Source organism: Tursiops truncatus, chromosome 17, assembly GCF_011762595.2.
Source record: "Tursiops truncatus isolate mTurTru1 chromosome 17, mTurTru1.mat.Y, whole genome shotgun sequence".
Lineage (NCBI taxonomy): Eukaryota > Metazoa > Chordata > Mammalia > Artiodactyla > Delphinidae > Tursiops > Tursiops truncatus.
In genome coordinates, this window is record NC_047050.1 from 73,023,893 (window position 1) to 73,095,981 (window position 72,089).

The following is a 72,089-nucleotide window of genomic DNA, read 5'->3' on the forward strand; positions in this document are numbered from 1 at the left end:
TAATAGGAGTTTCCAACCGTGGGATGAATTCTAAGTAATAACAGCAGTAATGAGGCATTTGGTATGCATCTGGGATGTGTCATTTCTGCCTGATAAATCGGGGACTTATTATAGCATTTTCTCCAGGTGTGTGAACCTGGGGGTAAAGTCAACAGTGTAAGCTGAGTAGGTTGTAAGAGGCCCTTCTTGGTTTATTCCCCCATGCTGCAACTCCATCTCATCTAAGTTTACACCTCTAGTTCAAAAGTTCAGTCTTTCTCAGGATGCTTCTTCATTTTAGGCCATTTTTATTGATGGTTTAACCCGGGAAATATTCTCCATTATAGAGCGACTCTCAGGCTTGTATCTGTACTGTTATGACCACCAGGCACAGTTCCCAACCCAGAATCATCTGTCCACCCACTCTTCTCATCACCAGTGTTTCTTTGATCCAAGGCCAGTTTCCTCTTTCATACCCATGGCTAAGTGTTATCAGAAAGCTCAGTCTATCATACAGAGTGAAGTATGCTAATGATTATATGTGGAATCAAAAAAAAAAAAAATGGTACCGATGAACCTAGTTGCAGGGCAGGAATAAAGAGGTAGACATAGAGAATGGACTTGAGGACACAGTGTGGGAGGGGGAAGCTGGGACGAAGTGAGAGTAGCATCGACATATACACGCTACCGAATGTAAAGTAGCTGGCTGGTGGGAAGCAGCAGCACAGCACAGGGAGATTGGTTCCCTGCTTTGCGATGACCTAGAGCAGTGGGATAGGGAGGGTGGGAGGGAGGCTCAAGAGGGAGGGGATATGGGGATACATGTATACATATGGCTGATTTGCTTTGTTGTGCAACAGAAACAAACACAGTATTGTGAAGCAATTATACTCCAATAATGATCTATTAAAAAAAAAGACAAAAAAAAATTCAGCTTCTGAGACGTGATCACATGGAAACATTGTTCTAAAATGAAGAAACAGAGCAGTTTCACACAAAGAACGTGAGACTGTAAAGCATATGACAAGTAAGGCTTAAGTAAAGCTTTAAATAACCCTTTGTGCCACTTATCTAATCCCTTCTCCGCTTTCAGGGTCCTTGCAATGAATGCCTCCTGACCCATCAGGGCCCCTTGTCAGAATCAATCTCATCTTTTCCTAAAGTCACAGAGTTGCTGAGATGCATATCTAATGATCACACACTGTAGTCTGCATTTTATTTATACTTTTTCTAAGAGAAAAACTAGGCCTGATATAAAAACTTGCATAATCATGTTTTCCAAGTATAGTGAAGCAAAAACAGCTTTTGGTTGAGTGAGTGGTGCAAGGAGAAAACTTAATTGGAAATGTTTGTTCACTCATTTCTCTGCTTATTATTTATTAGTCAGTATCTGGTGGGTTAAATATTCAGTTAAGTAGTATATTAACTCACAATTAAGTACTAAAGTCACTGACTCAAAAGAGAAATTGTGTGTTGTCAAAATTACCTTTGAAAAATCTTTAATATATAACCAACAAGGACCTACTGTATAGCACAGGGAACTATACTCAATATTTTGTAATAACCTATAAGGGAAAAGAATATAAAAAAGAATATATATATATATAACGGAATCACTTTGCTGTACACCTGAAACTAACACAACATTGTAAATCAACTATACTTCAATTTTTAAAAAAATTTAAAAACATAAAAAAGAAAATAAAATAGAAAAATCTTTAATTCCCTAGGAAATTTTGACTTTCAGTAAGTCAAACCCAAGCAGATTTCTTCCAGGGTTGGAACAGATGCTTCTTTGGCTGAATACTCTATACTCCATAACGGCGGTCCCCAACCTTTTTGGTACCAGCGCCCGGTTTTGTGGAAGACAATTTTTCCATGGACTGGGGTGGCAGGAGGAGGGGAATGGTTCAGGCAGTAATGAGAGTGACGGGGAGCAACGGGGAGCTGCAGATGAAGCTTTGCTCGCTCGCCCGCCACTCACTTCCTGCTGTGCAGCCCAGTTCCTAACAGGCCTCTGACGGTACCAGTCCGCCACCTGGGGTTTGGGGACCCCTGCTCTATAATATAACTAAATTTTATTGAGTGTGTACTATATTCTAGGTCTCTTATATTTTATCACCTCATTTACTTCTCTCAAGCACCCTATGAACAAGGTGCTGCAAAACATGTCATACTTTACACATGAAAAAGCTAACGTAAGTAGACATTAAATAGATTTCTCAAGGCCATAATTCTAATGAGTGCTAGGAATGGAATTTGAACCTACAGTTTTGTTGAAACTAAAACATAACCTCTTTCCTCTACTTGTTGACAAAGACTGAAACAAATTGAATATTGGCAATGGAAAACCAATCGCTACCACTGTATTACTGGTCATGGATTCAAAAATACAGGGAACTCTTGAGAGTGTGACATGCTCCCTTCACAGCATACTGAAATCTTTTTTTTTTAAAACATCTTTATTGGAGTATAATTGCTTTACAATGGTGTGTTAGTTTCTGCTGTATAACAAAGTGAATCAGCTAAACATATACATATATCCCCATATCTCCTCCCTTTTACATCTCCCTCCCACTCTCCCTATCCCACCCCTCTAGGTGGTCACAAAGCAGATCTCCCTATGCTAGGCATCTGCTTCCCACTAGCTATTTTACATTTGCTAGTGTATATATGTCCATGCCACCCTCTCACTTCGTCCCAGCTTACCCTTCTCCCTCCCCGTGTCCTCAAGTCCATTCTCTACATCTGCGTCTTTATTCCTGTCCTGCCCCTAGGTTCTTCAGAACCATTTTTTCCCCCTTAGATTCCATATATATGTGTTAGCATATGGTATTTGTTTTTCTCCTTCTGACTTACTTCACTCTTTATGACAGACTCTAGGTCCATCCACCTCACTACAAATAACTCAATTTCGTTTCTTTTTATGGCTGAGTAATATTCCATTGTATATATGTGCCGCATCTTCTTTCATCTAAATGCTCCTGTAATTTTAGCTCTATGCCACTGCTCTCCTTCTCACATGGGTTCTTCCATTGGAAGTTTTCACCTAAAACTCTCCAATATTAAAAGAGTAGCAACAAACTTTTTTGACTTCACATTCTGCTGCAGTGACCTGACTCCTTGGAAGAGCAGTCTTCATACCTGAGTCATTCACTTACTTTTATGTGTTCTTTAACTGCCTCTAATCTGACTTCCAATTCACTCATTTTATTTAACAACTCCCAATACGGTAGGCAGTAAGGTGGCAAGGGTTCGTGTTACCATATTTACTGAGCATAATTTAGACTTCATTTTTGTTCACTACTTGCCCTTTAAAGTGTTTTATCCTTTATCCCTTTTGCCACAGCACCAGTTACACTGAACACCCACTTTTAGGACTTACTTATCCATATGGCTAATTGCACATCTAGTTGTGGTTTTAACTGCTGTGCATAATCCAATAGGTGTTTGCAATCTTTTACTTATATGTTCCCATAGTCATGAACAGGTAGGTTGTCAGAAGGTCCTTGCTATCAAAAACCACATTGCATCTAATGGACCAGTGGGAATTTCTCGAGAGTATATGAGCAGGGTGGAATTGCTGGTTTATGGAGCATATGCATGCTTGACTTCCCTAAATGGTGTTCGAGTGATAATTAGAAAGTATGTATATGCTAATTGCCATGGATATTTCTGTCTCCCTTTTATCTTTGCCAACACTTGGTTTTATCCTGCTTTTTAATTGTTTGGCAGTATTAAGGGTATAAAGAGGTATTTCACTAGTGTTCTCATTTTTATTTTTCAACCACAGTGGAGTTGACTATATCATTTTATTCTTCTCAGCCATTGATCTCATCCTTTGGTAAATGTCTCCACCATATCCCTTGTCCATTATTCTATAAGCTTCTCTTTTTACTTTTTCTCTCTTAGGCCATCTCACCAATGGTAACATTTTCAAAACATATCTTTTTTCAGATGCTTCCTAAATTTATATTGCTATCCCAAACTGCTTTCTGAGTTCCAGATCCAATTCCATACTTGACCATTTCACATAAATGTGACTCAGCATATCCAAGACTAACTGATGCTCCTATGACCCTTCTCTGCACTACTCTAGGCCTTATCTGGTGTTTCCCATCCCTGAGTACCGTCACTTGTGTGACTCAGGGGTCCTCTTCAACATTTTCCTTTTCCTTTCTCCTCATATTTGTTGTACACCAAGACCTGCTTATCTTATTTGTGATCTCTCCAGTTCATCTAATTATATGTTCCTCAACTTCATTTGCCCTAGATAAGGAAAACTCTGCTATTTCTCTTCAGCAATTACAATTTGGTTACCCTTATCCATTCTTGATTGCCTTAGATATATTTCCCACATTGAAACCATATAACACTGAGTGTTTCTCCCCCGATGGAAAACAAAACAAAACAAACAAACAAAAAAACAGTTGCTCCCGTTGTTTTGGGGACACAAGCCAAGTGTTTTAAACTTTCTGCAAGAGCCTGCATGGTCTGATTCTGCTTACAGCTCTGACTGCATCTTCTAACCCTGCTGTAACTGCCTTTGCTCCCCCATTCTTATCATAGATTCATCTTTCTCATGCAAATACTGGTTCAAAATATTACTTTTTCAGAGAAGATTTCTCTACATCCTCAGTCCTTATTACACACTCTCAGAATAATGTATAGATTCCTTGCAGATTGATTACCTCTTTGTAATTATGCCTCTATTTGGGTAATTATTTGATTAATATTTCTTTCTGTTATTTTTCAAGAGATCATATACCACAGATTTTTGTCTTCCAAAACATGGTGTCAGATACACAGTGGGCACTGAATATACATACACTGTATGGATTAATACATTTTGTTTTTATAAGTGTGTGTGTAGGGGTGTGTGTGTGTGTATTAATTTTAGAGCAGAATGCGTGGAATTATTAATTATGGTTATAAGTAGTAAGAGTATGAGTATTTTTTAGTTAGCTGTATGTATTTTTCCCCTACACTGTGTAATAAAAATGTTAAAGCAAAGCAAATTATTTCTAAAGAACCAATATTTAAAATATATTTTTCTGAACCTCTCTTTTCTGCATTTTCATTTTCTTTCAAAATATAAATTCCTTGGCTTTCTTCTACTTCTACTTCTGTAATCGAAGACTGTAAATCTGCTTTCTAATAACTCTCAAGGGAGCAGCATTGAGAAGTATTGGATAGTAAGCTAATTAACTAGTTTCATGTTACTTGCACTGACTAATTGCTTAAAATCAATTAGCCAATTGGAAAAAAAAATCAATGATTTCTTTGAAAGAGTCATAGGGGGATAGTAGCATGCTTTTTTTCCCTGCATGAATTATTAGCTTTTTTTAAAGAGAGAGTTATTTGTTTAAAAATAAAATGATTTGGGGGCAAAATAAATAGAAAATTTAACCCTTTTAATCCAAAATAATATTGATGATATTTATGTAAGCATACTTCAAAAGAGATAAATTTTTTCTTTCAGTGTATTTTATCCTCTTAAAAATTGTTCAAGAACGCAAATTAGACTTTATTTTCTTTATATTTCTCAGTTATCTGATTAACTTTGGATCATGTGATAAAGACCGGGTACAACAGGGAATCACCCAGGCCTTTTGTTTGATAGGCCGACCCCTTTTTCTATATTTGGTATTTTATTACCTAGAGAGCATTTGTCCCTGGAAATCTGAACTACTCGCTGTAAGCTGTTCTGGAGACACCAGCCAGGGACACATTCCACTGCCCTAATAAAACAACTGGCATTTATTAAACATGTCATAACTTGGAAGGACTTTATTATGTTTCCATATGACCATTTCATGTGAGTGGTATTATTTTTACTGTACAGTTGAGGAAACTAGATCCAAGACAGCTTAACTATTCCAACCAAGCTTACACAGATAATAAATGGAAAAATCAGTATTCAACAATTACGTTCTACACTTTCGGCAAAATTACTGAGGATCAATTAGCTCACCTAGTGTGGAGAGACAGGAAATGAGCAGATACCAAGTCTGGGACCTTTAGCTGTCAAAATATGTGTCTCAATTCTGCAACTGCATTTCAGCAACAGTTGCTCAGCACACACTGTGTGAAGCAGCATTAGATGAGTAGAAGATGGACCTGTCCTCAGAAGAATCTCAGAATCCATTTGTAAAGACACTGGGTCATGAATGTCTCTCATATAATGAGATTAATGCATACTAGACATAAATAAAAAGTTCTTTGAAACCAGAAATGAGGTGGTAACTAATGCAGCCTGGGAGGATGAGAAAGATTTAATAAAGACAACGGTTGGCCTAGAGTCATAAAGGAAAGGAAACTTTTTGTTGTAAGATGAGAAGAGTAATTCCTAATTAATAAGAAAAGGCATGCAACACGAAAAGGTATTAGGACTGTGGTTTGTTATTAAATGGGAGAAAAAGTAGTTTGTGGGTATTGTAAAAAAATTAATAAACAGAAACCTCAATAAATAGAGTTGAGAGACCAGAAGGGGGAGTTCTCATGCCCTGTGAAGATAGCAGATCCCAATAGATGGAAGAAAGACTCCTCTTCTTTCCTGGCAAGTCTCAGCCAGTGAAAAGCCATGGACTCTGTTCACTGTAGCCATCCAAAACTCCTTTTCCTCTCTATAAAAGTGTTCTTCCCTTGCTTTGTGGGGACTTGCATGTGGCTTGCCATGGTTGCAGAGCCCGAATTGCAGTTCTCTGCTGATCTCAAATAAACCCATCTTTGCTGGAGAAATATCTGGGATTGCTCATGACAGGGTATTTAAGGAGATGCTATAATTGTGAATATTGGCTCTATCTTTTAAAAGTAAGCTTGCTGTTCAACAGGCAAAATTACGTGAAAAACCCTGCAAAGGGCCACTGAAAACCTCATGGAATTGGATTACCATTTTCTCTGAGAGTAGAATCTTAGTCCTGTGATTAGGTGAGAAATCATTGAAATTGATGGCTGGCAAATCTAAGAAACCTGAGTGACCCTGAGTCTCCCAAGCTGTGTGACCTTGGGAAAGTCACTTGAAATCTTTAAGCCTTTGTTGCCTTAACCAATAAAATGTGTCATGATAATCAGATGGTGTTGAAAAACTCCCTGGAGGGTTTAGGATACAAAAGGATGACTCAACAATTGAGTTTCCAGCCTTCTTGATTTTAACATGTGATCTTGATTCTCTTAGATGTGATGCTTCTCACGAAGAAATGTTATATTTCTGTATACTTTTTTTACTTCAGATTGTTTATAAGCACCCAGAGGTTTGAGGTGATGCTTTGGTCATCATTGTGCCTCTAATAAGAAAGTAGCTGACCCAGAGTAAAAACTCATCATGAGTCCGTTCGTTCCGTGATGAATTAGAGACGGCTTACTTAAAATGAGCAATACAAAGTTTTGTCTTGTCATTTGGGAATTTTTTCTAGGTTAGAGACTGCCTGAACTGCTTAATAATCTCATTATGTGTAGAGAGAAACATTACAAGAGGATTTAGCCATTTAAGTTTCCCCAGGGCAACCAAAGATACAGCAGCTTCTTACAAAATGTACTTCTGCTTGAATGTAAAAGAAAATCCATTTGGGGTGTACTGCTGATTATGTATTAGAAAAATGAGCAGCCATCTCTTCCTCAGATGTTGCCTTAATAGAGACAACAACAATAATAATACCAACATTTCAGAAGTATATTAGGAGAAAACATTGTGAGCAGAGAAACCTGTATGTTATTTATTCTACTATGTTATGTTCCCCTGAAGTCTGTATAACCATTACAAGTTTAATTCTTATCCCAGCAAAAGAAAAATGGATACCACATAGACAAAAATATCAATGAACAAGTTTACATCCCAAAGTGACTTTCTTTAAACATTACTAAGAAAAATAAGACTCGAAATTCAAGCTTTATAGAAAGAAAAACAGTTGCTTTCTGATATTCTAACCATTCCTTTTATGTATCAAGTATCCGGGATATTAGATTCCTATACTATGTAACAAATTATAACAAACTTAGTGGCTTAAATAATGCCCATTTATTATTTCATAGTTTTTCTGTGTCAGGAATCTTGGCAAATCTTAACTGGGGCCTATGTTCAGGGTCTGTTGGGCTACTATCAAGGTGTTGTAAACATCAGATTTTCACTGGAGACTTGATAGGGAAGGACTGGAAGAATCTTTTTCCAAGTTCACTCAGGCTGAAGGCAGGATTCATTTTCTTTCAGCTGTAAGATGGATTGCTCAGGCTTCTTACTGGCTGTTGGCTGGAGGCTGTCTTAATATCCTGGTGGCAGCAGCTTCCTGCCATGTGTTCCTCTCCATAGGAAGTTCACAACATGGTAATTTGATTCATCAAGCCCATTTTTCTTTAGCCCATTTTTAAGATCTTTTTACACTGGTTGTTAGCAATTCGATTAGGATTAACTTGGTTTTGTTTGCTTTGTTTTTATCCCTCTTAAGATTCTTTGAGCTTCTTGGATCTGTAGGTGTATAGTTTTCATCAATCTTTTTGCCTTATTTCTTCAAAAAGTTTTGCTCCCAACTCTCTTCTCTCTTTATGGTATCCCTGTTGTACATATGATGAAATATTTCATATTCTATTTCATTCTTTAATTTGGATAGTTTGTATTGTTATAACCTCATGTTCATTTATATTTTCTTCTGCAGTGTCTAATCTGTTTGTAATCCCACCTAACTAGTTTTTCAGTTCAGATACTGTATTTTTCAAAAGTAGAAATTCTACTTTGTTCTCTTTATATCTTTTGATTTGTCTTCTTTATATGCTTATTTACTTCTACATAATTAAATCTAATCACAATAGCTATTCTAAAATCCTTGTCTATTAAATCTATCATTTCTGTCACCTTTGAGTCTATTTCTATTAGCTATGGATCACTTTTTCCACTTCTTGTCATGTCAAATAATTTATTTTGATCACAGCCATTTGGAATTCTACATTTTTTTTTTCATGCTGTATTTTGTTGTATTTCTTTGTACTGTGTTGGACTTTGTTCTGACAGGAAAGTAAGTTACTTGTGGATCAGCTCAATCACTTCAAGACTATTTTAAGCCTTGTTAGATTGTTAGAGTGAGTTTAATGGGGTTTTACTCTGGTCTTCTTTATCTCTGTTACTAAAGAATGATCCCTCCAGCATCCGTATTGGGTGTGCTGATATTCAACAAAGACTCTTCTGGCTGGTTGGAATTCATATGTCTCCCAGCCCTTCAATATTTGGAATCATACCTGGTTCAGAAGTATAACACTCTTCTTTTTTTTTTTTTGGCCTCACTGTGAGGCATGTGGGATCTTAGTTCCTTGACCAGGGATCGAACCTGCACTCCCTGCAGTGGAAGTGCAGTCTTAACCAGTGGACCACCGGGGAAGTCCACACTATTCTGTTATTAGCAGCTCTTTCTCGGTGTAACTCCCTCCTCTCTGGTATTTTGCCACCACCTCTTACTCCTTATTTCAATCTCTGGCTTTTCAATTCAGCAAGACCACTGTGCTCTCCTTGGTATTCTGCTTGCACTGTGATCTAGGGATATCTCCAGGCAGAAAACCACCTTCTTTGTTTCCTTTCCTTTAGAGGTTTGTTTGTTTGTTTGTTTGTTTACCTCCCTCATTCTTCATGTTCAAAACTCCTTGATTTCTGTTCATCCAGTTCCAGAATTGAATATTAATTTGTTTATGGGAAATTGTATTCTCTTCAGCTTCTTTCCCCTCCATTTTATCTTTTAGGCTCCTTTGATCTACTGTGTAAGTTAATGACTTTCCCCTGCATTTTATAAAAGAAAATAATACAAAAGTATATTTGAGTTGGAGACCTGGATTTGAACGTTTTAAGTCTGCAAAACATGTTTTCTTACTCCAAGTCTAGTATTTCCCTGTTACATCAAGTCTTCTTTAAATATCTGTTTAGTTTGTAAAAGATAAAAACTGAAGGGCCAAGCTCCCCTGTCTCAAACCGTCCTGTTCTTACTGATGAGTATCCTAGACAGTTTTGAGGAGAGCAATTTAATTGTTTAGACTCCCCACTTGACACCCCCTCCAACTCCCCCAGGGACCAGTAAGTTCATTAACTCTTCAGAGTTGGTCTAGCACACATTGGCTGACTTAGTTTCTCTCTCCTGTGGCTTTTTGGTAAATGTCAAGGACCACTCCACAGATGATCAAGGAGTTCTGCTGCAGAGACCCTAGCAGAGATGGATCAAAACTGTAACTTGAACTTTGTCTTCTGCAATAACTCAGTCTACCAGGGAAATAAACCCGTGTCAAATGTCTCCCCAGTGGAGTGTAGAGATTAATACCTGCTCTTTTCAATGGGACCAAACTTAATAAGCAAAATAGCTTAAAATTAATTTTTATTTTCCCTTTAAGTAAATATTAATTGAATGTTTTGTATGTGTATGTTTCTTTAAATATTGAGTGATTTAATATTTGAACCACACAAAGCAGCCATGCTTTATCTTCATATTTTCCATGAGAAAATCTGATATTCCGAGACAGAAAAAGTATTTCCCAGTTACACAGCTAATAAGTGTTGGAGGAGACATTTACAACTCAACTGAAAAGCAGTCTTCCTTGTTCTTTGTTTTCCTAGGTTTCCCCAAATATCCCTGTATATATGTCCAGGATGTTAAAGTTACTGTGGTTGTTAGGGATTTTGAGTTATATATAATGAAAACCAAATCTGGCTATATTAAGCAAACAAAAAATTAAAAATCATTTAAAAATAATTTAAAGGCAACAAAGAACCACGCTTAGAAAGATCAGCTGGAAATATATATCTGGGATCTGGGGAACAGGAACAGAAATCAACAAAACAGTGCTATCAGGTCACTGCCACGGGGACTTATTGGTCCCAGTCAAGTTTCATTTTGTTGTTGTTGTCTTATTACAAAGTAAGTATTCCAAACTCATAAAAAAGTATACAAAATAATAAAATAGGTATTCACATACTTACCAGGTTTAATAAACTTTAATAGTGGGACAGTTTTTTCTTCAAATATATTTTATTAAAAAATATTACAGACGTCAGACTTGGTGGGGGAGGACCCTGGGCAGGACAGAAGTCAGGGAAGCCTTGTCACCAGTGTGAAGGCGCAGGACCCCCTTCTTCCGCCTGCTCTCTTATCACGGTGTTTTAGGATTATTTAAAGGGTCTGGGACCTTTTTCCACTTGCACTTGTGGGGGTGTAGGTTGCCAGAGTACCAATTAAAAACAGTTTGGAGATATTCTACCCACTTTCCCTGGGCAACAACAAGGAGTCTGGCATTGTCTAATACTTGGGCAGTGAGAAAAAGTAGCTCCAAACCTACATCAAGCAAACACGGATCAAAGGAAAGCTAGTGATTAAAAAAATAATTCCATTCATAATTGTATCAAAAAGAAAAAAATAGTAATAAATTGAACAAAAGGAGTTTGAGGATTATACACGGAACATTACAAAGCATTCTGAAAAAAAAAATAAATAAAGATCAGAATAAATAGAAAGACACCATGTTCATGGACCTGTTTTTCTTTCTCTAGTTCCTTTAGGTGTAAGTTTAGGTTGTTTATTTGAGATAATTGTTGTTTCTTGAGGTAGGATTGTATTGCTATAAACTTCCCTCTTAGAACTGCTTTTACTGCATCCCATAGGTTTTGGATCGTCGAGTTTTCATTGTCGTTTCTCTCTAGGTATTTTTTGATTTCCTCTTTAATTTCTTCAGTGATCTCTTGGTTATTTAGTAACGTATTGTTTAGGCTCCATGTGTTTGTGTTTTTTACATTTTTTTCCCTGTAATTGATTTCTGATCTCATAGTGTTGTGGTCAGAAAAGATGCTTGATATGATTTCAATTTTCTTAAATTTACTGAGGCTTGATTTGTGACCCAAGATGTGATCTATTCTGGAGAATGTTCCATGTGCACTTGAGAAGAAAGTGTAATCTGCTGTTCTTGGATGGAATGTGCTATAAATATCAATTAAATCTATCTGGTCTATTGTGTCACTTAAGGCTTGTGTTTCCCTATTAATTTTCTGTCTGGATGATCTGTCCATTGGTGTAAGTGAGGTGTTAACGTCCTCCACTAATATTGTGTTACTGTCGATTTCCTCTTTTATAGCTGTTAGCAGTCTCCTTATGTATTGAGGTGCTCCTATGTTGGGTGCATATATATTTATAATTGTTATATCTTCTTCTTGGATTGATCACTTGATCATTATATAGTGTCCTTCCTTGTCTCTTGTAACATTCTTTATTTTAAAGTCTACTTTATCTGATATGAGTATTGCTACTCCAGCTTTCTTTTGATTTCCATTTGAATGGAATATCTTTTTCCATCCCCTCGCTTTCAGTCTGTATGTGTCCCTAGGTCTGAAGTGGGTCTCTTGTAGACAGCATATATATGGGTCTTGTTTTTGTATCCATTCAGCGAGCCTGCATCTTTTTGTTGGAGCATTTAATCCATTCACATTTAAGGTATTATCGATAAGTATATTCTTATTACCATTTTCTTAATTGTTTTGGGTGTGTTTTTGCAGGTCCTTTTCTTCTCTTGTGTCTCCCACTTAGAGAAGTTCCTTTAGCATTTGTTGTAGAGCTGGTTTGGTGGTGCTGAATTCTCTTAGCTTTTGCTTGTCTGTAAAGCTTTTGATTTCTCCATTGAATCTGAATGAGATCCTTGCCGGGTAGAGTAATCTTGGTTGTAGGTTCTTCCGTTTCATCACTTTAAATATGTCATACCACTCCCTTCCGGCTTGTAGAGTTTCTGTTGAGGAATCAACTGTTAGCCTTATGGGAGTTCCCTTGTATATTATTTGTTGTTTTTCCCTTGCTGCTTTCAGTAAGTTTTCTTTGTCTTTAATTTTTGCCAATTTGATTACTCTGTGTCTTGGCATGTTTTTCCTTGGGTTTATCCTGTATGGGACCCTCTGACTTCCTGGACTTGGGTGGGTATTCCTTTCCCATGTTAGGGAAGTTTTCGACTATAATCTCCTCAGATATTTTCTCGGGACCTCTCTCACTCTCTTCTTCTTCTGGGACCCCTATAATGTGAATGTTGTTGCGTTTAATGTTGTCCCAGAGATCTCTTAGGCTGTCTTCATTTCTTTTCATTCTGTTTTCTTTATTCTGTTCCACAGCAGTGAATTCCACCATTCTGTCTTCCGGGTCACTTATCCATTCTTCTGCCTCAGTTATTCTGCTATTGATTCTTTCTAGTGTATTTTTCATTTCAGTTATTGTATTGTTCATCTCTGTTTGTTTGTTCTTTAATTCTTCTAGATCTTTGTTAAACATTTCTTGCATCTTCTCGATCTGTGCCTCCATTCTTTTTCCGAGGTCCTGGATCATCTTCACTATCATTATTCTGAATTCTTTTTCTGGAAGGTTGCCTATCTCCACTTCATTTAGTTGTTTTTCTGGGGTTTTATCTTGTTCCTTCATCTGGTACATAGCCCTCTGCCTTTTCATCTTGTCTATCTTTCTGTGAATGTGGTTTTTGTTCCACAGGCTGCAGGATTGTAGTTCTTGCTTCTGCTGTCTGCCCTCTGCTGGATGAGGCTATCTAAGAGGTTTGTGCAAGTTTCCTGATGGGAGGGACTGGTGGTGGGTACAGCTCTGATTACTCAGTTTTGAAGATAAGGGAACTTAGGCCCAGGTAGGTTAAACAATCTGCCAAATTGCATATAGGTAATTAATAGTGGAGGAATTGTTCTCCAGAATCTATATTTGAAAAACTATGCCATACTGAATTGCTAGATATTATTTTTTATGATGCAAATGGCTCAAACTACTAGGTACTAAAGTGATTTTCATATTTAAAAACTCCTCCTATACCTAATATTCCCCCAGACTACTCCATACCCTCAAAAACAAAGCAGCCCTATTTTTATTACAAATTAAATCTCTTGGAATGTTATCTGGGACACTTCATTTAACAGCAATTACATTTTTCATAGGTTTGCATTAAATAATGTATTAATGAACAGTGTTATAAATGTTCTGTCATTATGATCTGCAATTAAAATGTCCCCTAGAGGCTTGTGCTAGTGATAATAACTAAATGACTGACACCTTTAGAATCACTGTGGCTTTCAAATACTGGGCGTGTTATGGAAATTCAGTATGGTCAATATTAACTTCAGCTGTCACAAGATCAAAATTCCTCATGAATAAGCACTGTTCAACTCATTTCAAAATATATTCCAAACATCTGTTTCCAAATTAAAATAGAAATCTATTTTCAAAGGCAGCAGTAAACTGTGCAAGCATATTACTACATGGTAAACTTTATTTTCATCAGTTGATCTGCACCTGTAGCATTTATTACATTGGATTAGAACTGTAAAAACACAGTGGCCACTTTGGAATCTCTAATAAATTTGTTAATTACTGCCCTAAAATATCCCCTTGATATTGCTAACATGTCATTAAGATACATATATCTTTAACAATAATAGTAATATCTAAAATTGGTATAGTACTTTTCACCTTTGAAATCGCTTTCATATAAACTCTCAAATACATTTTGGTATAGATTAACTTAATATCATTTTAAAAATTGAGAAATAGAGGCTGAGAAGTAATAAACTCAGAAGGCATGGTAGAGGTGACACACAGAAAATTCTTTTGACTCTAAGTGCCGCATTCTTGTCATTGCATGATAGAGGAAGGTACCTGCCAAAGACTTTCAAGGGAGGAATTACTCAGAGTCAAAGTTACACGGAGAAGGGAAGCATCGCAAAGAATGCCAGATGAGATCTGTGTGGCCTTTTAAGACCTTTACCACTATCAATACAGAGAAACCTCCACTGACCCAAATGCACATAAACCTGCAAGTGGAAATATTTAAGCTAATTTTGGGATGGACTCTTTATTGGAGATGGAACCTGGATCCTGAAAGAGGAGATCTGGATTATTGATCAAGGGAGGGGAGTGGCATATAAAATGGTGTCAGGGATGCTCTAGTTACCTGCTATGCAACAAACCACCACATAACACAGTGGTTAAAGTCACAGCAGTCTTTTATTTAGATCATCCATCAGCAGTTAGGACAGATGGCTCCTTTCTGCTCCATGAGGTGTCATATGAGTGTCTGGAAGGTTGGGCTCAGAATCCTCTGAAGAACTCTGGCTGCCTGCTTGGTCCTTATCTAGGACCCTCAACAAGAACACATCTCCTCACAGCATGATAGCTGGGTTTTGAGAAGCAGCCATCCCAAGGAATAGCGGTGAAAGCTGTGTGACCTTCTAAGACCTTGTAAGACTGTTAAGATCCAGCCTCAGAAGTGATGCAGTGTCACTTCCGCCATCTTCTATTTTTAGCCTCTGTGTGTTGAGTCTCTAAGCCTTGCCCATATTTCTGTGGAGAGTAATTAGACTCACTTTTGATCACAGGAGTAAATACATTGACAGATGTACTTTAAAACCATCACAAGCTTTTATATTTTTTAATTTTTAAAAAGTTTTTATTGGAGTATAGTTGATTTACAATGTTGTGTTCGTTTCAGGTGTACAGCAAAGTGAATCAGTTATACATATACATATATCTACTCTTTTGTAGATTCTTTTCCCATATAGGCCATTACAGGGTATTGAGTGGAGTTCCCTGTGCTCTACAGTAGGTCCTTATTAGTTATCTATTTTATGTATAGTAGTGTGTCTGTGTCAATCTCAATATCCCAATTTATCCTTCCCCTCTTCTCCCCCTGGTAACTATAAGTTTGTTTTCTACATCTGTGACTCTATTTCTATTTTGTAAATAAGTCCATTTGTACCATTTTTTTAGATTCCACATATAAGTGATATCATATTGTATTTGTTTTTCTCTGTCTGACTTACTTCATTCAGTATGATAATCTCCAGGTCCATCCATGTTGCTGCAAATGGCATTATTTTGTTCTTTTTATGGCTTAGTAATATTTCGTTGAATATATGTATCTTCTTTATCCATTCCTCTGTCGTAAAACCATTACAAGCTTTTAAAGGACTAATTTGAAAATATCACAACATGAAATAGTGTAATAAAATCATGTACAGAAACTGTGTGCTTAATTTTCTCCCATTTATATGAAAGTGAGAGAAAATAATATATCTGTATATTTACTTATTTCCCCAAACACATTACTTGGAGCTTAGTAAATATTTGTTTAATGAATGAATACTGAATGTGTCCAAATTAGACTCATCTCTGTCATTTATCCTTGTTGCTCTATCAAGGAGGAATAGGGAGTTAACAGCAAACAGTCTTTTATTCATGGAATCTCAGTGAGATGGACGTTGAGAGACAGGCCTTTTGAGGAGGGGAAGGACATTTTTGAAGAGGTGTTTGGGGGAGGGTGTAGAATATTTACATGTGTGGATGTCTTTATTCCCTCAGGTTTTGTAGTGGCATCAGGTTCTAAGGGAAGGAAAAAGAAAAGTTGAGACGTGAGTGAGTAATAAGGAGAGAGAAAAGTTGTAAAGGGTGTTGGGTGGGAGGGATTGATCACTGCCTGCTCTGTGATATAGAAGAGAGGAAAGCCATGTGGCTGTTTTCTAAGAAGTAAAAGTAGTCAGATAAGTCAATTCAAGAGAAGTTCTATCAGGCCCCACTGTGGCATGGTTTACATTTATTTTAGCATAAGATCAAGCCTGGCAACAAGCAGGGCCAGACTTGGTAAGATCAATGCCTGAAGTGCTTTGAACATCAACTCTTCCCAGTGACTTGGGCAATAGTGCCCCAACTTAAGGTCATGCTGTTATCATGGGCTTGTGGAGCTTAAGGCTTCTTTTTATTTAACAACCACTTATATACAATCATGTGTCAGACACAGTTCTGATGTCATTTAACAAACATCCATTCATTTAAACCGCATGACATTATGAGGAAGGTACCATTATTTTCACCCCCATTTTACAGATAAGGAAACTGAGGCACAGGGATCCTACAGGCAGCACGAGGCAGAGCAGGGATTCAGTGCCAGAGTCCTCCCTCCCTTCGCAGACGACCTTGTTCATATAGGTGAGGTCAGAGTGCTCTGAAGCCACCATTTGACCCCTATGCAATGCTCACTCTCATGCACTGAACTCACTCAAGGATTCATTGAAATTATTATGAACCCTAAATTTTAGGAAGAGTAATGAAAGGGGACCCCAGTAGTAATAACATCAGCACCTTCTGATACATCTCTTCAAGAGAGAAGTCAAGAGGCTCTACATGACCATCTCGTTGATTAAACGCAGATACCAGGCTAGAAGCCAATTTATTTAATAAATATTTTAAACTATTTTATTAAAGTTCCAACCATATTGACTTTATTTTCCCTTTCAACTGCCTATCTTTGTGAGAAAAGAATATAACAAGGAATCTGACTGTTCCCAATTTTGAACATTCCTCCTAACACTGGGGGAATTGAAATCTGGAATCAAGTCTGTCTCATTCCAGCTAGTAAGTTTATCACACCCTAGCATGGGAAGTGATTGTTAATTTGTCTCTCTTTTTGCCTTTATTGTAAGGAAGATATTTTTTTTCTTTCAGAGCGATTCACAGGGCTTGTAATTAGGAATGCTGATTAGAATATCTCTAACAGCATACAGAAGATTGCCTTCTGAACAAGAGATGAATGAAGGTGGCATCCCGCAGTTTCTTCTAGGAAGATGCAGAGGCAGAAACCCCCCACGGGGCTTTTTTAGGAAACGCCTCTCCTTGGAAATGGACCCCTACTCTCCTTTGAATTGGGTCCTTCCTGAAGCCAGAACAGACCCACCTAGTCACACAGCGTGACAGTTACTAGATATAAGGAAGAAAACAGCAGGAGTTGCAAGAATCCATTCCAAGATAAATAATTCTAACATGCTGGTGACTTACAATAAAGATTAACTGTTCTACCACTCACCTAAGGAAATATCTACCTGTTGGGAAGCCGTTCCTTTCCAATATATTAAGGATTAATTGCTTGCTTTGCGGTTGTTATTAGCCAGGATAAATATTCCACTTACAATACAGAGGTCCCCAGACACACTGAAAATACGGAATGGAATGCGGCAGAATGGACTGATAACAAATAAGGTATTTTTTCACTTGCTACTTTTTAAGATTCTAGGTGAAACACTCTCCTTGTAATTTTCCATGGTTCTTGCCCCTCTCCTTTGTGTCTTCCTATGCGTTGAGTCCTTCTGGCTCTTCGCTTCTACTCCACCCTTGTATGCTGTGTGATACGTGTATAATGCTAATACTTAGATACAGAGATATATAAAATAAGTCTCTTTTTGTTTTAATCTCTGGATCTTTGGCTCTCCCACTCCCATGATTCTAGCTCCATCTTATACAATCATTACTTCTAAATCTCCCATATAAATCCTTCATCAGACATCATACCTGCATGTGATATCACGTCCATCTACCAGCATCCCAGATAACAATAATAACAATATAAGCCACATTCTCATAGTGTCATCATGCCATTGCTTTTAAATGAGGCTTTTAGAGATCAAGTAACTTGGTAGCAAATAAATGACTAAGCGTGAACTTGAATCCAGGTTCATCCGACACAAAGTCTTTGCATTGATCCACTCAACAAAACTACTTGTAACCCTGGATTATTGACTATCAGGACGAGTCTCTTTATCCACTTTGAGACCCTTGAGTATTTTCTATTCAATTATACTGTTATCATCTTGTAAGTCTCTCAGGCTATTGAGAGACTAAGTTTATATCTTAATAGACAAGCTATCTCCCACTCCAGACTAAGCAGTATCCCTTTTGTGGGCTCATGCACAGCAAAAACACTAATCCTAGCCATCTGCTTCTTAAACCGAAGAGTTTGTTATTTTTGAAAACAAAGTGCTAATCACTATGACAGGACATCCACACACTCATGGAAATGGAGCCCCAGTTTGCCATCGTGGCACAAGTGTTAGTTGTCCCACATGTGTCGTCTAAAGTACAGCCAAGACAGTGAATTCAAAGGCTAATGTCCCAGTGGTAAGATTACGTACGTATTTATGGCACCTGACCCCAGAAGATTTGATAGTATTTTGAGGTTTGTTTTGTGGTTTCTGCAGGACTTATGAGCTGTCATGCAAATGACACCTGCTCACTTACGTGTCAGAATGGCCGAATAGGGTGTACGGATTCTCCATCCATACTAGCAAGGGTCGATTATTAGAGTCAGCTGTTGATAAGACTTCAGGCAATAAGGGATATCCAAACTCGTCCATTTCAACTACACTCGAACCTATGAGGTGAGATCTTAAATCTTAACTGTATCTTCCAAACAATTTATAAATATAGGAGGAATCCCTTTTCTTTCTCTTTTGTTGAGACATCTCAGCAATGGCTGGTTCCTTGTTAGAAAGGGTCATATTTACCAGCACTTAGTACAGAGTCTTCAAGACATACTGTCTAAAGCATCGAGTAAGGCATATGCCAAGATTTTGGAGGTGCTTGCAGGTAAGCAGTGAGCGTCTGAAGTAGGCCTTAATCGCTAAGAAAGTTATCTTTCTGTTACACCTGCATTTAACCTTGGACATGTTCTCCTTTGTACTAATCTCATTTTGCTGTTGGGTGTTTATGTGTCTAATTTATGAGACTGTCTTCTTGGGAAGGAAGAATTAGTATTATTCAACTTTGCAATCCCATAATAGGATAGAATGTTTCTGTAACTGCTAATATATTTACTCAAAAATTAAAGGCTTAAAACAATGCCAATATGTATTTTACTCAGAGGTCTGCAAGTCAGGTAAGGCTTGGGGAGAACAGAGCATCTCTGCATATTTCAGCACCATCTAAGGTGACTCACATTCTGGAGTCCTGTGAAGGCTCGCTCACTCACTCACATGTCTGCCAGGTGATGCTGTTAGTTGAGACCTGAGATGGGACTGCATCTACTCTTGGCCTCTCCATGTGGTTTGGGCTTCCTCACAATATGGTGTCTGAGTTTTAAGGGCTGTTGCCCTGAGAGAGAATGGGTCAGGCACAAGCTATATTAACTTTTATGACCTAATCTCAGAAGTGACACAGAGTCACTCCCATCACATAATACTCATGAGAACCTAGATGGAATGTTGTTCCATGCCCAGATTCGAGGGGAGGCGATACAGACCTCATCATTTAATGGAGGAGTGTCAGCATCACTTTGTTGGAAGAACATTTGGGATGAAATCTATTGTCTAGATCATCTTTGGATATTGCAGTCTGCCACACACAGTATCTGGTATATAGGAATGTTTTCTAAATGTCTGTTAGAAAGAATGAAAGAAGGAAGAAAAGGAGGGATGTAGAAAGAATAATCTACAGTTTATATCTGGCATTCACCTCCCACTCTCTTAATTTCCATACCAAATAACTAAGTCCTGTACATCCTTATAACTCCTAAATATTTACCACAGCTATGCCCCAAACATGGACATCATCTTGATTATTAAATCTTTTCTGGACTATCCCAGCAGTACTCTCTTGTATTCCTTGCCTCCAACTTTCACCCCTGCTTTCCTCCTAAGCATAATCTATAATACCACTAGAAGATTTTTCCAAAATATAAAGTTGCTTATGGCAAATATTTAAATTTTCTTCAGTCTTGCACTGCTGTTCATGTAATAAACCCAAACATATATGGACTGTGATAAACTGATTTATGCTAAGTTTACTGCACCCTTTCCTTCCCTTGTAGGATGTTTTTGACATTGCAGTTATGCCACATTTACTTCAGTTAAATTCAGGGATCTGGTGAAAGGGGGTTAGCACTGCTTACGTCCATCCTTTCCTGTAGTTGAAAGACCATCCTTAGAACATGACCTTGTACCCAAGCACCTCCATATGCTTTGCTTTCCCTTTCTTCTTTTTCTTTCAATCTCACCAGTTCCTTCAGATGAAGGCACTAATTACCTGAAAAAGCCTATTGCCATGGCTCTGTCTCTAGGAAACAGGACATCAGTACAGAAGGCAGGTGCATCCCAAGAATGGAGCGAAGGGTTCTGCTGTGAAGAGTCACTTACTGGCCTCTCCACATGGCAAATCTAGTCATTGAAACAGGGTTCAGATGTGCTTCTTTGACTTTTTCTTCACATAAGATCACACCTTCCAGCATTTAGACAACGCTTGGCCCGCTGGCCCAGCCTTGGCTGGGGGAAGGCAGTGCCTGCTGACGAAACATGCATCGGCTCTGCGGGGGGCGGCTGCCTGCACACTCGGCGCAGTTTCTGTGGAGCTGCGTCTTCTCCGCATCCTGTGTGCTTCTTCATTCTGCTGTTGCCAGAAGTAACAAAAGCATTTATGAGATTGAAAATATCCAAGAAATTGTTTTTTGAGGAAAAGCTCTCTTCTCTCTCTCTCTTTTCGTATCAAAGTGCCCTGAGAGAAGAACAAAACCAACGCTCAATATGAGTTTGCAGAATCACTTTCCTGGAAATATTTGTTTTCAACATAATGTTTCCTATGAGTATTTGGCCTAAAGCCAAATCCTGTTGATAAATAAAAGTGCTTAGACACTGTGTGTTTTTTAGAAACACTCAGTATGAATTCAAACAGAGGGCCTTCACACTCATCTCAGAGTCCTTGAAGATCAGAGGTGGAAGATACCTGAGTTTATTTATGTGATGCCACAGCCCATTCTAAAAACTGAAGTAGGGACGCCCCATATAGGACAGTGTGGGCGTGCAATGATCTCAGACCTGAAATCCAGACTTTTTTCAGTCCTCTGGTACTGCGTTTGTCATGCGTTCATTTGTTCATTCATTTATCCATTCAGCGTTCACTGACTGCCTGCTCTTTGCTGAGCGTTTTGAGATGACGTGATAGCTGTCTCCTACTGATTCGCTTGCCACAAGCCACGCTTATTTCTAAGTGTGTAAAGTTCACTCAGTCTCTACAACAGCCTTATAAGCTCAGTGCAAATATCTGCCTCCCTTTTGCAGATCAAGGAAATGGAGTTCAGATAGCTTCAGTAACTTGCCGAAGACCACATGGTGGGTGAATTGTGTATCTAGAAGCAGCCCCAGCTGTGTGACTCCATGGCTAAAACACAGGACATGACTGCCCTGTCAAAACTGCTCACGTTTTGGTAGAGAAAACATACAAACAAGACAACAAGAAGTCATATGAGGGCAGGAATATCATGGAGAATGACAAATACAATTTATTTTTCCTCATTTTAAGAGTGAGCGATTTAAAAGTTAAAAGAGTGAGCCAACATAGCTGCTTTCAACCTACCAATTTAATGTTGGCAAGTGTGCACAGAACTTCTTCTCATTTATTCTGAGGCATGGTCTAGTTATGTTTTCCCTGTGTATATACATTTCTGCAATCATTTTAGTACCTTTTTATATAACTAAAATATATGTTATAAATGTTCAAAAAACTTTATCCAAACCAATTTTCTCTCAGGAAACATAAGTATGTACTAAGTTAGACATAGAGAGCGTTACAGTGGTAAGACGTTGCTTGTCGTAGATTGTGCACAGAGACCTAGTATAAGCTTAGCAGCTCTGCACTGAGCAGTGACTGCATTAGGCTCTTCATCTATGTTCTCTGCTTTGGCATGACATCGTAAGACAGGTGATTTGACCTCCTTTTAACTAAAAGAGATCAGAGATTCAGAAATATTGTTCAACGAGCCTAATGGACGTAGACACTCCAGAATTTTAATCCAGTTTCCTGGCCCCTAATCCAGCTTTTTTTCCAACTATTCCATGCTGCCTCATTTAAAAAAAAAAAAAAAAAGTCTGAGACATTTGTTATCTGTTCAAATTGTGTTGCCTCCCATGCCTTTATCCACCTACTTCAGAGTAGCCTCATACAGAGTAAATAATGAAATCCGCTTTAGGATCCCAACACATTTAAAAGAGATAAGTCCTCATATAATCAGATCAAGGCATATGTATGCAAAGTTCACATTTTTAAATCATATTTGGTTTTTAAAAGTCATAGTGAAAAGATAATTTAATTGGCTTATGTTCTCTGAGCTGTCAGGATGCTTTAAGTATCTTCATCTTCCTGAATAGCACAGATCTGTGGTAGAGAACTGACTTTATTGCAGTCCTAAAACTCATCGAGCACTCCGCTTGACACTAACTTGAAGTGTGTCATCACATGTTTAAAATGCATGGATTTTTATCCTAATTTTAGAGATGGGAGAGCTGAGACACACAAGAAAACAAGGTCACATCCCAGGGCCACAGGATCATGAAGTACAGATCCATCTGACCCCAAGATTTTTTTGTTTTGAAGTATAGTTGCTTTACAATATTGTGTTAGTTTCGGGTATACAGCAAAGTGATTCTGTTCTGCATGTATATTTTTTTCTGATTCTTTTCCAGTATAGGTTACATATTGAATATAGTTCCCTGTGCTATACAGTAAATCCTTCTTGCTTATCTATTTTATACACAGTGGTGTGTATCTGTTAATCCCGTACTCCTGATTTATCCCTCCACCCATCAGACCCCACAGTTGTGGATGCTACTAATAGTTGTGTGATTCTCTTCTAAAAAAAATCCTAAATTCCCATGTGTTTGCATTTGTGTGCACACGTATGTGTGTATGATGGGGGGGTGGCTGGGTGTTTAAGCTATTGAACGGTTTTAGGGGACACACAAGGATAAAGGGTGAACAACAGTCCCTCTATGAAGTGTTTGCTATTTTTTAAACTTTTATTTATTTGCTTAAAACTTTTACCGTGGCAAGGGTAGAGAGCATGTAAATAGCTGTGGCTACAATGTGAACTATATTCTACAGTCACAGCCGTAAGCTTCAGAAAACTTGATAAGGGCAGCTGAGAAGGTGTGAGCATTCCACTAATGTTAGCTGATATTTCTACTTTGGCTTTTGACAGACACCCCCTAGATTCAGTGTACAAATTCGTTATTTAGTGAACATTCACTCATTTTTAGCATCCCGTAAAGTGAGGGCACCCTTCTTTCCATCACACCAAGTCTTCAGTAGAGTTCTAATGCTGCTCTTCTACTTGTTTTCCAGGCCCAGGAAAGAAAAACAAAAGTTTAAGGAGCTGGAGAGGAACCCCAGCACTTGCTTAGCATCAAAGCCATGGCCAGCACAGCCGCGAAGAAAAGTCCGTGCTTGTACCCATCTATTCACCCTGGCTGATGACAGCGTTGGAGCTGGGAAGGAGGTAAGAGGAAACATGTGGGTAGCTGGAAGGGGAGCCTGAGACTCGAGAGAAGAGTGATGTCTCATCAGGGTACACAGTCAGGGCCTGACAGGTCTGTGCAGTGAAAAAGTGTTTACCGAGCATTTGCGCCAGGTAGCCAGCTCGTGGTGCGTTTGCTGCATGTGCATTTTGACTATTTGAGGGATGTCCGTTTTTCCACCACACTGCAGGCTCCTTGAGGGTAGAGATCAATTTCCTGTTTTTGCTCATATTATATCATCAGTGACTATCACATAGCCTGGTGCATAATAAGTGCCCAGTATGTTTGCAATAACTAAATGCATGAATGGATGAATAGATGGATGGATGGACAGATAAATGGATGCGTGGACTACAGGTTGCTTTCCCTGATGAAGGAGTCTGGGTAGTCACTTGCTACAGTTTTTGTGGACAGGATTTTCTACTTATGGTGACTTTGACTTTGAGGTAGGGATGGTCTCTGTGCCTCAGTTTACTTATCTGTCAGTGTTGAGTAATAAAATATCTTATGTCCTTTTTATAATTCATTTTGTCAAATGCTAAAATACCTCTGCATTTAATATTATATCGGGAGGCATATGGTAGAGATGATGTTCCTCAAGTGACCTCTATGATATAGATGACAATACAAATATAAATGAAGGTATTGCCACTGAGCGCAAGGCACTTACAGTCTAGTTGGTGGGTAGAGAAACAGGAGTTCAAGTAAATAATGATGTAAAACAAACAAATTAAGATGTATTCAGGGCTGTATGGTTTGGAGGTGAGATTTGGACATGCTGACATGTAGTTTTAATTGATGCTGTATCTCTGCTCCCTTTCTCTGGGGTGAAGCCACTGTGACTGGCTTTCTTGGTTATATAAACATATGAGGTATTTCATATAAACTGTGGTTCTTAGATAGCAAAATTGGAGGTCAGACCTCTCCCCCCATCTTGAAAGAGAAATTCGTACTCCCACTAATTTTCATTTTCTTTGGATACCAAGTCTTCTCACTCTGATCCAGTGGGATTGGCCGCATCCCTTTGTTTCCATGGCTTCTAGGAGAAGCACGGGAAAGAAAATGAATCTTGGCCATGGATGTTCAGAGTTATAAAGCTCTGATTGAAAAACATAGGCTGAGAAAGACCAATGAAAAGCAGAGTGTCAGGAGAGGCAGCATGCCCAGGAGAGAGAAGAGCACTGGAAGTGCGTTAGTCTAGGCACAGAGGGCCGCGGTTGGAGGGCCTGAAGGGAGAGGAAATCATGAGCAGGGAGTGTGGCCGGACATTAACCTACCTAAGCCTAACCCCAGTCCATCTCGTTTAATCCTCTGCATGCCGTGGGCTCTATCCCAAAGGACCCTGGGGTGACTTATTTAACATGTTTGGTAAATTGGTAAAATTCTTAATATACGCAGCCCTGCTCTACTACAGCACCTACACCTTGGCCCTTCTCCCACACATCTGCATGAGAGAATGGGAGGAAAACAGAGACACCTGCCTACCGAAGAGGAGATAGGTGTAGGTGGACCCAGGAGGACAGAGCAGACCGTGGTTATGTCACTGAAAGGATTAATTGACTTGCAGGGGCATTGGCAGGGGAGCAGGCAGAGGGGAAGTTGGTGGGTTGGACATAGTACGACTATACATGTAGTGTTCCAGTAGAAGTGGCAGCGAGCTGGGTCAGCGGGAGGAGGTTGAACGAGCAGGAAATTGGGAGCAACCGCAGTAGAGCTGCAGCCAGCTGTAATGCTCAAGTTGTATACGAAACAATTTCTCCCATGAACTCAGGGTCTCTGGGTAGGGAACGATTTTAAATTATTCTCATCAGCATCCACAAATTGGTGTTACTGAGGAGGCGTGCGGATTGCGTGTCTAGTACTGTGCTGTGACAGGTGGTAAAGTGCAGGAAGTGGGCACCAAGTGTCCTGCCAGCCCTTCGTGCTGCTCCCGGTAGGGGAGGAGATGACCTTTGAGTTGGCCTTGAAGGACACTCGCAGGATGTATCCTCTGATTCTATAGCCTCTGCTCATCCCAGAGACCTCTGAACTCATCAGCCTCGTACAAAACGTTAATGATGGTTGGCTAGTTTGAGCAATAGCAGTTCTCTGCGCAAATCAAATTGACTCAAGTCTTCCTCATTTTGCTGGGGAGTGTTCAGGCACTGTGGAATAGTTCGACTATCCATCTGCATCAAATGTTGCGTTACCAAAGAAAATCATTTCTTCAGCTGGACACAGGAAGTTCAAGGCTGATTGCAGACAGGATCTATCTGTGAATACAGCTTCCCTTTGCTTGCCCTGGTGATTGAATAGTACATGAAACTCCACGATATGTGGAATCCAGGTTGCATCTTTCATGCTGAAACCTCAAAAAAAGAAAAATAATGATAATACTGCCTTTGTGTCATATCCCTTTCCATGAGTTTCCCCAGTAATTTGTTTTGGGAAATGGTCTTTTGTTGTGAAATTACCCATACCACCCCACACAGAAATCAGAAATTCATCCAATAGCAATGTCATTCAAATCACTTTCACTACTGTCCTTTGTAGTGTAACCTAGGCAGGGTCACCTAGTCATTAAACATGCTCATTTTGGAGCCAGAGACTCTCAGGGTTCAAATTCCAGCTTCTCTGCTTATCAACTGAATGCTCCCTGGTAAATTACTTAACCCCTCTACACCTCAGTTTCCTCCCCAATAAAAAGGGGATCATGGTAGCATCCATCTCATATGATTGTTTTGAGGATTAATTGCAAAATATTTCTAAAGCTCAACAAATGTTAGCTGTAGCAGATTCATTTCTGAGCTACTAGATGCTCTGTAGAATTCCTGGTTGACACAACCTCAAATCTTTTATCTTCTCTGAAATATTCCCTTACCCTGACCTATTCCTAAATCAGTCATATTAGAAAATGGATCACACTAATACTTCACTATGCCAAAGAATATGTGTATTAAAGCTCTTAAAACCACAATAATTAAGATGATTCTAATAACGACATTACAACAAAAACGGGCTGGAAATTCTGTATAAAACAGTCACATCTAACTTTCTTGGGTGATTATATGCTCTGTGCTAATCGCTTTACCTACATCATATGTAGTCCTTCCCCAAATTCTATACAATGGGAGTTAATGATTATTCACATTTTATGAAAATAAAAAGTAAGGATCATAGATAGCAGTTAGGTAACTGACTGCACATCTCACCCCCGGTAAGTGCCAGGACCTGAATGTGAATTAGCTTGGTGGACTCTGGTACCTCTGATCTTAATCTAATTACTCCAGACCCTCATCTGTCACCCTGTCCTGCACTCATTAATTTGAAATGCTGTGTCTCCCTGTAGATTGTGCATAGAAGCTGCATCGTTTCTCATTTCTCCGGTACCCTTGTGCAAAACCCAGCTCTTTTTAACATTGTTACAATGTTGACAGTGTCCTTTACAACTACTTATGGCTAACATTCCTCAACTTGCTCCCAGTTGCCTAGTTGTTGAATGACTAAATGTCATTTGGCGTTTCATTCTACTCTTTGTCTTCATCCTAACCCTTCCCTTTAACTCAAATCTGGTCATATCAAGGCTCTGCTGAAAACTCAATGGTTCCTCATTTTTCTTGAGGTACAGGCCAAATTCTTACCTTAGCTTGCAAGCGGTGCAAGATCCAGCCCTGCTGAGCCTTCATAGCATGTGACGTGATGTTCTCTATTCTTCACACTTCACCCACCTTGATATTTTTTTTCTTTCTAAAACGAGCCTTGATGTGTCAAATTATAAAGACACTAACGTAAGACTCGTCTGCCTGAGTTTTCCTCCCTTCCCTATTTACACAGGTTATCCAGTTATTCCTAAAGATCTAAAGGCAGTCGACATTTCCTAGCAGGAGGCTTTCTGGAACTCCATGATTAGATCAACCACTGCTTTGTATATCTTCATGATGCCCTACACCTCACCTTCATAACACCCGTCACAATTTGTCTGTCCCATCAGGCTTAAAGCACTCTGAGAGCAAGGACCAGATCTTTTAATATCTAATCACCATAATAGAACATGAAAATGATTCATTTTGACTAAAAATATTAATGTGCATAAAAGGCCTTCAGTTCACTATCATTAAAAATCAACTATATCTTCACTATAACAGAGAAGATGGGATTTCATGATTTCACACACACACACACACACACACACACACACACACAAACACACACACACACACCTACTAGGGTATTTCCAAAATAATAGAGATTTTTCTAACTAATTTCTCTTTCTAAGCAGATTTCAGTCAACCAAATACAAAATTGAAGTCAGGAGGATACTGGGACCACTTGGGGCATCAGTGTCCTGAGGTATCCTCGGGGGGTGTGTCTTTTGTTCTTTACCATCTCCTACTGTATGAGCCCACTGTGTCTACTGAACCTCATCACAGTTGTGCTTTCAACCGTTAGAAAGCAGCCCACCCCGCTCTGCTCTGACATGCTTGGCTTGTGTACTGCGTACCCGCACGCCCAGATCCCGTGCTTACCTGGGCTTTGCTCGTTCCATTCCCCGCCTCATTGTCCGCCCTTCCATCCTAGTTATCCCTTTAAGAGTGCCATTTAAAGAGCACAGATTTAGAGTCAGACAGTGCTCAGATGGGAATGTCACTGCTGGTTCTGGAAGGATGCTGAGGGATTGGAGATGAGAACTGGTTATAACAGGCACTGAGTAAATATTACTCCTCCACCGTACTCCACTATTCAGGAACTAGATAAGACCAGCTTCTCCAGGAGACATCTTTGATTGCACCCATCCAGATGGACTCTCCACTTCCGTATTCCACCACTACTGGCTGTCTACCCTGTGCAATCTTAGTCTCATTCCCTAGGATGGTTCTACAACTATTTCACATGTATATGTCTGGTCCTTCACATAGATTGCTCATACCCAAGGGCAGAAAACTCGTCTCATGCTAACTTCTTTATTCTCATCCACAGAGCCTATTAATATGTTAAGTGAATATTATAGCAGCTTAACTTGTACAGAATGAAACCTATATCATCCGGCATATACCAGCTGCCCAGTATTGTGTGAGGGTATTAAGTATACCATTTCATTAATCTCTGTGATGAAGATATTAGCTTCTGTGGAAAACTGACTTCAGCTTACTTACTAAGCACACAGTGGTTTTGGTAATAAACAACTTTGGCTTAAAGGAAGTATCCATATGGGGGAAAATATTCTGTTAATGTATTCATTTTAATCCTATCATGGCATGATTACATTAACACACCTAAATCATTTTATTACTGACTTACGCATGCAGGCGTAAACATATTTGACAAACTTTTTAATGATGGGAAAATATCAAGATATAATATTAATTGAAAATAGGAGGATAAAATATGTACTGTGATGTCAGTTCTGTATAACGTGAAATTATAAATTATATGCTACAAGGGAAGTCATTAAATATTAACAGAGACTGACTCTAAATGTGATTTTCAATTTTATTTTTAAATATTTTTACATTTATTAGCATTATTTTCAATCTATATAATAAATGCCTATTACTTTTATAATCAGAAGATTTCAGAATTTTTTATTATATAGAAGTGAGACCAAGATGTTATAAACTTATAAGTTCTTACTAAAATACAATAGTCTCTATGTAAATTAGAAATATATTCATTTATTACTTAACATTTTTTAATTAAAAGTTTTTACTGAGTGTCTATTATGTATTAGTGGTGCATAGTACAGTTTAATAGGTATGGAGAAAATGATAGTAAAAATTCACCATGTATCTGCCTTTAGACGAGTGGCTAAAAAAGACACGTGTAAGTCTGGAAATATATGAAAATTGAATCAATACAGGCTATTAGTCAGAGGTCTCCAGAGAAAGGGAACCAATAGCATATATCTATAAAGAGATCTATTATAGGGTACTGGCTCACATGATCATGGAGGCTGAGAAGATATACCATCTGCTCTTTGCAAGTTGGAGACCCAAGAAAGTCGGTGGAGTTTGTAGTCTTGAGAGCCAGAGAGATGATGGTATAGATTCCAGGTGTAGATTCTGAAAGTCTGAGAACCAGGACTGCTTTGGACAAATGAGGATGGATGTCAAGTCAAGTAGAGAAAGAGAGAGTCCTTCCCTCCACCTTTTTGTTCCATTCATACCCTCAGCAGATTGGGTGATGCCCCCCACTCTGGGGAGGGCCATCTGTTCTACTCAGTGTCACACATTCATATGCTTATCTCATCAAAACACCCTCGTTTACACACCCAGACTTAATGTTTAACCAAATATCTGGGCATCCATAGCCCACTCAAGTTGACTCATAAAATTAACTGTTGCATATAGTAAACACAAGCTGATAATGGGAAACATAATCTTTCCAAGAATATGATGAGTGAAATGAGATGTAAAGGATCATACATGTTATGTGAGTAAAGAAGAAGAGAAAGAGTGTGAGTATGTGTGTGTGCTGGTGTGGCGGGTGGTATACGTGTTGGGGGTCTGTGTATGTAATGTGTGTTGGTGTGTGCTTGTATTGGCACGTGTGTGGAGGAGGTTGGCAGGGATTCAGCTGTAACTGTAGTCATAGACAGGACAGTTCAGGGAGGTAGATCCTGAGGGGAACTGAACTCAGAACTTTGGAAATCAGCTTGCCCCTAAGAGTTAAACCACACGTTTTTTCTCTCTGATCACAGCAGAGATAGTTAAGGTCACCGACATACACACATGCACACGTGTATGCATATGCATACACATACATGCAATGATTCTGAGATGAGCAAGATTTGACTACTTCCCTTTTTTATTAATTTCTTAAAAATAAAGTAGAGGAGTCATGCAAATACTATCCATGGAGAAGGCTTCTCAGACTCAAGGATGTGTCATTTGCTCTGTCAGATTTAACATTGTAACAAAATAACAGTGAAAACTATCATTGTTTTAGTATTATAAATGCACACTTATTGTACTTATTTCTTTATACATTATCTCATTTATTTTCACACAAACCTCTGGGGTATATGCTATGCTTATCCTGCTTCTAAGTAATGGAATGGAAGCTTGTCACCTTAGCCCTAGACACACGTTAGCCTCCCTTAATTCAGCTTGTCTTGCTCGCACTTCATTGAATATCTTGTTTCATTCTTTGTGCTTTATCATCCCAGCAAGGCTCTAGGAAATATGGTCATTGATCCCCCATACACATAATGTTCTACTGTTGCATGTCTGTTACCAGTCAAGATTCTACTGAGGGAAAAATTATACAATAGAAAGTAAAGGGCTTGACTTAAGAAGTCTTTGTTTCAAGGCCCTATTCTATCACCTACTGACTGTGAGCTCTTAAGCAAGTGGCAAAGTTCTCTAAGCTTTGCTCCCATCAGACTCAAATGGGTTTGGAAAATAACTTGCATATCAGTGGTAAAACATATTTGAGAATTATTATTAAACAAATATTCCCTCCTTCCACTCCCGTCTCCAGGACCCTCTTCATTAGCCTTCCAAGGCTGCCATAGGAAATACCACAAACTGGGTGACTTAAACAACATAAATTTATCTTCTCATGCATCTGGAGTCTAGAGAGCCAAGATCAAGGTTCTGGCAGCTTCTCTTCTTGTGAGATCACCCTCCTTGGCTAGCAGACACCTGCCTTCTCCCTATGTCCTCACATGACTCTTTCCTCTGTAAGAGCACACTCCTGGGTTCTCTTCTGCTTTTTATAAGGACATCGATCTTATTGGATTAGGGCTCACCCTTAGGACTTTATTTAGCCTTAGTTACCTCCTTAACAGTCCTGTTTCCAAACACAGTCACACTAGGGAGAAGGGCTTCAACATACAGATTTGAAGGGAACACAGTTCAGCCCCTTCAAACCTACCTCCCAACTCAGGTCAGACATGGCACTCACAGTGGCCTCATGGCAGGCAGAACATACTTCCTTATCTCTCGATTTGGGGCTCAGCTATGTGAGCTGCTTTAAATGGCATATTAACAATGTGATGTAAGCAGAGACTTAAGAGTTACTCATACGTTAGACTTGTTCTTCTGAGGTTCTGCCATAGCACGAGAAGGACCTTCCCTGGGTATCTTTCTTGATCCAGCAGAATGAATAACCATAGGACAGAGAAACCTCACCTGGCCCACGGTCCTCAGCCAGGTGTAGGGTACCCTAATTGACCTGCAGAACTGTGAGTGTGGTGATACATGCTTTGTGCTGACGTTGACCATGCAGTTGACCATGCAGCACCGTTGTGGTGTCCTAACCGGTACGGCATCCACTCCCTTACTCCCTCATTCATTAATTCAGCAACAACCTAAAATGCTGCCATATTCCACTTAGGCCAACAGTGTCAGGTTCAGAAAACTGGCCAAGTTCAGCCAGCTAGTAGATTATGGAAAAATATTTGAGAGACTAACCCTTGCTAGAGAAATCGCCTCACTGGAGCAGCTGCTCTCAACTCACTGAAAAAGAAAGAGATGTACTGCTGCAGGATCTGTTAAAAATGACTATTTATTCATTGAAAAAACACTTATTAAGTACAAATAATTATTTGGGTAATGTGAAGAGCCTCTGATGGCAACCAGACATTCTAACCTTTAGATGCAATGACGTTACTATTCCTGAGGGTCTGTAAAGATCCTGAATTTACTCACTCATGGTAAAAATGGGAAGGACAAACAGGGACCACTTTATATTGAGAATTCTGTGCCCCATGATTTTAAGTCAGTCTCAATATAAAAAAAATGGGGTCAGACACTACATAATGATCAAGGGATCAATCCAAGTAGAAGATAAAACAATTGTCAATATTTATGCACCCAACATAGGAGCACCTCAATACATAAGGCAAATGCTAACAGCCATAAAATGGGAAATCGACAGTAACACAATCATAGTAGGGGACTTTAACACCCCACTTTCACCAATGGACAGACCAACCAAAATGAAAATAAATAAGGAAACACAAGCTTTAAATGATACATTAAACAAGATGGACTTAATTGATATTTATAGGACATTCCATCCAAAAACAACAGAATACACTTTTTTCTCAAGTGCTCATGGAACATTCTTCAGGATAGATCATATCTTGGGTCACAAATCAAGCCTTGATAAATTTAAGAAAATTGAAATCATATCAAGTATCTTTTCTGACCACAATGCTGTGAGACTAGATATCAATTAAAGGAAAAAAATCTGTAAAAAATACAAACACATGGAGGCTAAACAATACACTACTAAATAAACAAGAGATCACTAAGGAACTCAAAGAAGAAATCAAAAAATACCTAGAAAAAAATGACAATGAAAACACAACGACACAAAACCTATGGGATGCTGCAAAAGCAGTTCTAAGAGGGAAGTTTATAGCAATACAATCCTACCTCAAGAAACAAGAAACATCTCAAATAAACAACCTAACCTTACACCTAAAGCAATTAGGGAAAGAAAGAACAAAAATACCCCAAAGTTAGCAGAAAGAAAGAAATCATAAAGATCAGATCAGAAATAAAAGAAAAAGAAATGAAGGAAACAATAGCAAAGATCAATAAAAGTAAAAGATGGTCCTTTGAGAACATAAACAGAATTGATAAACCATTAGCCAGACTCATCAGAAAAAAAGGGAGAAGACTCAAATCAACAGAATTAGAAATGAAAAGAGAAATAACAACTGACACTGCAGAAATACAAAGAATCATGAGAGATTACTACAAGCAACTATATGGCAATAAAGTGGACAACCTGGAAGAAATGGGCAAATTCTTAGAAAAGCACAACCTTCTGAGACTGAACCAGGAAGAAATAGAAAATATAAATAGACCAATCACAAGCACTCAAATTAAGACTGTGAATAAAAACCTTCCAACAAACAAAAGCCCAGGACCAGATGGCTTCACAGGCGAATTCTATCAAACATTTAGAGAAGAGCTAACACCTATCCTTCTCAAACTCTTCCAAAATATAGCAGTGGGAAGAACACTCCCAAACTCATTCTACGAGGCCACCATCACCCTGATACCAAAACCAGACAAAGATGTCACAAAGAAAGAAAACTACAGGCCAATATCACTGATGAACATAGATGCAAATATCCTCAACAAAATACTAGCAAACAGAATCCAACAGCCATTTAAAGGATCATACACCATGATCAAGTGGGGTTTATCCAAAGAATGCAAGGATTCTTCAATATACACAAATCAACCAATGTGATACTAGTTAATACTAGTATTGAAGGAAAAAAACCATATGATCATCTCAATAGATGCAGAAAAAGCTTTTAACAAAATTCAACACCCATTTATGATAAAAACCCTCCAGAAAGTAGGCATAGAGGGAACTTACCTCAACATAATAAGGGCCATATATGACAAACCCACAGCCAACATCGTTCTCAATGGTGAAAAACTGAAATCATTTCCTCTAAGATCAGGAGCAAGACAAGCTTTCCCACTCTCACCACTATTATTCAACATAGTTTTGGAAGTTTTAGCCACAGCAATCAGAAAAGAAAAAGAAATAAAAGGAATGCAAATTGAAAAGAAGAAGTAAAGCATCACTGTTTGCAGATGACATGATACTATACATAGAGAATCCTAAAGATGCTACCAGAAAACTACTAGAGCTAATCAATGAATTTGGTAAAGTAGCAGGATACAAAATTAACGCACAGAAATCTCTGGCATTCCTATACACTAATGATGAAAAATCTGAAAGAGAAATTAAGGAAATACTCCCATTTACCATTGCAACAAAAGGGATAAAATACCTAGGAATAAAACTACCTAAAGAGACAAAAGACCTGTATGCAGAAGACTATATGACACTGATGAAAGAAATTAAAGATGATGCAAACAGATGGAGAAATATACTATGTTCTTGGATTGGAAGAATCAACATTGTGAAAATGACTATACTACCCAAAGCAATCTACAGATTCAATGCAATCCCCATCAAACTACCAATGGCATTTACACAGAACTAGAACAAAAAATTTCACAATTTGTATGGAAACACAAAAGACCCTAATAGCCAAAGCAATCTTGAGAAAGAAAAATGGAACTCGAGGAATCAGGCTCCCAGACTTCAGCCTATACTACAAAGCTACAGTAATCAAGACAGTATGGTACTGGCACAGAAAAAGAAATATAGATCAATGGAACAGCATAGAAAGCCCAGAGATAAACCCACACACATATGGTCACCTTATTTTTGATAAAGGAGGTAAGAATACACAATGGAGAAAAGAGCCTCTTCAATAAGTGGTGCTGGGAAAACTGGACAGCTACATGTAAAAGAATGAAATTAGAACACTCCCTAACACCACACACAAAAATAAACTCAAATGGATTAAAGACCTAAATGGAAGGCCAGACACTATAAAACTCTTAGAGGAAAACATAGGCAGAACACTATGACATAAATCACAGCAAGATCCTTTTTGACCCACCTCGTAGAGAAATGGAAATAAAAATAAACAAATAGGACCTAATGAAACGTAAAAGCTTTTGCATAGCAAAGGAAACCATAAACAAGGCGAAGAGACAACCCTCAGAATGGGAGAAAATACTTGCAAACTAAGCAACTGACAAAGGATTAATCTCCAAAATATACAAGCAGCTCATGTAGCTCAATATCAAAAAAACAAACAACCCAATCCAAAAATGGGCAGAAGACCTAAATAGACATTTCTTCAAAGAAGATATACAGGTTGCCAACAAACACATGAAAGGATGCTCAACATCACTAATCATTAGAGAAATGCAAATGAAAACTACAATGAGGTATCACCTCACACCAGTCAGAATGGCCATCATCAAAAATCTACAAACAATAAATGCTGGAGAGAGTGTGGAGAAAAGTGAACCCACTTGCACTATTGGTGGGAATGTAGATTGATACGGCCACTATGGGAAACATTATGGAGATTCCTTTAAAAACTCAAAACAGAGCTACCATATGACCCAGCAATCCCACTACTGGGCATATACCCTGAGAAAACCATAATTCAAAAAGAGTCATGTACCACAATGCTCATTGCAGCTCTATTTACAATGGCCAGGACATGGAAGCCACCTAAGTGTCCACTGACAGATGAATGGATAAAGAAGATGTGGCACATATATACAATGGAATATTACTCAGCCATAAAAAGAAACAAAATTGAGTTATTTGTAGTGAGGTGGATGGACCTAGAATCTGTCATACAGAGTGAAGTAAGTCAGAAAGAGAAAGACAAATACCATATGCTAACACATATATGTGGAATCTAAAAAAAAAAAAAAGGTTCTGAAGAATCTAGGGGCAGGACAGGAATGAAGATGCAGACATAGAGAATGGACTTGAGGACACGGGGAGGGGGAAGTGTAAGCTGGGATGAAGTGAGAGAGTGGCATGGACATATATACACTACCAAATGTAAAATAGATAGCTAGTGGGAAGCAGATGCCTAGCACAGGGAGATCAGCTCGGTGCTTTGTGACCACCTAGAGGGGTGGGATAGAGAGTGTGGGAGGGAGACAGAAGAGGGAGGAGATACGGGGATATATGTATATGTGCAGCTGATTCACTTTGTTATAAAGCAGAAACTAACACACCATTTTAAAGCAATTATACTCCAATAATGATGTTAAATTAAAAAAAGGGGGTAAGACTAAATGATCCCTAAAGGCTCTTTAGCTCTAAAATTCTAAACTTTGGTGGCTATGGCAGGTCTCTGTTGCTGAGTTAATCACCCTAGACGGTATCCTTTAGGTATCTGTTATTCATCAACATCTTGATAATCACAGGGAACGAAAGGGGGAAGAAAGGAGTTAATTGAGTGTTTCCATTTATAAAAAACTTTGTAATATGCTATGGTGAGGGGGTTAGGTGCATTCTGAAAGTAGGTGACCTCTGTTCTGAAAGCTCGTTAGTAATTGTGATTTTTAAAATGTCTGCCCTTGAGTCCAGACAATAGCTTTCTAGCTTCAAGGTGGGTGGATGTCTGTGGTTGCCTCCCAGGGTCCCATTCTTCATTCTTCTGCTGCAGATCAGACATTCCTTAGGCGAGTCTCTCCCAGTTAGTTGCAGCTGCACAGCTGGATGGAGCTCACCTGCATCACCAGCTCTAGTGGCAAGACCACTGTTGTCAGCTATCTGGTGACCACAGTGACGACTCAACCTTAGGGTAAGGCAGACTCCATGGGAGACAGCAGGAAGAGAAGGAAAGAAATCATAATGCGTTTTTAAATGCGTTTTTTGGGCTGCTAAATTAGTCTCAAACCAAGATCAACTCTAATTCTGGACTTTACAGTAAATAGGTCAATGAATTTAGGAACTAACGTCTGCTGTTTAAGCCAGTTGGAGGTGGGCTATGTCTTACACCTGGATTCACTCTACCTAAAATAGAGTGTAACTTGGATACATAAAATTGGGAAACTGGGCTTCGTGGAGTCAAACGCAGACTCCCATCCGGAGGTCACGTCCCACCGCTCCTGCCACCATCATCTTCCCCAATCCATATCTCCACGTCAGGACCTATGTGGGCAATTCGTTTTACCTCACCTGTCCTTCCTCTTCAATTTTTGGTTTGTCTCTGGAACAGATGAGGACCTGCAGCTCTAATTCCTGGGTGTTTGTGACTTCCCCTTCATTTATCCCCATTCCCATCCTCCAGGTTACATTCCAAAAAACTGACATCTATTTTGCCATCCATTTTCTCTTCTTTCTACCCTTTACTAGCGCACCAGGTTCATATTCAATTAACATAATAATATGTTAATAGTTAATTAGAACCTGAATTTCCTTAAAAGGAGAAATGCAAAGTTAACGAGTCTTGAATAAGTGTTTCAACGACTGTTATGACTAGTAAGAGAGTCAGATTCTGAAAAGGGCTTCTGACCATCCAATTTCCAACAATGTTTTCTTCTTTGCTCTCAGTCTTCTGAGAATGTTAAAGAGATTTCCAGGTTTAAGCCTTGCTTTGATTTATTTGTTTCCTGCCCATTAAAATATGTAAATAAATAATAATAAAGAAGCATAACAACTTGCTTGTCTTATAAAGACATCCAATCCTTTCTAACTTAAGCAGGAACACTTCTATGCTTTTTGCATTAGTTGTCCTCTTTAAAATTGTTCTCATATTTATTATTCTTTGAATTAAAATGTCTATTTTTAAAAATCTCTATTTATTCCTCTGGATCTTATCACTGTCTGTTCCTGACTGCCTGATTTTCCATGGTGACTTCAACTAATTTATTTCCATCTTCTCACAGCAAATGAAATTTCCTTAACCTTTCTCTGAGACATTACAAAGGATATTACTCACGGTGCTTAATTCCTTCCCACCTTTCTGGCAATTATACGCTCAGTGAGTTCTTGTCAAAGGCTACAGAGAATTCTCCAGGTGATACATAAACCCAAGTTCATGCAGAAGAAGTAGAGCCCCCTGTGGTTTGCCTTATTTTCAGAATTATATCTATTGCAATATTTATTTTATCGACTGTATGAGACAAAACCACACTTGTGGTTTTACTCTCTTTTAAATCTTCTCCATTTTGATCTCTGTCCCTGACTACTAGCAGTAGGGGGTATATGGGTACAGACTATTTTAGTCTTTCTTTGAAGGCCATAGAAATATGAACTCCATGTTTATTGAATTCCTGTTATCAACTAAGCACCATATTGGTTATTTGGCAATTATCATTATTTATTAATAAAACTAATTGTGAATTATGTCTCCAGGTTAGACTCTGCTCTGAACTCTAGGTTTATATATCCTGCTGCCTGCTTGGTCTCTCCATTTTGATGGCCAGTGGTATCTCAAAATTATCATGTCCAAATTAAACTTGATCTCTCAGTCCTGCTTTTACCACAGGTTTCCCTGCATTCATTTTTCCCAATGCATATTAACTCCATCTCCAAGTCTTGTTATATCTTTCATAGAAGTATGTCTAGAATCTCATGCGTTCTCGCCACTGCCACCCCTTATCGAAGGCACCATGATATCTGTCCTCAACCAAAGCTTTGACCCCCAAACAGAATCCCATCTTTCCCCATGTCTGGAAATCACTGGGTAATGATGAGACTACTTGTTTCACAGGTTTTTAGAACCCCATCTTACCTAAAAGGAGACTGTTTGTGCATTCAACAAATACGTAGATGTTGAGGGTCTCCATCCTTGGTATTAACCACTTTATCAGGCAAGATTCCAGCAGGAAACAGGGTGCCCCCATGTAGTTCAAATGAAATTGTTCAGATGGAATCATTCTTAGTACCCTTTGTAGAAGAATGAATTCTGTCTTCCCAATCTGAGTAAACTAGACGTCCCTTTTATTAAAAATATTTTAGAGACTTCACCTGGAAGGTGCTTCATAAAGGAATGCCTACCCTCCTTAAGATTCTCCCCCGACACAGTCTATTTTTTCTTTCAGACCCATAATGAAAGTAAAATTTCAGTATGTCCAAGGAAACAGTCGCCAAGTTTACCCTGGTTGGAGGCAAAATATACATAAAGGAATTAAAAATCTTGTGAACTTTTATCCTCAGGAAATTGGGAAGCATGCAGAGGAGTAGATCCTAATTATGAAATATCAAAAGGGACAAAATCTAAGATTATACAAGATAAAATGTTTATTTTTATGGGTCTGCTCAACAAAAATTTAGGTTCTAACGTGTTAGCTTGAAGGGCAGGAAGTATTTGTAATAAACTGTCCGGTGGATTACTAGGAGCCTACATTAAGTGGTGGTCTCTAATCGAAAAGGCTGGCATGCTGTAGAGGGAGAACCCATCTGAAGTGAATATTGAAGTGAATGCTGGATGGGATCTAGTCTGTGATAAACTCAGTCACATCCTAAACATAGCCCTGGGAAGACCCACAGGAAATTCACTTCTCTGAGCTAGTTAAAAATTTTATTGTGGAGGAAAGCACCAGCATCTTGATAGGGGGAAATTCTACAATGGAATTGGGCTCTTTGATTTCAGTGAGACTAACAGGGTCTTTAAGTAACAGGGTACAGATGCTGGTGGCATTTAACCCCCTGACAGAAGGTCTTCACATTACTATAAAAGACTTCAAGGGTGGAGTAACTGTCAGTGTTTTGACCCTTAGGAATCTGTGTGGTGACTAACTGATCCTGTATCCAAAGGAATAGCGTAGATGTCCAGCCCACTAAGAGGCTACTTGAGCCGTATAAATTACATGACTGATGAGCACAAACCTGATTTGAGAAACTAAAGTGAGAATTTATGGCCTGAAGTGTTATTCCCACAGTTAATTGTCACTGGGCCAGGGGCCCTTGAATTAAGAGGATGTTAGATACATTTGAAGATGTATGTTCATAGCACTTGTATGTAATCCTGCCTTAAATGTGTATGGTGAGTCTTTCTCTGTGCTTTTCCCAAAAGTACCTAAAGCCATTTAACAAGGTTACTGTATAATGGAGAAAGGGGCACACCCAGATCTTCTGGGGTTCTGAGTTAGCACGAGTCAATCAGAACCGAAAGTGTCTGTATGTTAAGAGTGAGAGCTTATGACGGTCAGGCAATGAATGGAACGTGGCCTGAGTTCGTCACACAGTGGGTCAGAGTACCCAGGAACCCATTCTGTGGTTATATCCTTAGTTCCTCAGTGTGCAGTTGGAATGGAAGCCCGTAACCACTAGCAGCATCTCTATCTTGATTCCTTAGCATGTTGTGTTAAAAGCCAAGATTGATACTGAAGAATGATGGTGGGTCATAGTAAACTTTACCAGGTGTTAGCACTAATTGCAGAATGTGTTCCAGATTTGGCCTCTTTATGCAAACAAGTCAAACAGCTCTGGGCTTCCCTGGTGGCACAGTGGTTAAGAATCCGCCTGCTAATGCAGGGGACACGGGTTCGAGCCCCGGTCCGGGAAGATCCCCCATGCCACGGAGCAACTAAGCCTGTGCACCACAACTACTGAGCCTGCGCTCTAGAGCCCATGAGCCACAACTACTGAGCCCGCGTGCCACAACTACTGAAGCCCGTGTGCCTAGATCCCATGCTCCGCAGCAAGAGAAGCCACCGCAATGAGAAGCCCACGCACCGCGACGTAGAGTAGCCCCCACTCGCCACAGCTAGAGAAAAGCCTGCGTGCAGCAATGAAGACCCAATGCAGCCAAAAATAAATAAAATTGAAAAAAAAAAACGGCTCTGGCAATATATATGCAGCTACTAATTGATCAAATAATTGGTTTCTCAGTCCCAGTTAATATATTCAATTGGGAACAGTTTCAACTGGCAACAACAGCACTTGCCCTGCACTGTTATTTTAGAATTATGTCAATTTAATGTGCTCTTTTTAGCATAATATGCTAAATTTAACTCATATTAATTTCTCCTAGTACATCATACTGTTACATAACATAAATGACTTTTTTCGTTGGATAGGAGAACCTAGGAAAATCCTAGATGCTTTATTTAATATTTCAGTGATATTTATACATTATGCCAGAAATATTTCAGTGATATTTATACATTAATGAAGTTTCTAGGGGCCTAATGGTCTGGATCAGGTTTGGATATAGCCGCTAAAGTATATTCCCTGTACCATCCATCATGGGAAAAAATAAATTATAAATCTTTGTTGGGAATATTTGCATTTTAGAGACAACATATAACACATGTATATGCTGCTCTGATACAGTTAGAGAATAACCCTTAAATCTCACAAGTTTTTAATGTTAATATATTTTATTTATTTAAAGTTTGTTTTAGAAAAACTGAGAATAAAGTACAGAAAGTTCCCATATACTTCCTTTTCCCTCACATAGTTACCTCTATTATTAACATCTTGCATTATATATGGTACAATTCTTACAATTGATTAATACGATACATTATTTTTACCTAAAATCCATAGTTTACATTAGGATTCATTCTTTGCATTGTAATGTTCTATAAGTTTTGACAAGTGCAGGTATCCACCCTTACATCATTCAGAGCAGTTTCATTGCCCTAAAAATCTCCCATGTTCCACCTACTCATCCCTCTCTCCATCCTTCTAGCCCTTGGCAACCACTGATCATTTTAAAAAATGTAATTTGTGGTAAAATGCACATAAAATTTATCTTCTTAACCATTTTTAAGAGTAGAGTTAAGCAGCATTAAGAACATTTATATTGTGCAATCAATCTCCAGGTTTGTTTTCATCCTGCAAAACTGAAACTCTGTACTCATTAAAAAACAACTCCACAGTCCTCCCTTCTCCCAGCATCTCACAGCCACCATTCTGCTTTCAGTTACTGTGAATCTGACTCTACTCTAAGTACCTCATGTAAGTGAAATAATACAGTATTTGTCATTTTGTGACTGGCTTATTTCGCAAAGCATAATATCCTCAGGTTCGTCCATATTGTAGCATATGTCAAAATGTCCTTCTTTATTAAGACCGAATAATATTTTATTACACGTATATATCGTATTTTTTAATCCATTCATCCGTCAATATGCACTTGGGTTGCTTCCGTTTTTTGGCTATTGTAAATAGTGTGACTATGGACATAAGTGTACAAATGTCTCTTTAAAACCCTGCTTTCAATTCTTTTGTGTTTATACCCAGACGTGGATTATCTGGGTAAAAGGTAATCCTAGTCTTAATTTTTTGAAGAACCACCGTACTGTTTTCCATAGAATTATGCATAAGTCTGACAGTTTAGAGGGCTATGATACAGGTTCATTATTTGAGGCAGCTGCCCTGACACATGGGCCTTATAATCCAGTAGATTCGATGGTACTTCTAAGTGATGTATCAGATATGGATGCTCTACAGTGCCACCATAAGCCTACAATAGTAATCACAGCCTAGACTCCTATTGTTTGGGAGTAAAGACTATGTTATACGGTACAGACAGTTGTCTCCCATTGAGAAGGAGCTCCTGGTGTGCTGCGAGGCTCTGGAGGAGATAGAATGCCTGACCACGGGGCAGCAAGAGATGATGCTTGCTGAGCTTCCCAGCATGAACTGGGTGTTAATCTAATTTTAAAAATCATAACGTTGGGTAAACACAATAGCATTTCATCCATAAATGGAAAGGATTTGTTTGACGTCAGGCCTGAGCAGATCTAGAAATCATAAATTGCATAAGAAGAGGACTCACATTCCCATAGGCCTTCATCTTGCTGTTGCTCTGCTCTCCTTCAGCCCACAGCTGTGAGATCCTCAGGAGTCTTCCTTTAAAGACGGGCATTTAGGGCTTCCCTGGTGGTGCAGTGGTTGAGAGTCTGCCTGCTGATGCAGGGGACACGGGTTCGTGCCCCGGTCCGGGAAGATCCCACATGCCGCGGAGCGGCTGGACCCGTGAGCCATGGCCGCTGAGCCTGCGTGTCCACAGCCTGTGCTCCGCAACAGGAGAGGCCACAACAGTGAGAGGCCTGCGTACCGCACACACACACACACAAAAAAGTAAATACTGCAGCACTAATTGAATCTGAACATGTTGAGGAACCATGAAAAAAGAGGGCCTACTTTAAGTTAAACATGGATTAACTCTTGTGTTGTTCAGGGTCAACTGTAATCGGCAAACAAACTCCTGGGACTAATAAGTGATTATCACACGATACGAAGTTAATGTATAAAAGTCAATTGCTCTCCCATATACCAGCAATGAACAAGTGAAATTTGAAATTAAAACCACACTACCATTTATATTAGCACCCCACAAAGTGAAATGCTTGGATATAAATCTAACAAAATATGTACAAGATCTATATGAGGAAAACTATAAAACTCTGATGAACAAAATCAAATAAGAACTAAATTAATGGATGTATATTCCATATTCCTGGGTAGGAAGAGTCAAGATTTCCAAGATTTCATTTCCTTCCAAACTGATCTATTGATTCGGTGTGATGCTCATCAAAATCCCAGGAAGTTATTTTGTGGATATCAGCAAATTGATTCTAAAGTTTATAACAAAAGACCCAGAATAGCCAACAAAATATTTAAGGGGAAAAACAAAGTTGGAGGCTTGATACTAACCAGATCTAAAAATTTACTAAAAATATACAGTAATCAAGACAGTATGGTATCGGTGAAAGAACAGACAAATAGATCAAAGCAATAGAACTGAGAGCCCAGAAGTAGACTCACATAAATATAGTCAACTGATGTTTGATAAAGAACCAAAAAGAATATAATGGTACAAAAATAATATTTTCAACAAATAGTGCTGGAAAACCTAGACATCTACATGCAACTGACTTATCTGTTCTAAATCTCTGAGGATTTCAATTACTATCAAGATAAACTCCCAAAGTCCAAACTCCCAGGAGGGCACCTTATCAGAGGTCCTATACCACCTGCACCTGCTATTGTATAGTCTATGTCTTTGATCCATATCCAAACGTGAGTGTTCTCCACTTATGCTATGCTCATGCTGATCCGTCCTTCTTTTAGCATTTCATTCCGTAACATCTCTGCATGGTTTCATCCTCACTCACCTCTAATAATCAAACCACATATGGAATTATGCTGGATTTTCCCAGAAATAAGACTACGTAGCATATTGCATAATAATGATTCCTAGATGTTTGTTTGTGGCACACATTAAGATTGCACAATTTTAGGTAACACTTTTGAAGTAACTAGAGGAATCAAATTAACATTATTGAAAGTGTAATTACTGAGTTCATATATTAGTTCTAACAGGTTATTTTGTTGAGTCTTTAGGGTTTTCTACATCTATTATCATGTCATCTGTAAACAGAGTAATTTTACTGCTTCCTTTCAGATTTGAATTTTTTTATTTGTTTTTCTTGTATAATTGCTCTGGCTAGAACTTGCAGTACTATGTCAGAAAACAAAAGTGATGAGAGTGTGCATGCCTGCTTTGAACCAAATCTTAGAATAAATGTTCTCTGTTTGTTTGTTTGTTTTTCCCATTAATTATGGCTTTAGCTGTGGGCTTTTCATATATGACCTCTATTGTATTGAAGTAAGTTTTTTATATACTTATTTTGTTGAGAGTTTTTAATCACGAATGGATGCTGTACTTTCTCACATGATTTTTCTGCTGCTATTGAGATGATCAGGTAGTTTTTATCTTTGATCTGCTCGTGTGGCGTATCGCATTGACTTCTCTGTGTATGTTGAGCCAAAATTGTAGCCTTGGATTAAATCTCACTTACTTATGGTGTATAATCCTTGTATGTGCTGTTGACTTTGGCTTGCCAGCATTTTACTGAAGACTTTTTCATCTATGTCCATTATGGATATTGGCCTGCAGTTTACCTGTGATAACTTTGCATGGCTTTGGTATCAGGGTGATGTTGGCCTCATGAAATGACTTTGAACATGTTCCCTCTTCTATTTTATGGAAGGTTTTAAGTTGTATTTAGTATTAATTCTTCATTGAATACTTGGTAGAATCCACTTGTGAAACCAGCTGGTTCCAACCTTTCCTTGGTTGGGCAGATTTTGATTATGATTCATCTCCTTATTTGTTATTGGTCTGCTCAGGCTTTCTATTTCTTCTTGATTCAGTTTTGGTAAGTTGTATGTTTCTAGGAATTTATGCATTTCTTGTAGGTTATCCAATTTGTTGTCATATAGTTGTCCATGATAGTTCCTTATGATCCTTTTTTATCTCTGAGGTAGTTGTTTTAATGTCTCTTTCATTTCTGATTTTATTTCTTTGAATCATCTCTCTCTTTTTTTCTGAGTCTAGCTAAGGGTTTGTCAATGTTGCTTACCATTTCAAAAAAACACAGTTAATTTTGTGATTTACCTATTGTATTTCTATTCTCTATTTGTTTTATTTCTGCTCTAATCTTTCAGTGGTGTTTCTATACACTAACAATGATTTATCCAAAAAGAAAATTAAGAAAACAGTTCCATTTAGAATAGCATCAAAAATAATAAAATACTTTGGAAAAAACTTAAAGAGGTAAAAAGACATATATTGAAAACTATAAAACTTTGATGAAGGAAATTAAAGAAGACAGATAAATGCAAAGACATCCTGAGTTCATGGGTTGGAGGAATTAATATTATTAAAATATCTCTACTACATAAAGTATCCTACAGATTCAATGTTATCTCTATCAAAAGCTCAAAACAGTATGGAGGTTCCTCAAAAATTTAAAAACAGAATTACCATATGATCCAGCAATCCCACTTCTGGGTATATATCCAAAGAAAATTAAAATATGCATCTTGAAGAGTTATCTGCACTCCTGTGTTAACTGTGGCATTATTCACAATAGACAAAATATGGAAAAAATTTGAATGTCCATCAACAGATGACTGGATAAAAAACTCATATATATATATGAGATATATGTATATTTGACATATATATGTGTGTATATATATATACACATATATGTGTATATATGTGTGAGATTCACCCTTAAAAAAGGAAGGAAATGCTGTCGTTTACAAAAACATGGATGAAACTGGAGGCCATCCATGCTAAGCTAAGTGAAATAGACCAAACAAAGAAAGACAGATACTGCACGATCTCACTTATATGTGAAATATAAAAGTCAAACTCTTGGTAGCCAAGAGTAGATTGGCAGTTTCCAGGGATAGTGATGGGAGAGAAGGAACTGAGGAAATGTTGGTCAAAGGGTTCAAAGTTTCACTTATACAAGATGAGTGAGTTCTGGACATCTAATGTACAGCAATGATCACAATAGTTAACATCGCTGAGTTGTATCTTTGAAATGTGTTTAAGAGGATAGATCTTAAATTGAATTTGCTCAACACACACACACACACACCACAACTGGTAACTATGTAGAGGTGTTGAATATGTTACTGAGCTAGACTGTGGTGCTCTTTTCACAATGTATACATATATCAAAACATGAAGTTGTACCCTTCGAATATATAAAACTTTTATATGCCAAAGATATCTCAGTAAAGTTGTTGAAATGTAATTACTACCTAAGTACAAAAATGGCTCCCGGTACCTATAGTTCTCTCATGCACAGAGACGCACACACTGTTGGATAGTTAACTCCTTAGTGCTGGTTTGATCTTTCAGCACACCTCTTTACTGCCTTGATAGTGCTCCCTTTTATGACACAAATCATTCTTTGGCTCTGGTTAGACGTTACAGTAAACCTCTTACCTCTAACAGCAAGCTGTCACCATCTCTACCACATAGCACTTAAAAACAAGGTAACCTCCACAAGTCATCTGATTTTGTTTTGCACAGCATTAAAATTGCCTACCTTTAGACACAAAGAAGATTAAGTTACACATTTGTCAAGTTTTCTGATAGAGTTGAGAAAAATTAAAGTTAATGTTTCCCTTAGCACATAGGTAGAAATCACTGCTTTAAGAAATATATTCCAGACTTTATTACAGTTATTTTTCTGAGTTTTTTTATTCATAATCTAAACTCCTTGAGGATGTAAATAGGCTTAGAAGCTAGAGTATACCTTTTGTGTAATCAAATCTAATATAACTTCAGTGGCAAATCTGTACCATATAAGTATCCTGAATTACAAGGAAAGACAGCTGGAATCAAGTCCCACGTTAGCTGTTTGATCTCCATGTACTCCATTAACAAGATCAGTCCTATTTCTTTACCTGTAAAATGAAGTAAATAGACTGAATTAAATGGATCCTTCCAGCAGATCTAGAGGAAGTTGAGAATGCCATCTAAAGTGTGGCTTAACTAGCTTGGGTCAGGACCAGCTTGGGAGAGAGGTGGGAGGCAAATCACTTCATTGATATGGAAGGCTAGTCACAGGGTGAAGGGTGAAGCCCACAGCATTATGGTTCGACGTGTTAGGAGTGGGGAGAGGACAAACATTCAATACTCAGCTTATGAACAGTAACCACAACACCATATTTTAGGATGCTTAGCAGCCTAATTATGGCTGCAGTTGTGTGGCTCTATAAAAGACAAAATTGGGCAGTTTCCAAATGTCTATATAAGATTTACGATTCTGTTTATAAAATTTCCCTTGAAAGCTGATAGACATAGTTGATAAAAATAAAGAACAACCCCAGGTATGAGAACCTTGTTAATAGTTTGCATGAATCACATCCAACTCATAAAATCATGACACAGTTGTTATGGTACTAATGTAGAAATTCTTTAATTTCTGCTCCACTTAATTTGCATATGTAATTGACAGCTCATTAGAAATGATGAAAGCATAATTATGAAAACAAATCTAGAAGAAAGGACAAAGTCTTGACTGCTAAATTATTACTGAATGTATATTTTGTTTCATATTGTGGACTTGTTATTAGAGAAGTTAGTTTTTTTCCTCCAAGATCCCCACTCTAAGAACTCAGAAAATGAGATGCAAACACATACAAGAAAAATGCTAAGCAGTGTATTCATGGCCAAGTACAAAGTCAAAGCCTCAATTTCAGTTTACCACCATGTTATCAATTCTGGGATATGGTAATGTTCTTATATTTGGCTAGAAAACCAGAATTCCAGTTCAACAATAAATTGCGTTGAATTTTATTGTAAAGATTAAAGATGTCTACTAACTCTAAAGGTCTAGTAACTGTCCCGTGAAACTAAGATATCTCTTTTAACTTAAAAATTTACATTATACATTGGATCAATTTATTTACCCATGCATTCATTCTTTTAATCTATATTTGTTAAATGCCTGTGATTCAAAATCCTGAAACAAGTAAAAAGAAAAAAATAAGTTTGGTAAATTCAGGACTGCCTCACTAATAAATAAATAACTTCTACCACCACGTAGAAAAGTGAACAACGTAGGAACAGATAGTTCACAGAAGACTAAATAAATTTCCTGTTGAACATAAAAAACTGTTTTTTTTCCTAATATTAAGAAAATGCAAATTAAAACCACATTGAGATACAGGTTTTACATCTGGTAATGGTGAAGTATCTTGTAGTGGTTTAATTATCCTGCAGGTAACTATACACTCTTGAAACAGAAAATAAGAGCTAATAATAACTAAAATAACAAACAATAACTCACTGGGGACTGACACAAATAAGCAGAAACTATAGGAGGACTTTAACTTGGGAAGGGGGCAGGTATTTTTATAACTTTGCACTGACAGTAGTCCATATTGAGGGCCTGAGGGCTACCTAGAACTTGGAGAGAAATTTAAAGTCTTTGTTTTTTTTTAAACACCAGAGGGCAGGGTTCCAACTACACAGCTAGTATGTGGAAATATGGCAGAAATGAGAGTTAGACAGATAATGCTCTAAATTCCGCACACACAATCTCTGCCCAAATCTTTTGCTGACTCTTGCACTACTCATGAGTTTGACAGACTCCAAGCATCCCAGCTAAAGTGAAAATAAATATTTCAGCCACTGCTCACCGTAGTAGTAGAGACATTGGCATTTGAGTTTAGCCTAATGAACTGTGTGCTAAAGAAAGAAACAAAGCAAAAATAAAGAGTAGTATCATTGAGATGAAACTAAGGAGATCTCTAAAATATGTGTGTCATTCACAAAGTCCAGGATAAAATTTAAAATTATCCAAATTATTAGCTATATTTAAAAAACAAACAACAACAAAAACGCACGTGACATGGACATAAGTGACAAGATAAGAAATAAAGATCTTGTCATACAGAATGAAGTAAGTCAGAAAGAGAAAAACAAATATTGTTTTAACGCATATATGTGGAATCTAGAAAAATGGTACAGATGAACCGGTTTGCAAGGCAGAAATAGAGACAGAAATGTAGAGAACAAACGTATGGACACCAAGTGGGGCAAGTGGCGGGGGTGGTGGTGGGATGAATTGGGAGATTGGGATTGACATATATATATATTAATATGTATAAAATAGATAAGTAATAAGAACACGCTGTATAAAAAATAAATAAATAAAATAAAATTTAAAAACACAAACAAATAAAGATCAACCCTGAAGTGACTTGGATGATGGAACTTGCAGATGATGATTTTAAATCAGCTATTATAACTATGCTCAAGAATAATAACAAAATATGATGTGAATGAATAAGTAATATTAGCAGAAAAATGAAAACTATAAAGATAACTAACTGGGATTTTTTAAAATAAAAAATGCAATATCTGAAATTTTTTTAAAAATAGAAGAAAACATGCATATTTGCATGGGGTTAGCAGTAGACTGAAAATGAAAGAAGAAAGAATCAGCACATTTGAAGATAGACCCACTATTCAGTTGGAGGAACTGAGAACAAATGTAACATTTTTAAAAGTCTCCGTTATGTGTAGAACAATATGAAAAGTCTAACAGACATGTAATTGGAGCCCCAGAAAGAAAGGAGGTAAGAATGGGTAAGACAAAATATTTTTGAAGAACTAATGCTCACAAATTTCCCCAAATTAGTAAAATATATAAAGATTCAAGCAGTTTAGTGAACCCTAAGGAAGTTATATTCAAAGCTAGAATATCATAGCCATATTGTTAGAAACCAGAGTTACATTTTAAAAGAATCGAGAGAAAAGCGAATCATCTCATACAGAAGAACACCGATATGAAAGTTTGTCAACTTCTCACCCCAAGGAGATTAGAAGAGACTGAAAGCACAAGTCTAAATGACAAATAAAAAAATTACCTCGGGTTTCCCTGTGGACTCACAGTGGTTGAGAGTCCTCCTGCCGATGCAGGGGACACGGGTTCGTGCCCCAGTCCGGGAAGATCCCACATGCTGCGGAGCGGCTAGGCACGTGAGCCATGGCCGCCGAGCCTGCGCATCCGGAGCCTGTGCTCCGCAACGGGAGAGGCCACAACAATGAGAGGCCCGCGTACCGCAAAAAAAAAACAAAAAACAAAAAACAAAAAAAACTCAATAAAAAAATGTTGTGTCAGTATTCTTTTATAATAAAGGCAAGATAAAGACATCACTGATAAGTGAAAAACAGGGAGTTTGCTACCAGCAAACCTACACTGTTTGAAATACTAAAGAAAGTTTTTCAGGCTGATGAAAGACGATGCCAGAGAGAATCTCAAATCGTCAGAAGGAATCCAGAGTCCTCGAAAGAGTAGATAGGTGGGTAGATATAAAAGTGTTTTTTTCTGTCTTTAAAAATACATACAAAGTTGAAAACAAAAGAATAATATTGTCTTGTGAATTCCCATTGTACATCAGTGTAATTTATGTACAACTTTAGTATAAAGGAGAGAGAGGGTGGTAAATCAACCTTTTCACTGCCTGGTTCTTATATCCTGGTTCTTATATTTTATGTGTCGTGTTTAAATACTAGCTCTGATATTGTGTTCCCTTGGAAAACCACTAAAAGTGCAAAGAGTTGTAGCCAAAAGGAGAACTAGTAAATTTTTTAAAAATTGTAAAATACTGAAACAACCAAAAACATTTTAAAGGAAAATACAGAAGCCTCCCTCTACCCCCCGAATATTTGACAATTTAACATGTTTATAAATAAACCATGGATCAAAGAAGAAATGGCAATGGAAAATTTAAAGTGTTTATAGTAATAATAAAACTAAAACATCAACATTTGTAGAAGTAGGTAAATCAGTACTCAGTGGGGAAAGTATGGCTTTTAATGGCCATATGATGTGAAACCATATGATGTGAAACTGTATAAAAGCAGTGACCTAAGATTCCTCTTGAAGAGTCTAGATAAAGATGAGCAAAGTAAACACAAAGTAAGTGGAAGAAAGGAATTAATAATGACAGGATCAGAAAGAAGTGACGTAGAACATCAATAATGAAGAAATTTAAGAATGCTAAATTTTGAAAATTGATTTTTTTATTAAAAACCATCCCACACAAAAACCTCCAGGTCCATGGTTTCAGTAGTGATTACTTTCAAATACTAAGTTTAAAAAATGTACACAAACTTTTAGAAAATAATAGAGAGGAGAACACTTTGCATCTTGTTTTATGAGCAAGTATAAGCCTTTAACCAAAACTCGACAAAGAAATTACACACACACACATAAAATTATAGACCAATATCCTTCATGAATATATATGCAAAAGTTCTTAAGATATTTGCAAGTCGAATCTTGCTCTATATACTTACCATTGAAGATATAAAAGATTCTCCTTATTCAGAAAATTGGCAATTAAAGGGAAAACATTAAATATTTATCCTACTTTCCTTTGATAAATATATTTCAGTGAAACAACTCCAGTTAATGAGGGTTAGTTCTTTATACAACAATTACAAGTAATAAAAACAGAAGGAAGTATAAACTTAGAAAAATGACCTTATTGCCTGCCTTTTTGCCTTCCAGACAACAGATACCAATGGATGAAACCACTAGATGAAATATTCATTTAAAAAAATGTATATCTTCTCAGTGGAGTCATCTGTCATTCACCCTCTGAGATCCTGAGACCACTAATGAATAATAACTAAAAGAGGGATAGCAAAATATTTTGTGATTGCTGTTTGTATATAGCATACAATATGAGGTATTCTTGCCAATAAAGTTAAACCGGAATCAAATCAACAATTAGTGCAAATTTTATTTTTTACAAGAAAAACAGAGAAGAGAGGGTAAATTAAACATCAGTTTGAAATAGTAAACATACCAATATAGAATATGGTACAGGGCATTAAACAAGATGTAGGTTTTCCTAAAAGCAATTCAGTGATTAAAAATAAATATATGAAAATTTGGGAGAGAAGTTGGTAATAAAAGAGGCCATATATATTTTTTTAAATGTAATAAGTAGAACCTGTTTGAATCCTAATTGTGTAAAAAACACATTTTAGACTATTGGGAAATTTTGAATATAGCTTGGATATCAGATAATAGAACATAATCAATGTTAATTTCTTAGGCATTATGTGAGAAAATATTCAGAAATCTTAGAGATTGAGATAAAATACAAATGAGTAATATCACATGATATCTATTTCTTTCTTTATAATACAACAGCATGTAAAATGAATAAATAAAGATAAGAAATTTCAGCAGCAAATGTACCAAAATCTTGATAATTTCTAGGTCTGTTGAAAGTTATATTGAGGTGAATTAATACATTCCTCCCCAAATACATTTGTTTGTAAATGCTTAAAACTATTCCCAATTAAAAAACATATTCACACACACGCGCACACACACACATACACACACACACACTTGTGCAATTTACAGACTCTTTTATATGCATATCAAGTCAAAATTAATTTGACATTGATTTTCACATATTGGAAAAGTTGTCAGTTTTAATTTTCTCCACCAACAAAAATTAGGCAAAAATTGTTTAAAAGGTTTTAAAACTTTCTCAAGCTATATATTTTTGATTGTTTTTTTCATTAAATTGAGAAAATATTTCTCAAGCAAATTTTTAGATTTATTTTGAATTGAAAGATGAACAGAATTAGAAAAAAAAGTAAAGGACTCCTCTAAGTTTTGCTTTGATTCTGACTGTCCATATTAACAAGAGGACTTAGAAAAGTTATCAACTTCCAAGTGTCAGCTTTTCATCTGTCAAATGGGTTTCTAATTTTTTGCTATAATTATGATTAACAAAACATCTAACATGAATCAGAAGAGATGATGTAATTAAAATACTTCCCTAGACCATTCATCAAATCTTACAAGTGATTGTGCCTCCACCCTCATTTAGATACCCTTCACTCCAGGCTTATGAAATTTATTTGTACCGTCTTCTGTGTCTCAGTGACACTGTTATTTACCCACCCCTCATCACTCACCTTCATGTTCAGAAGACAGCTCACAAATTCTGACTCCACCACATATTCTGCCATCTTTCTATCTTTTCTCAGAGCTACGGGTAAGAGGAAGGAGGAGAAAACAACAGCAACAACAAAAACCTCCCACAGGAGATGCTAAGGCACTGAGGTAGGACAGAGCAGGAACTCATTGCTACTTGCTAGGGCTGAAGGATCAAAGGGAGGGATACTGTTACTGGAGCCCAGTGAGGACTGAGGTCAGGAGGGCCAGCTGCCAGACGGACTCTCTGAAGAGAGTTGTCAAAGGACATCGCTGCTGGCAGAGAATGTGTGCCATGCCAGGGGGTACCTGAAATACCCCCAGCCTCCCAGTGACTCAACCCAAACAGAAACCAGAGAATAGAGAGTACAGATATGGACGGGAAAGCAAACTAGGAATTACTGGAGCACCTGCTTCCTCATGATTTTGACAGAATGAAACTCAGTCACCCTAAGATGATTGGACCTTCGTGTTCACGATCTCAGAAGAATATAGGCTCTTTTCTCTTTCTCCTTCTCCCTCTCTATCACTGTCTCTATCAACCCTATGGAACCAAACAAAAATTTCATTTACAGTAAATTCCGTACTTTAACTACATATGTCAAGATCACAGGGCGATCTTGCCTTCTTTACTGCTCTCTCCCTAATAATCAAAGGCATGTATGACTGGATTCATAAATATTTGCTGAATGATGAATGAATGGGTTAGATATTTTGCATATAAAACTTAAAGCCATTATTAGAGTGATATAACTAGAAAAATATTTTGAAAGAATTGTTGTCAAACTATTTTAAATGGTTTAAGAATCTTTTAGTTAGATTTAGAAAATAAATACCATCACTTGCAAACTACACAATAACAGTATATACAAGTAAGATTGTAAGTCGAGAAACCTGATTCTCTTGTCTGCTTTTTAAATAAAGAATGAAAAACAAAATTCTAGCCAATAACCAATTACATTTTTTTAAAAAACTACTTCAAATCAATGTTAATTACAAATAAAAGAGAGAGATGAACAGAGAGTTTAAAATTAACAATTGAATGTGGGTACCTGCGTGTAGACACTTTTGGAAAGGCAACAGAGATAATGTCAAACTCTAAGAAAAAGAGAATAAAAAGCCCAGATAATGAATAAGTCTAGGATTAATTTCCATAATGTTCTTTATTAGCTTTTTTTTTTTTTTTTTGGTTATTGCCTCTAAACATTTTTAAAGTTTGTTACATCTCGACAGAACCATGGAATCTATTTGTCAAGTAAAAATAATGCTAGCTGCTCTAACAAATAATCCCCAAATATTACTGGCTACTTTTAGCATAACAAAGATTTATTATTACTGAGGCAAAGTCTGATGTAGATATATTTGGTTGGGCATATCTCTTCCATAGCTTTTGTCCAGGGAATAGTGATCAAGGCCCCTTCTGACTTGTGGCTTTGACAATTCAGAATCTCCTGCAGCCTGCTGTGTGGACATAGGTGAAGGGGAGAGAAGACAGAAAATCTTGTGCAACAATGTAGGAGTCAGGCATGGAAGCAGCAAACACCTTCCCTTACATTTAATAGATAGAATGGGCCTAACCCATATAAAAGAGGATTAGAAGTTGTGGTCTTTTTGTGTCTCTAAGTTAGAAAATAAAATAACTTGGTGAACACAGAGCAATGACTGCCACTGAAGGTAATATTGTCCAGTGATTCTACTGATCCCCTCTGTTAGGTGTTCTGCAAGTGTACAGCCATTTTGCTGTTTACACATCTCCCTAAAAGAGATGGGTGTTTATCTCTTTCACAAAGTCTCATACCATATTGAAATATATAATTAAAAAAAGAACAAACCACCGCTTAGCACAGGGATATCAGCTTGGTGCTTTGTGACCGCCTGGAGGGGTGGGATAGGGAGGGTGGGAGGGAAGGAGGCGCAAGAGGGAAGAGATATGGGAACATATGTATATGTATAACTGATTCACTTTGTTATAAAGCAGAAACTAACACACCATTGTAAAGCAATTATACCCCAATAAAGATGTTTAAAAAAAAAACAAAAACCTGTTCTCTGTGTCAAATCAACATGGATTTTATTCTAATTGTGCTCAGAGGATAGCTATCTTCTTCCCTGCCCTATTTTGTTAATATTTATACAAGGAGATTCATGTTATACAAGAGAACGTTTGCTAGAACACCCTGTTTATGTATGTTCCCAGATTTTTCTTTAACTTTTATTTTTACCTATCTGTCTAACTCGCTCTGTTTTTGCTATTCTGTGTAGGGGTTGGTTTTAGCCTGATACCTGAATCACTCTCCATAAGAATTTGAGTAAAATCCGATTGGATATTTTGGAATTGTTTTTCAGTTAAAGATTTAAAAGCAATATGATTGCTTACTGCATACGTATCTCGAAAACTGCTGAACGTCCACTTTTTTTAGAAGTTGAAACAGTTGAAAAATTGTGCTAAAGCACAGCATTAAATCAAGAGGGAAACTTGATTTACAACTGCATCTAAACTTGAGGGTTTCCACCATCAGTGTTATCATCAAGTTCATTTTAAGTTGGAGGAGCTATTTTTGACTGCCTATGGCTGTTTTCGGGATTATTTACCATCTTGTAGATCATTACATATTAGCAGTGGAATGGACATCAGGGACATACTAGCTTAGCCCTCTCAATACATGGGGAAGGGAGGGGCACCAGGGAAAGTAGACCAAGCCAGGCTTGCAATATACATCTCTACAACTCTGGGTTGGAAATAACCTTGACATTGCTGGGAGTCCAGACACTAAAACCATATTACCAAAGAAGTGGTGGAAACAAAAATGATGAAGATACGTACATCTTCCCACAGGCATTGTCTGCTCTGTTCTACTCATATCGGTTATCTTGAGATTCTCTGAACCTGTGGCGCTCATTTTCATCCCTTTGTTTATTTAGTATATGCTCTCTCTACTCCCTGAGGGCAATCACTATGTATATTCTGAATTTAACTCCCTCCTAAATCCAGCAGTAACCTGCATTGTGTTGTTTCTGCTCCGTACGCCTTCAACTATTCTGATGTGTGCTCTCTCTCTCTCAGTGTCTCTCTATCTCTCTCTCTCTCCCCTACTCTCCACAACCCAAATACACTCAGTGGAACAGTACTATATGTATATTACTATAATATTATATCATATCATAAAGGTCACCCTTTGACATTACAGGATACAGTCTAGTATATTAAGAGCTAAAGATTTTGAATTAGAAAGTCCCAGGTTTGATTTCTGACTCAGTTATTTAATTAACAGTTTACTTATTAGGCAAGTTTTAGAATGTCCTAGGGTTCAGTTTCCTAATGTAAAGCAGAACAAATAATACCTAGTTCTCATGGCTGTGGAGAGAATTAAATGAGATAATTCACCTAAAGCAGGGTTGCCAGGTTTAGCAAATAAAACTATAGGATGTCCAGTTAAGTTTGAATTTTAGATAAACAGCAATAATTTGTTTTAGTATCTGTATCGTTAGTTTCCTAGGGCTGCCGTAACCAACTACCACAAACTGGGTGGCTTAAAACAACAGAAATCTATTCTCTCACAGTTCATGGGACTAGAACTTTGAAATCGAGGTGTCTGTAGGGTTGGTTTTACAGGAGTCTCTGATGGAGAATCTATCCCATGCCTTCCAGTTTCTGATGGTGGCTGGCAATCCTTGGCTTGTAGATGATCACCTGATCTCTGCCTTCATGTTCACATCACCCTCTCCTCTATGGCTGTGTCCTCTCCATTTTTTTTTTTTTGTTTGTTTGTTTAATAAGGATACATTGGCATTGGATTTAGAGCCCACCTTAAATCCAAGATGATCTCATTTCAAGACCCTTAATTACATCTGCAAAGAACCTTTTTCCCAATAAGGCCACCTTCACAAGTTCTGGGGGTTAGGACTTGACATATCCTTCTTGGGGCCATTATTTAAGCCACTGCAGGTATGTATCAGATATAGCATATTGCATGAGACCTATGTATACTAAAACTTATTTGCTGCTTATCTGGAATTAAAGTTTAACTGAGCTTCCTGTATTTTATCTGGTAACCCAAATGTTCTATAAATTAATACCTGACAAATAGCAATGGCTAAAATGAATGAATAAATAACTGTAGCTTTTATTTTCAATTTTTTTCTAGAGAATTTGTTTCAATAACTTCATAACTACATTGTATTCATATATACTAACTAAAATGAATGTTGTTGATATCACATTTTTCTGGCATTTTCATGTTAAGCTTTTAGAAAACACTTAACTAAAATTTAACATTTGAATTGTTCATTGGTCATGCAATAAATATATTGCATTGCAACTTCTAACTGCTAGGTTTTAACCCTCCTGCTTTAATATGGATAAGATTCAAAGTCCTTGCCTTTGAATATCTTATACTTTGGTGGGAAAATATGCAAATATCTTTCAAAGTACTTACAATTCTGTTTAGCTAATTAATCATTCCTCCTCACCTCCATGTAACAAATAATTGAAACTAATTAGACAAGTAATTCAGGCAAATAAAATAATTTGGGAATAGGGTAAGACATTATGTGTCTTTATAGAATACTTCCTAAACTGCTAATATTGTTATCTAAAATGAAAGAAAGAGATCACATAAGAGAGTGTGTGCTTTCTTGATGCTCTAAATATTTCCTATGTCTTAAAAAAATATTTCTATCTTCTTTCAGTTTTTCTCTTTGTAATGATCTTTGCTGAACCGTGACTGGGACACATACCTAGAGTAAAAAATATATTTTTTAAAAGAGATAAAAATAACAAACCAATATTGGACAACATGTAATCTTACATGATACACAATTTTTAAAAATAAATAATAATTCATTATAAAATATAAAATGAAAAGTAAATAAAGTCCACAGAACAAATGCTAGACAACAAACAAGATGGTAGATTTAATTCATTCACATCAGTGATTACATTAAATATAGTGGTATAAAAACAACAATTAAAAGAAATGATTCTGGGCTTCCCTGGTGGCACAGTGGTTGAGAGTCCGCCTGCCGATGCAGGGGACACGGGTTCGTGCCCTGGTCCGGGAAGATCCCACATGCCGTGGAGCGGCTGGGCCCGTGAGTCATGGCCGCTGAGCCTGCGCATCCGGAGCCTGTGCTCCGCAACGGGAGAGGCCACAACAGTGAGAGGCCCGCGTACCGCCAAAAAAAAAAAAAAAAGAAATGATTCTTAGATTGAATAAAATTTAGCAGCCAAATACATGCTGTCCACAAAAAATCTTCTTTATGTAGAATGGTACAGATAGTTTAAGAATGAGCAGAGGAAAAGCATATGGACCGTCAAAACACTAGTCAAGAAAAAGTAAAGCTGGGGTGAATACATTAATATAAGACAAAGTAGCATCCAGAGCAAGGATTGTTATTGTTAAATAATAACCTCACATAATGATACAAGAATCAAGTCCCCTAAAAGACAGAAATAATCCAACAATTCAAAATACATGAGGCAAAAACTGGTAGAACTGCAAGAAGAAACAGGCAAACCCATAATTAATTATAGTTGGGATTTTGCCCCCCTCCCCACATAGTCTACAGAACAAGTACACAGAAAATCAGTAAAGATATAGACTATCTTAAGAACTATCAATAAAATTATCCAAATTGTCATTCACAGGACACTTCACCCAACAATAGCAGAATAAAATTATTTTCAAGTACACTTGAAACATTCACCAAGGAAGGACATATTCTGGACAATGAAGCAAACCTCAACTATTTTAATTAATTGGAATCATTCAATGTATGCTCAAAAGTAACAGATTAGTAAAAATAAACAACAGAAAGATTTCTGGAAAAACGCCACATCTTTGAAAACCGAAGACCACACTTCTAAATAACTTGATGGGACAAAGGTGAAATTATTCAGGAAATTAGAATACATTTTGAATTTAAAAAGTGAAAGTGCAACATATCAAAATTTGTAGCATGTAGCTAATGTATTGTGTCAAGGAGTTTCAAAACATTAAATTCTGACGTTAGGAAAGAAATAAATTCACAAATCAATCATTTAAGCTTCTACCTTAAGAAACAAAATGAAGTGTGAATTAAAAAAGCAAGCAGAAGAAGGGATATAATAAAGATCAGAACAAAAATCCAGAAAATTGAATACAAGGAAAACAATAGAGAAAATCAATGAACTCAATCAATTGGTTTCCAAATCAACTGGTTTTTGGAAAAGATCAAATTGATAAACCATTAGCCAGACTGATCAAGAAAAATAGAGATAAGACCCATATTACCAATCTCAGGAATGAAAGAACTATAATAAAGAACTCTACAGACATTAACAGTATAATAGAGAAATATCATGGAAACATTACACACATAATTTGGCAACTTATGAAATGGACAAATTTCTTGAAAGATACTGCCACATCTCACGGAGAAAGAACTAAATAATTTGACTTGTGTTACATCTATTAAAGACAGTGAATTTGTAGTTGAAACCTCTCCAACAGTGAAAGGTCCAGATCGTTTTTCTGGCAAATTCTACCATACAGTTAGTGGTTCTCAAACTCTGGAGCTTCCTGGGTGAAATCTGAAACTGGCCCCATAGACTGAAATCAGGGAGAGACAGAAGAAAGGCAGATCACTTCAGATTGGTAGGTGGAAGATTGAATAAGCAGGGAGCTTACATACAAGGCTTGTTTTTGTTGGCGAGGCAAATGGATCTCCGTACCCGCCAGCCAGAACCTTAAAAGTTTACAAGGTGACCTTAATGGGGTTTCGTCACATACACCATCCAGATGCTCTCTCACAATTGTGTCCCTGAAAACAGCTTCCACTATGGGAACAGTGGGCAGAGTGCAAGTTCCAAGGACACAGGAAGGCGTGAGGAGCCTCCGATGGCCCGGGTCCTACTTTTGGGTCAACAGACAGTCACGTCCTCTTGATGACTTCCTCCAGCAATATTTAAGGAAGAAATAGTACCATTTCTACACGAAGTACTCAAAGCAGTACAGAGAGTTAGACATTTTAAAACTGTGATGATATTTGATAACGAGAGAGAACATGTGTTATCATCGTCAAGTCTTTTTTGTAATTAAGACCACCCATTTGCAAACATTTTGCAGTACCTTCATTTAAGTTTTGTATTTATAAATATATTTGTAAATTTTGAAAAATTTAATTGCACTGGTAGATTTATTGGAGCCTGCTCAATACCATCATGATTATCCACTATACAAGGAATTATTTGGTTGTGTAACACAATTTCAAGTATATATCTGCTCTGTTGATTTCTTAATTTAGTAAGAACATTGCTTTTACCACACAATGTGCTCCACCAAAATTGTTTTTGTATTTTCATGCTGGAATATTAAGTTATGTTGGAGTATCAGAAATGACCCCTAAAGACCCAGCAGTTTGGGGGCATCAGGAGACCATAGAGACCCTCATGATGGGCAGGGGCATCACGAGGTTTCTCCCAACAGATTTGCAGGCTTGGGATGTGGATAAGTGGGAGTCAGAGCAGGTAAGAGAGAACTGGGCCGTCTGGAATATGCCTAGTGGTTGTCACTGCTGACGAAATGGTTTATTTGACCTCTTGGTGTCTCTCAGAAATACCAAGGGGATTTTTATCTCAGATACCGCTGCTTTTGCGCCAGTGGACCCACACAGATGTCTGTTTCTCTGGAGAGGTTTTCTAGTTCACTCTGTGGATTTTATTACTTCTTCTTCTGATCTACTTCTACTCTCAATATAATTATCATAGCAGGTCTTACAGGTCGTTGTCCTCTTTACTTCATGTCAGTGCCTCCAACCAGACTGAGTGCCTTAAAGCTATGAGCAGGCCTTTATTTACGTCTGTAACTCCAGGGCCTAGGACAATGCTTGACACGGAGTTGAGAACTCCATAAACATATACTGTGCAAAACCTAATTATAGCATAGATATGATTTTGCATTCTGCCTTTGTCACTCACTCTTTTATTATAAGCATTTCATTTTGCTTTATAGCCTTCATAATTATCACTTTAATGGCTGCATAAAAGTCTATCAAATTTGTGTGTCATAATTTGCTGTCTTATTTCCACTTTGTATATTGAAGTTATCGCTACAGTTTTACTATTCATTAAATATTTAATTAGATATTAGTTTATCTGGTTTGAATTTTGAAAGCTTGAAGGCATGATTTGGATGACTCATGTCTCTTAAAAAATCTTTATGATGGAATTTGATTACTTTTCCATAAACACATTTTCTTGTTGATCAAAGTAATATTTAATAATATAAGTCAGAATATGGGTATATGAACAAAGACTATATAATATATACAAATAAATATACAACGATATGTAAATATATAAAATATAAACTGTAGATAGGAATATTTTCTAAATTGAGGTATAATTGATGTGTAAGAAATATTTAACTATATGCATGAAAATAGGAGATGTTTGCCATTCAAATTGGGAAAAAAATATGAGAAAAGAAAGACCTTACACTCAAGTTGAAATAATTTAAAGCAAAAAGTTCAGTCTGGCAGACCTCTGCAGAGGAAAACCTAGCATCAGACAGGAAAGATTTGGTGGGCTTTGGAACACAGGTCCCCAGTAATTATAAGCTGAACTCAAGGGGCCAGCTTAGAGACCTATAATTTTCTAATTCTTTTCTAACCCATTTAATGCAAATATAATTGGCTAGAAATTTGAAATGCTTATATATAACATGGATCAAATTTCAAAAATCATTACCAGTAATTTACTTTTAAATAATTTTATAAATATATAATTTATATACAACAAACCACACATGTATTGAAAATGTACAATCAGATAAGTTTTGACATATGTATAAATTTTGAAATCATTATCATGGTCAAGACTGTGAACGATCTCATCACCCCCCAAAATTTCCTCATCTCTTTGTTTTCTCTCCTTCTAACCCCTCCCTGTGTCCTCTCATAACCAGACCACCTGGTAACCAGACAGACCTGCTTACTGTCACTATAGATTAGTTTGCTTTTTCTAGAATTTCATATAAACAGAATCTTACAGCATGTATTCTTTTTGTCTGGTTGCCTGTGTGCCAGTAATTCTGGTAAACATTTTTATATGTGTAACCTATGTCATTGATTTTAAAGTGTCAGATTCTTTAGATGACAAATGACAAGAGACAGCTTTGACATTCTGCCTTGAAAGTGAGAGTCTTACCTGAATTCTTGTCCTATTTCATGGCCCTCCTACCCTCAGACTATGGAGATGGTCTCTGAGAACAGGAAAAAGTCTGACCGTCTCCTGTTTGCACAGTACTTATCCTAAAGCCTTGCATCTAATCCTACAAAGCAGATTTGTGTTGATTGGAGCCAAATTGAAATGAACTGAATTTAGAGGAGCAGACAGAGTGCTAGTTAACAACTCCTGAATTCCCAGTTTAAGGAATGTTACACAAAAGAATAACTAGCACATTGAGTGGTCGCTTTCCTACGAGCCTGGAAACAGAAACTCACACATTGGTCCCCAAAGTATGTGGCAGCACTTACTTATTTAAGTCATCATTCAAGTGATCCAGAATATTTCCTAATAACATTTTTCTTAATATTTTATTTTTAAAAAACCATTAAAAATTAGAACTTTTGTGACCCTGAGAATATGTTCATATGTCCAGGTTTTGGAGATATTGGTGTAGAGAGGATCATCCTGAACAATGTCAAAATACAAGAGTTCAAGGCCCACTTCTAACATTTCTTACTATATAATCTCACCTGTTTTTTTCTGAATTCCAGTTGCCTCATTTGGTAAATATGGGTAATAGGAACCAATAGGGATGTTGTGAAGACTGAATAAATAGGAAGTATGCATAATCACCAAGCGAGTGTTCTGTGTGTTGTCTTTGATGAGTAAGTGTGAGTATAACCAACTGAGAATTACATGGATTCTGGGCACTTAAATATGAAATCACTGGTAGGACACGGGGAGCCAGATTGCATTGGAAGCCTGGCTCTTTCGGTCAGTGCTTTTGACCTGTCTTTGGCAAATCGACATCACTGTGGACCTAGAAGCAAGGAGCCTATGTTCAAGTCACTGTTAATCAATGGCTAGCTCTTCAGCCTTGGGCAGCCTATTCAGTCTTTCTCAATCTGGATGGACTTATTTATAAAATGGTACTAATTGTACCTATTTGTCTTGTCTCACAGAGTTGTTCTGAGGAAAAAGTATATTGCCAGGAAATTTTCAATGCATGGCTATTTATTGAGCACTGGAGTAGTCATCTGGGTGGCTGGCTTTATTTACGTCCACCCTTTCTGAGCCAGGTACCTTTGGTTCCATTGAGAAGGGTTTCTCAGCATTTGATTGACTGTATCCATTCGTCATAAGGGTCATCCTGATACATGGCTTAACCTGAGGTCAGGCTGGAAACTGACATGAAGGGAAAGACTCTGGTTACTGACTGAGATGCCAGGGCAGCTCCAAGGCTTCCCACCCACCAGAAGGCTGTCATTTCAGACGACACCCCTCCTGAGCTCCGTCTCCAGCGCTGCCGCCGCTGCCCTGAGCAGAGGACCTTTTGTTCTTACTATGCAGCTGTCCAGGGTGCTGACAGGCAGCATCAGCTGAATGAAACAAACCAATGTCAGAACTTCCCAGAAAGATCTGTAAGTTTGCCGACAGCCATTTCATCTCATTACAAATGCCACAGCCCTCTGAGAGCCTTCTTTCAATGTGTCACACTCTTGAAATCATTTTGCGATGATCTTCTCTGCCAGGGCTTCTTTCAAAAAAGCAGCATAGTCAGTCCTCACAGGGATGATCAAGCATGAGTCCTGTGCTCTATTCCTAGAACAAATTAATCAAATATGACTGGAAGGAAAGTCCTGCACTGAGTTAGCCGGTAGCATAGGCAGCAAAAAGCCTAGTACATCAGGATAATTTGACAAATATAAAATGAAGGAAACGAGGGGTTGTTTATTAACAAAGAGATATAAGTAAAATAATTCAGAATTTTAGTGATCAAAAGGACTTGATTTAGTTACTACTATAAATACATAATTTTTTAAAAAATATTTTCTAATGACTACAAAAGCAAGTGTCTAGCTCTCGATCTGTTTTTTTGAGTGGCAAGCAGAACAGAAAGGGCCCTTGCTCCCTTGACACCGATATCCTAGTAAAGAAGCTACATGTAAGTAAATAACATATGCAAATAAATGTAGATAATGAGTGAGTAACTTTTCGATGGAGTCATGACCTCCCACCCAAATCACTAAAAAATGCATAAATAAATTCTCCAAACAAGAAAAACAAATCCCTAACTTGAGCTAAATAGTGATTTATGGTCAAATTTAAGAACAGAGTCTAGAGCTATAATTATTTTCTACTTTCTCACTAATCTTCCTATGGAAGAAATGATCCTGTTTTGTCCTAAGAGCCTGAGAAGAGGCACACTGTAGACAAGAGTCCCAGAGTTCTTTTGATTATTGTAAATTCCAAAAGCAACTTTAAAAAGTCAGAGACTATAAGATATGACTAGGCATCCAGTAGAAGAAGGAGGCTGGGCAGGGGTGGGATTTAGAGCTACTGGCGTTTGTGTGTGTGAAAGAGGGTAGGAAGAGTTGGAGGTGATGGGATCAGGCTCCTACAAATCCTTCCTTACTTTTCTTTTCTTTTTTTTTTTTTTAACATCTTTATTGGAGTATAATTGCTTTACAATGGTGTGTTAATTTCTCCTGTATAACAAAGTGAAACAGTTATACATATACATATACCCCCATATCTCTTCCCTCTTGCATCTCCCTCCCTACCCCCCTCCCTATCCCACCCCTCTACGTGGTCACAAAGCACCGAGCTGATCTCCCTGTGCTATGCGGCTGCTTCCCACTAGCTATCTATTTTACATTTGGTAGTGTATATATGTCCATGCCACTTTCTCACTTTGTCACCGCTTACCCTTCCCCCTCCGCATATCCTCAAGTCCATTCTCTAGTAGGTCTGTGTGTTTATTCTCATCTTACCCCTAGGTTCTTCATGACTTTTTTTTTTTCTCTTAGATTCCATATATATGTGTTAGCATACGGTATTTGTCTTTCTCTTTCTGACTTACTTCACTCTGTATGACAGACTCTAGGTCCATCCACCTGACTTTTCTTTAAGATATAGCCAGATACATCAACCTCTAACATGTCCAGCCTCCCCTCCACTATCCACATCACTGCTGTGTTTCCTGGATTCCCAGGTAGAATCAGGATGCAAACTGCAGTGGGACATTAGATTTAGGCATCTCCTTCTGTATTCTTCCAGACAGAAAACAATTGCATCCCAAGGCTTTGGATACTCAGAATGTCTAGGAATAGACAAGTGAGTACAACAGCTCAGGCAAAAACATCAGGATACAACTTTCATCTTTTTCCGTCTCTCGCTATGATTTCTTCTGGGTTCACTTCATGTTAAGGCAAGTCCTTGGGGGCAGACTTCAAAGATTAATTTGGTTAAAGAATAAAACTAAGTAAAAGAGGAGAGATAGAGAGACAGAGACACAGAGAGAGGAGATGAGAGACAGAGACACAGAGAGAGGAGATGAGAGACAGAGACAAAGAGACATAGAGACACTCTTGAACCCAGAACACTAGGCAACCTGTCTGTAGTAAATCAGCCAGTAAATTGATAAATTTAAAGTATGAATAAATCAATACCGTTAATACCATTGCAAGGTGGTTACATGACCAGAATGAAGGCATGCGTGGAAAATTCTCTAGTATTGTTAGTGCCAGCATATAATAGATGCTCAGTGAATGCTGGCTAGCTGAATCTAAATTCAATGAATGCCTGTTCAGGAATCAAAATACTTTTATTCATAGTCCAGTACCTTTCTCTATGCTACCGAACACAATTCTGTGTGCCTGACGCACAGTGAGGCCAAAGAAGACCAAAACATCAGAGTTTGGAGCAGAAAAAGGTTTGTTTAAGTCCCATGCAAGGAGACCAGATGGCTCATGCCCAAAAAAACCCTGGACTCCACTAAGGGTTTCAGCAAAGCATTTTTAAGGGCAAGGGTGAGGGAGGAGCGTGGTAGGTTGTTGGAAACTTCTTGGTGTTGGAATCCTTTGTTCTTGCAGCCGTCTACATAGGTCAGGTCATGATGTTCCTGTAAATCTCCAACAAGACAAATGTTATTCTCTGTTCTGCAACTTTTTATCTCTATATGAATGGAAAAGTGTCATACCCTTAAAGGTCAGAGCCTTGAGAACCGGCTATCCTGTATATTTCGGGCTATAGACAATATTCTTAACTCAAAGCAAAAGCAATAGAATACAAAGGTTAAAGTAAAAGAAACAGATCTGATGTGGAGTCAAATTTGTTCTTCCCTATTACAAATAGATTTTCAGGATCGACTAAGACAGAAAGCTATGTGAACTAAGCCTGTGTATCTTCTAGCTCCCTGTTGTACTAATACAAATTAGACTCACTCTAGCTCCTTTTTCTATCAATATATGTTTAAATTGTTTTGTGCTGAAAAATTTTAAGTGGAGTAGAATAACTATCATCAATTTGAGAATCATATGTTCCTAGTTTTAATCCTGGGTCACTTATTTCCTGCCTTTGTGACTTTAAACAAATTACTAACTCTTCTGAGTAGATTTATTTAATCAGCACAATGAGGACAGTATTACTTACTTCACTAGTTCATCGGGAGGACTAATTTTAAGAGTGCAGCACAGTGACTGGCATATAGCAGTTTCTATATAAAAAGATGTTATATATAAATCTAAATGGCAAGGAGGCATAGAGCCCATCTCTGTAATTTTCTCACTTACTTTGATTCAATTAATTTGCATGATCTTATGATGATGCTACATTCCCAAGGCTGATTAAGAAATTTTAAGTCTCTATACCTTCCTTTAACATTTGCCAAACAATTGTTAACGATGTCATTTTAAATGAGCCTGCATTTCATAAATTATGATCCAATTCAGAATGAAACAGCATAAGGTTGATAAAAACACTTTCTTTGTTGGGAATTAAATTCTGACTTTAATGAAGAGACACATTAAGGTGAGTTGATTCCTGACCCCCATCCCTGGGCTTATTGTTATGTACTTAGTTTTTAATTCTAATGAAGTCAACTGATCACAGATTGGGAGGCTCTTAAGTGTAGTGATCATGAGAAGGGATCCTGAAATTAGCCTTCCCGCATTCACATTCCAGCATCACTACTTAATGTTTCTGTAATCTTGGGCGAGTTAAACACAATGTTCTTCTAAATAAACTACCCTGGTCCTCCCCTCCCCCAGTCTGAGTTAGATGCCATACTTCTATACTCTTCTCCTTCTCTATAAATACTTTTTCAAGTAACATTGTGCTTTGTGTAGGAAACAGGATTTTATTTTTGTTTCTCTAGTAGGCAGGAAGGTCCCAAAAGGGATGACCTACATCTTCTAGTTTGGCACAGAGAAGGTACTTGGTAAATAATTATTGAATGAATGAACGTACCTTACACTTGAAAACAGTAATGATGAACAAAGCAGTGATTGTAGTTATAGTAATATAAATCATAGTGGGAATGATAACTGAAACAATTAACATTTAATTAATGTTAAACACTTGAAATTTGCCAGGCACTGTTCTAAGGGCTTCATATTTATTTAATCATGTCCCCATTACAAAGCTCTATGAGATATTTATATTTTCTTCATTTTATAGATGAGGAATCTGGAACAAAGGAAACTTTATAATCTGCCTGGGATCACACAGCAAGTGAGCGGTGAAGCTGGGATCAAATTCAGATGGTCCCCGACTTAGAATAGCTTGACTTATGATTTTTCGACCTTACGATGGTGTGAAGGCCATACACATTCAGTAGTAACTATACTTCAAATTCTGAATTTTGATCTTTCCCAGGCTAGCGACATGTGGTCAGACGCTCTTGTGAAGGTGGTAAGCAGCCCCATCAGTCACTGGTCACCAGGGTAAACAGCCGATACGCTGCCAACCATCCTGTAGCCAGATGACCATTCTGTTTTTCACTTCCAGCAAAATATTCGATAAAGTACATGAGATATTCAATATTTTATTATAAAACAGGCTTTGTGTTAGGTGATTTTGCCCAACTGTCAGCTCATGTTAGCATTCTGAGCACATTTAAGGCAAGGTAGGCCAAGCTCTGATGTTCAGTAGCTTAGGGGTATTAAATGTATTTTCAGCTTTTATACTATTTTCAACTTACGATGGATTTCTTGAAACATAACCCTGTCGTAAGTTGAGGAAGATTTATATCCTAACCTCTGTTCTCTGAGGATCCCAAATTGCCCAAGGGCTTAAGTAGTGCTAGGTGTGTATATCTGCATTCCTTGGCCTCAGTTTTCTCCATTGAGGGGGTTGGACTCTATCATCTCTAAGATACAGTCTGACTCTAATTCTATGATTCTGTCCTTTATTCCTTATCTGTGACTCAGTTGCCCTCTGGGACACCCCACCCCATCTCCTGCCTTCATTCCCACAGTCGCTTTTGCCATCTTGGTCTCTGGTCGCCTTGGGTTCAGACTCCTGTGCGGTTCAATCTCCCCCTGCACACTGCTTATTCCCCTTCTTGAGGGGAAGTCAACTGTAGTCAAGGTAATAGTCAGCCGCAGATTACTGCTGATCTATTAATTGGGAAATGCCATAGGCCCTATTTAGACTGATATGACTAATGAAACCACAGTATCTTTAATCAAGGATTCCGTAGTGCTTCTAGCTAGAGGATTGAAATTGGATGTATTTACTGGTGAAAACACTCCTCCTTCTCCACCAAGATGACGCTTCGCATTCAGACTCCTGAGCCCTCAGCCTATGGCAATTTCTTGTAGGTTCGCTTAATTGTATCTGCCCCTAGATGGCTAGTGTTACAAGGTGTAAAATACATAGGACATTTTCCATGGACACAACCATAGCAACATTCTTTCTTATTAAGTCTTATTAGGGTGAGGCATCCACATGCTTGTTCTAGAAGTGTCCCCAGGTTCTGTGTATTTTATCTTTGAGTGCCCAGGTTCTACTCCTGTAGACATAGGACATTTTCCATGGACACAACCATAGCAACATTCTTTCTTATTAAGTCTTATTAGGGTGAGGCATCCACATGCTTGTTCTAAAAGTGTCCCCAGGTTCTGTGTATTTTATCTTTGAGTCCCCAGGTTCTACTCCTGTAGACATAGGACATTTTCCATGGACACAACCATAGCAACATTCTTTCTTATTAAGTCTTATTAGGGTGAGGCATCCACATGCTTGTTCTAGAAGTGTCCCCACCTACTAGAGAGTTCATATATCCAAAGTATCATAAAAGCCACAAGCAATAAGTTCTATAGTCATCAGAATTATAATTCTAGTAGCCAAATAATCTTTTATCCAGTTGAAAACCAGTGCTTACTTAGCAATCCCATTTTGGTGGACACTTTTGTCTTTCTGATGTTAATAAAATAGTCAGGAAAGCAGTAAATGTTTTTAATTTATTCTTTCCCCTTTCATTTTTTTCCCTTTAACATGCCATCCTGTAAAAGTTCATCAGGTCAAAATGTGACCAGTAATTGACAAAAATAAAATGACTTACCTTATTCTTGGCTCTCCAACTTAACAATCACTCTGGGATGGAGAGAGAAATGTATTAATCTCTAAATTGCACAATCCTATTGCAGATCTTCTCCACAATCCTCTCCTCTCCCTGTGTAGCCTGTTCCCTGGCAACAAATCCTCAGGTAAAAGATATTGGAAGAAAAAGCACCTTTTCCCAAAAATACTAGTCAGATTCAGTGAAAGTAAAATCTTTTGTTACCAAGAGGATATCTTGTAATTTTTTAAATTCATTTGTCATCCTAAATGGTTATAGGAAATTAACGGATAGCTTTGTCTTTATACTTTCAACGTAGTTGTTCGTTTTTCTCTAATTTTCTCTGGAAAAATTGTCTATTTGTGATTCCCCTAAGGTTTGATCTTGTTACCCTGATGTAATAAAACTCTTAGTCTATAGAACCATTGTTCAAAGCAAATTGGTTGGCCAGGTTCATGAAAGCAGAACGTGGATGAGGGCAGAGGGTGGCTGATATGGACAGCGATTGCTTCCCTTTGGCAGGTCAAGAATGAATGCACAGATAGCTTACAGAATTGCCCGCTATCACACAGATATTTACTGAAGAAATCAAGCATCCTAAGGCCATGTTTTAAAGAAGGAGGAAGGGAGAGAGGGAGAGCAAGAGCGAGAGTGAGAGCAAGCTGAATTGGGGTGAAAGAACAAGTAATTTAGTTTAAAAAATGTTTTCCCATGACTATACTCAGACGTTTTGTTTTTTAACATCAATCCCTTACACCTGGAGGTACAAGATGGGTTTGGGCCAGAGGCGCTGGGGTTTGTACAGAGTGCTTGGTTAAGCTTATTTACGATCTTGCTTTCAAACTGCTTCTGATATCTTTGCATCACCCTCTTATCAACAGGCCAACAAATTATTACTTTAAAAATGTTGAAAAAGTATTCCTTTTGGAGAATGTGCTAGAGAATAACTTCTCTTGTGACAGGCATTCTCCTAGCCCAGTGCAGCTAAATAAATGGCTGAATATTCGGGCTTCGTGAACTTGCAAGCTGTGTTTTGTTTTCTTCCCTAAATTAATGACAAAAGAACAATTCTTTTATTCTCAACTATTGACAGCTGACACATCTGCTTCTTATAGCCTCTTTGGCCCCTGGAAAGTTCTATCTGGGTTGAATTTCTTGGAACACGAAGGTATAGATTCTGCCCTAAAGTTCTTTCTGGATGTAGGACGGAAGCTAGGACGAGGTCGTATTCTGGCAAAATGCCCAGGAGCAGGGTGTGGAGGCCACACCGGGGAGGGGGTGGGGTGGGGGAGGGGGACCCTGTCCTGGTGAGCAGGCCAGGAGTCTCAGGGCACTGACACTGGGGCTTTATAACATTTGATAATACGTATATATTTAATATTCAATGGCTCTGCCTTCCTCATTCTGTTGTATTGCTGTCCAACTGAATAATCACCCCTTCCCTGAATACCATGAAATTGAAGTGTAATCTCTAACAGAAACTATGGGTTCTTGACAAAGCAATTCCAATGTACCACTCTAGGGGCATGATGGGAGGGACAGGGGAAAACCGTGGAAGGGAGATAATGAAACATTTTCTCAGTCCTAGGAATTTCAGAGTTTGAAAGTGAAAATCAGCAGGCATTTAAAGACTCACTTCTTAAAGAGAAAGCATGGCAGGGACTGGTTCCATTCTTCGTATCTTATAATCTCCTTTTAAGAAAGTGACAGTTGCAAGTTCTCTTTGGCACTAATTCCCTTTCTCTGATCAAGCTCTCCCGTCTCTAACCCTGACAGTCTGTCTACGGTCAAGTTTTTATCTGTATCTGTGTTCCGCAGGTCTGACAAAAACTCGTCTGTGTTGAGTGGTTAAGTTTCTCTCTGAGA

General features: G+C 37.8%; 1 long non-coding RNA gene across 1 annotated transcript; it reads left to right on the forward strand.

Moving 5' to 3' along the window:
• The first annotated feature begins 17,979 nt into the window (after positions 1-17,979).
• Positions 17,980-41,302, forward strand: LOC141276873 (uncharacterized). The gene is made up of 4 exons (XR_012327124.1): positions 17,980-17,996; positions 18,992-19,171; positions 23,901-24,054; positions 40,818-41,302. It is a non-coding gene; the product is annotated as an uncharacterized lncRNA (long non-coding RNA).
• Positions 41,303-72,089: the final 30,787 nt, after the last annotated feature.